The 70,542-nt window shown below is 38.5% G+C and overlaps 5 protein-coding genes and 1 long non-coding RNA gene across 12 annotated transcripts; 5 read left to right on the plus strand and 1 right to left on the minus strand.

Moving 5' to 3' along the window:
- Window positions 1-2,172: 2,172 nt before the first annotated feature.
- LOC110603937 (aspartyl protease family protein At5g10770) lies at window positions 2,173-5,982 on the plus strand. Of its 2 annotated transcripts, none has more exons than XM_021741943.2 (3): window positions 2,173-2,413; window positions 4,208-4,639; window positions 4,718-5,982. In XM_021741943.2, the coding sequence occupies exons 1-3, from the start codon at window positions 2,221-2,223 to the stop codon at window positions 5,536-5,538; spliced, it is 1,446 nt and encodes a 481-aa protein (XP_021597635.1). In that variant the 5' UTR covers window positions 2,173-2,220; the 3' UTR covers window positions 5,539-5,982. The 2 variants fall into 2 exon arrangements, with proteins under 2 accessions (XP_021597635.1, XP_021597636.1); XM_021741944.2 differs by having other exon boundaries at window positions 2,189-2,413; window positions 4,211-4,639.
- A 1,278-nt stretch (window positions 5,983-7,260) lies between these two features.
- On the plus strand, window positions 7,261-9,033 carry LOC110602899 (aspartyl protease family protein At5g10770). The gene is made up of 2 exons (XM_021740491.2): window positions 7,261-7,550; window positions 7,726-9,033. Exons 1-2 carry the CDS (start codon window positions 7,349-7,351, stop codon window positions 8,934-8,936), a joined length of 1,413 nt encoding a protein of 470 aa, XP_021596183.1. The 5' UTR covers window positions 7,261-7,348; the 3' UTR covers window positions 8,937-9,033.
- Window positions 9,034-10,152: 1,119 nt separating this feature from the next.
- On the plus strand, window positions 10,153-12,371 carry LOC110603439 (aspartyl protease family protein At5g10770). The gene is made up of 3 exons (XM_021741170.2): window positions 10,153-10,376; window positions 10,478-10,939; window positions 11,024-12,371. Exons 1-3 carry the CDS (start codon window positions 10,190-10,192, stop codon window positions 11,839-11,841), a joined length of 1,467 nt encoding a protein of 488 aa, XP_021596862.2. The 5' UTR covers window positions 10,153-10,189; the 3' UTR covers window positions 11,842-12,371.
- A 2,348-nt stretch (window positions 12,372-14,719) lies between these two features.
- Window positions 14,720-15,960, minus strand: LOC110603054 (protein ENHANCED DISEASE RESISTANCE 2-like). The gene has a single exon (XM_021740707.2). It carries the CDS (start codon window positions 15,844-15,846, stop codon window positions 14,920-14,922), a length of 927 nt encoding a protein of 308 aa, XP_021596399.1. The 5' UTR covers window positions 15,847-15,960; the 3' UTR covers window positions 14,720-14,919.
- A 28,396-nt stretch (window positions 15,961-44,356) lies between these two features.
- Window positions 44,357-48,333, plus strand: LOC110603162. Of its 6 annotated transcripts, XR_002486107.2 has the most exons (7): window positions 44,362-45,216; window positions 45,320-45,468; window positions 45,762-45,888; window positions 46,604-46,943; window positions 47,050-47,122; window positions 47,739-47,925; window positions 48,000-48,333. It is a non-coding gene; the product is annotated as an uncharacterized LOC110603162 (long non-coding RNA). The 6 variants fall into 6 exon arrangements; XR_002486106.2 differs by lacking the exon at window positions 47,050-47,122 and having other exon boundaries at window positions 44,365-45,216; window positions 47,725-47,925; XR_002486104.2 differs by lacking the exon at window positions 47,050-47,122 and having other exon boundaries at window positions 44,371-45,216; window positions 45,741-45,888.
- A 2,285-nt stretch (window positions 48,334-50,618) lies between these two features.
- Window positions 50,619-58,379, plus strand: LOC110603817 (probable protein phosphatase 2C 59). The gene is made up of 10 exons (XM_021741745.2): window positions 50,619-50,883; window positions 51,139-51,396; window positions 53,626-53,753; window positions 54,454-54,552; window positions 54,667-54,825; window positions 55,498-55,584; window positions 55,679-55,770; window positions 57,535-57,609; window positions 57,819-57,948; window positions 58,031-58,379. Exons 2-10 carry the CDS (start codon window positions 51,317-51,319, stop codon window positions 58,072-58,074), a joined length of 894 nt encoding a protein of 297 aa, XP_021597437.1. The 5' UTR covers window positions 50,619-50,883; window positions 51,139-51,316; the 3' UTR covers window positions 58,075-58,379.
- The last annotated feature ends 12,163 nt before the right edge of the window (window positions 58,380-70,542 follow it).

Raw genomic sequence — 70,542 nt, forward strand, 5'->3', positions numbered from 1 at the left:
AATAACCGCACAATACTCGAACTCGATTTTTTAAATTCAATAAACTAGCAAATAAACTTCTTAACATTTGCACAATCCAGCAAATAAACTAGCAAATGTTCAATGACAAGAACCAGCATACCCGCACAATACCCGAACACGATTTTTAAATTCAATAAACTAGCAAATAAACTTCTTAACATTTGCACAACCCAGCAAATAAACTAGCAAATGTTCAATAAAAAGAACCAACAACTCAGCAGCAACCCAGCAAATAATGATTTATAACCATTAATTGTTCATAAATTCTAAAAATCAACAGTATTACATTAATCAAATATAATCAATTCAATAACAAAAAATTACCAAATAAACTACCTAATAGTAGAAAGAAAAAGAAAAATGTTCAATGACAAGAAACAGCAAATTCAGCATTAGAAGGAGTAGAAGGAGAAATGTTCAATGACAAGAAATAGCAGTAGAAGGAGAGGGAAGAGTTGTCTCCCACTTACAGTCGGAGATGCCGCCGCTGGAGAGAGAGAAGAGATATCGCTGACCGGGGAGAGAGAAGATTTATCGTCGACTGGGGAGAGAAAGGAGACGTCGCCGGTGCCGACTGCCGGCACTCGTCAGTGAAGTGGGGGAGAGAGGCCTTGACTGGGAAGTGGGAGATGTCGCTGACGGGAGAGAGAGAAGGAGATATCGCACTATGGAATGAGAAGATTTATCGGGGAGAGAAAGGAGACGTAGCCGGTGCCGACTGGGCTGCCGGCAGTCGTCAGTGAAGTGGGGAAGAGGCGTTGACGAAGAGAGGAAAGGGACGTGAGAGGCGTCGACGAAGAGAGGAAAGGGACGGGAGGGAGAGAGGCGCGACAGGAAAGGAACGCGAGAGGCGTTGACAAAGAGAGGAAAGGGACGCAAGGGAGAGAGGCGCCGACGGAGAGAGGTAATCGGGTTAGTTTGTTAATGAAAAAGGAAATTAGGGTTAGTTTGTTAATATAGGTAATCGGGTTCGGTTAACGGGTATCCGATTACCTAATTCCGAACCCTATCCGAATCCGAAACGGGTAAAATTTTTTAAATCCGAATCCGTCCAAATCCGTTTTATAAAAACTCAAATCCGTTCTAATAGGGTTTGGGCGGATCGGGTACCCGTAAAAACCCGCCCGCCTGACATCCCTAGACAGGAGGAACTTCCTTGTTCCTATCACTCAAAGAGTGGGTCCCCCTCTCCGTCTTCATACGATTTTCTTTTGGTTTTATTATTTTTTATTTTTTCTAATAAATTTATGATTATTTGAGAGAGTTTCTTTGATATGTTTTTCTATTGTGATTTCATTTTGAATGCATATTAAAAGGCTCACATATTTAATTTTCACACGTGTTATCCTTTATTCCGATAAAAGAGGAATGGGTGATAACTTACAAAGTTTAGTTCGAAAGATGTAATTAAATTGTCAAAGAGTGTATTCCACCATCTTCATTAATATCATTAGATTTGTGGAGCCATAATTAACTCGGATGGTTAAGATTTTTGGGGCTACATCCTTCACTAGTTTTGATCTAGGGATTATATGTGCTTTCAAATCAATTTCTTTTTTATCAATTACTTCATGTATTATCTCTTTAGACTTTGTAATTAGGGGTTTTATCATAGAAAAAAGTGCAATTAATCAATAATGGAAGTTTCATCCTTTTTAACTCCGCTCTTAACTTGGGAATCTAATCATTAATTCTAGATTAAATTGAAGATAACCCTTTAATTAACTCATTGCTTTCAATCTCTTTCAAGAATGATAAAGTGAAGTTGCTAATGCTTTTACTCAATTCAGTTGTTGCAATTTGCTTCACTGTGGACCCTTCTCTTTTTTGAATCGCATAAATTTAATAAATAAAGAAAATTACATTATAGAATTATAAGATCCAAAATTAAAATTCAATTATATATCACTTATCATTTGAATGTACATATGCTAATCAAGACAGAATTACGTCATTCATTTATCATCTAATATATTCATTACTGATTATCATCCAACAATACCAAATTCTTATTTTAATCCTATAATTATATATTATTTAATTTAGGAAAATGGAAATGCCATAGAAATATATTATCAATAGCTCAATGAAAGAGAGAGGGTTTTGTTATAGTGGGTGACGTGTAAGGATTGAATCTCCAAAAGCTTATAAATACAGGGAAGAAAGTGTCTACTCATTGCACACAAAATAATTGGTCCAATGGCCACTCTCTATTTCGTTTCTCCACTCTCCTTTAGGCTTAGCTTTCCTCTGTTTCTTGCTTTATGCCTCTTCTTCTCATTCACCACCAGCTACGCCTTGTTCCAAGGAAGGAAACTTGCGGACCATTCTCATACTCTTCAACTCAGCTCTCTGCTCCCATCTGATTCTTGCAAACCTTATGCTATTAAAGGTTATAACTCTCTACTTTTTTAAATTCCATCTCTGTTGCTCTAAATCACTAGCTGGATTAAATTTGTTTAAGTATTTTTCTTTTTTCTAGAATTTTATAGCATACTCCAAGAAATGAAAAAGAGAAAAAAGAAAAATATATCTTCATCCAAGTTAGTGGAGAAGACTATGCAGCTAGCTAGTGAAGTTATTGGAAAAGGAAAAATCTCTATCTAAGAAAGTTTTGATAAATGGAAGTTGGGTTGTGAGAGGGCCCTCCATTTAGAAAAGAGCATATATTCTTTGAAGAGATATCATCACAGACTATATAATTCATTTTTGTTAGATACAATTTAAATGAATTACCTATAATTTTAATTTATTTTAAAATAAAAGAATCATTAAAAAATGAGAATATATGATTGATATTTTAGCTTTAATATTGATTATATAAAATTAAAATTTTCTTTAATTATTTCCAAAATAAATAATTAAGGGATTACTCGTGATCATTTTTAGGATTAAAAAAATAATAATAAAATAAAAGAGACATGAAGGGGACAGGCCTTATATTTTTGCTGTGAGATCACGAGATTAATATAAAAATAATCCCCTTGTTATTTTTTAAGTATTTATTTATGTCACTATCTTTATTTTCAATAATTACAGCCTAATAATATTATTAGTAGTATATTTGATTTTATAAAATATTTATTAAAAAAATAAATGAATATAAAGAAAACGAAATTCTTTTATCCTTAGAATCTGTAGAGCAAATCGCTGAATTTTAGGTGAGTACAACCTGTAGTCTAATTTCAAACTGAATAATAATAATAATAATAATTCAAGTAAATCGTGGAAAATATCATAATCCCAAGTGAATGTAGGGTTAAAGAAAATGTTTCATTATGAAAAATATATTTAAAAAGGGGAGAATTTATCTAATGTAAGTCTATTCATTCATTTCTATATATAATTAAATTCTGCTCTATAACATTATAAATATTTTGTTTGATTTTGCTGTATCCTTTTTTAATTATAATTGTCCTTTTAACAATGTAAATTTTTTTAAAAAAATTGATCATGAATTTACTTATATAGATTATTGGGAGTTTTAAGTTAATTCCTGTTTAGAATCGTGAATTTCTCAAAATTTTAATTTATTAATTCTTTTATTCAAGATAAAATAATTTAATTATATTTAATTTAAAAAAATTAAATTTATACATGCAAGGAAATTATAATGATGAAAGCTTAAGAAATGGGCAATTGAGTACGACAAAGATCCAACAACCGCTTCTTTTTAACTTATGTGTTTATGCAATATAGATATAAACTACTTTCAGGCTTGCAAGTGCTCCGCTCTTGCTGTCCATCACAAATTAAAATTTAATCTATTTCCGCTTAAAATAACTCTGATTGAATTGAGTGGACCAATTTGAAACCTGTTTTAATAATCCAAACCATGTCTGGATATATTTATGTGCTTTGTTTTTTGTGAAAATTTTAGAAATGAATTTTCAGCAGAAACCACTAGAAAAATTAAGCAAAGAAAGATATTTTGAAAATGTAAGGAAACCAAGTTGCACCTTAATCCGTTGTTTGTATTATAAGAATTTGATTGTTTTTTTTTTTTTATATATATATTTATTTAAAATAAGAGAATTTTATTAATTGAGAAGAAAGAAATGTTTTGTCCTTAAATGCACAGTAAAATATCATTGGGTACAGTACGATGTTTTAATACTAAAATATTATTTATATATCTATATCATAAATAAGTGGTTAATAATGTTAGTATTTCATCTGATTTCAGCAGTGGAGAACAAGGTATCATTGAAAGTAGTCCACAGGCATGGTCCATGCTCGCAACTAAATCAAGGGAAAGCTGGAAAAGCACCATCTCACACGAAGATCCTCTTGCAAGATGAATCCCGAGTCAAATCTATTCACTCAAAGTTGTCTGGCACCAACGATGTAAAGCTCACAGATGCAGCTACCCTTCCAGCCCATGACGGCAGCAGCATTGGCTCAGGCAATTATATCGTCACCGTGGGACTTGGGACCCCTAAAAAGGACCTTTCCCTCATTTTTGATACTGGAAGCGACCTCACTTGGACGCAATGTCAGCCATGTGCCAGGTCTTGCTATAAGCAAAAAGACCCAATTTTTGATCCCTCTCAATCAACATCATACACCAATATTTCATGCGGCTCCTCGCTCTGCGATTCACTTGCTTCTGCCACAGGTATCCATACATCTCCTCTTTATCCTTTTACTTGAGAATTCTTGTATTCCTCTTCGTAAACTTGTATACATGATGCAGGCAACACTCTTAACTGTGCTTCCTCAACATGTGTGTATGGCATCCAATATGGAGACTCTTCGTTTTCTGTTGGGTTTTTTGGGAAAGAGAGGCTCACTTTAACCCCAACTGATGTTTTTGAGAACTTCTATTTCGGCTGTGGCCAAAATAACCAAGGTCTCTTTGGAGGCTCTGCCGGCCTACTTGGTTTAGGCCGTGACCCCTTGTCATTGGTCTCGCAAACCTCCCAAAAATATAACAAACTCTTTTCTTATTGTCTTCCATCCTCCTCTAGCTCAACTGGTTTCCTGACTTTCGGTGGATATTCCTCTAAATCTGTTAAATTCACACCGTTATCCACAATATCAGCCGGACCCTCCTTTTACGGTCTTGACTTTACCGGAATCAGCGTCGGAGGCAGCAAATTGTCTATTTCGCAATCAGTATTTTCAACTGCAGGCGCAATCATCGATTCAGGAACTGTTATCACTAGGTTGCCACCTGCAGCATACTCTGCTTTGAGATCAGCTTTTAGACAATTGATGACCAAGTATCCAACAGCTCCTGCATTATCAATACTTGATACTTGCTATGATTTTACCAACTATAAAACAGTCACCATACCAAAGATTGGCTTGTTCTTTAATGGTGGTATTGAGGTGGATATTGATGCAACTGGAATTCTATATGTGAATAAGATATCACAGGTGTGCTTGGCCTTCGCCGGAAATAGTGATGCATCGGATGTGGCCATTTTAGGTAATGTGCAGCAAAGGTCTCTAGAGGTTGTCTATGATGGTGCTGCTGGGAAAGTTGGATTTGCTGCAGGAGGTTGCAGTTGATTAATCTAGAATTACATTTAAACTAGATGGTCGAACTTAAATACTCTCATGCCTTTTTTTTTTAAAAAAAAAAAGTAAAATAAGGAAAATTCTTATTTAAATTCCATCTTTTATATACTCAAGATACAATAAAATTTGTATTTTTAAATGATAAATTTATCTTTTTTTTAATAAAAAAAAAAACATTAGGGAGGCATGGGAGATGGGGTGCATTTGAAATATTATTGATTAATGAATAAAGAAAGAATGATTTGTAAACCTAAAAGTTAGGGATCAAGTCATGCATATAATGCTCTGTATTAGGAGAAAGGGAAGTTTGCAATTTGTGAATAATAGCTTGTGTCTACCGATTTTTAACAGTGTTCTCTATTTTATTTTAGTAGAATTGTAAATTTAATTATTTGAATGTTTTCCTCTTTAATAACACACTCTGTCTTTTTCTTCTTCTTTTTTGTTACTCTATAAAAAAGAAAGAAAAGTTATATTTGTTAATGGAAAATGAAAATGAAAATGATAGCAAATAAAGTGATAGAAAATTTTGCTAATGGAAAATGATAACAATCGTCAACTATGCTAATGGCAAACACATCGATCCACTAAAGTCTACAAAATCAGCAAGCACACAAGCCTAATCAATATAAATATATAATATTATTGAATTTTTTTAATTAATTTTGAATTAAAGTACAATTATTAATAATATAAAAATAATTTTACTATAATATTTCATACTAAAAAAAATAAATTTTCTAGTATATTTATTTTTTCGACTTTTAGTTAAAAATTAATATTAATATTAAAATACACAATCATCTCAATGCTAATGGCAACACATCGGCCATGAACAATCATTAGCTTGTTCCTGTGATTTAAGGGTGGAGGTAATTCGTTATTGTGCCATTTGGTTTGTTTTGATTCTGAATTTATGAATCGATGAATTTAATCATCAACCATAAAATTTTTTGAAAGTTATATTTGTAATCTCTGTGACTTCGAAGGTGGTTATTTATTTTTAAATTTTTTAGTATAAGTTAATGGCATTCTGAACTGATGCAAAATTTTTCTCGGGTGGCTTATCGGTTTCGACATATAGTTGAGGCAATATAACTAAAGCCAAAAATACAATAACGAATTTACATGTTATTACATTATTGTTCTTATAATAGACTCTTAAGTCGTATGGCTTCCAATTTTCCATGAAGCATTAATACGCATAAAATGTTTGCGTTGTGGAATAACTGAGTCTGAGGTTAGAATTTGCAAAGTCAGTCGTCCATTACAACACCGAAACATGCGCACACTGCGTTCACGGGCACCTAAAGAAGCGTGGAAAATTTCACTGGGTTTGACTGTGTTGACCTGTCCCACATGGATTCTTTCCCGCAACCGATCACGGCTTTTGTTTAGGAACAAGAAATTTCCAAACATCTTATTCTCGCCCATGCATCCATCCAATCAATTTTAAAAATTTTCGCTTCACATTATACTTGGCTTTATAAAAATACAGTTTACCATTTTTTTTAGGAGAAAATATGGTTTAATTCAATTTTAAAAATTTGAATTTCCCATCTAGAAGGGATAATGATAAATATTATCCTTAAAAGCGTACTGGCATGCAAAGGAAATTTCCTAGTACCTATCATTTTCCCGTGTATTAATTTCTCGGAGTGACCATGTATGAACGGCAAGTACTAATTACTGGAAAATCTTCACATAGAGCTGCATCAGCTTAATTAGACAAGCATTCCCCATTAGCTTATAAATTGGCATGCTAGAGGCTAGAGTTTCGTAGCAACTAGGAAGATTGGCCATGGCTACTTTTGCTTCCATCTTCCACAGTTGCTTCATGTATTCTTCTCTAATTCTTTATTTATGCCTTTTCTTCTCTTTAGAAAAGGGTTCTTTTGCTTTTGAAGCAAGAAAAATAGCAGAAAGCCAACATCTTCAACTTTTCCATACCATTCAAGTTAGCGATTTGCTTCAATCAACTTCCTGCAAGAACTCTACCAAAGGTAATTAAACATTTTTTTCATTAAGAATTTCCACACAAATTTTGATCAGTTTGTCCTGAAAATGGGTTTCTTTCTTTCTTGCCAACTTTCCAACAACTTTATTAATTTATAAAAACGACAGTCCAAGTCTTCAACTACTCAAATTAATAATCTAGCTATCACTGTTGAGTTGCAGAAAACACGGCAGTCTTGAAGGTGGTTCACAGGCACGGGCCATGCTCCCAGCTGAATCAAGGCAATGCAAATGCTCCCGATCTCGAGAAAATCCTTGCTGAAGATCAATCCAGAGTGGATTCAATTCACTCAAAGCTCTCCATAACCTCCGGAGGCAGCTATGTCAAGCAGACGGATGGTACTAGACTTCCAGCCAATAAAGGTCTCTCCCTTGGCACAGGCAATTACTTTGTCACCGTGGGACTTGGCACTCCTAGAAAGAATCTCCCACTCATCTTCGACACTGGAAGTGACCTCACTTGGGCAAAATGCAAGCCTGGCGTCGATGCCTATGACCCTACTAAATCCACTTCCTATTTCAACATTTCTTGCACTTCAGAAATTTGCCCTTATGTCACTTCCGCTACAGGTATGCGTCCTGATTGTGTCTCCTCAACGTGTGTGTACGGCCTCCAATACGGTGACGGATCATTCTCTGTTGGATTCTTGGCCAAAGAAAGGCTAAGCGTTGGATCTACCGACGTTTTTGACAATTTCTACTTCGGTTGTGGCCAGAGAAATGAAGGACTGTTCGGGAAAGTTGGCGGCCTGATTGGTCTTGGCCGAGCTAAGTTGTCCATCGTCACACAAACCGCTTCAAAATACAATAAGCTTTTTTCCTACTGTCTCCCAGCTTATGGCAAAACCGGCTTTCTGAGTTTCGGTGCCTCACAATCAAAATCTGCTAAATTCATCCCTCTATCTTCTAATGCAAACTTTTATGGCCTCGAACTCATTGGAATTATCGTAGGCGGCCAGAAGCTTCCAATCTCCATAACGGTGTTTTCTAGAGCAGGAACAATCATAGACTCTGGCACTGTAATCACACGGCTGCAGCCGGCTGCTTACTCTGCTCTCCGTTCAGCATTCGAGAAAGCAATGTCCAAGTATCCAAAGGCTAAGCCACTGTCAATACTGGACACTTGCTATGATTTTAGCAAGTACGAAACAGTTAGTGTGCCGAAGATTGTGTTTTCGTTTAATGGAGCTGACGTAGAAATCGATCAAGCAGGAATCTTTGTTGCAAATGGGCAAGCGCAAGTGTGTTTAGCGTTTGCTGGGAACAGCGACGCCAGGGATGTAGCGATTTTTGGGAACACGCAACAACAGAATTTTGAGGTGGTGTATGATGTGAATGGAGGGAAGGTCGGGTTTGCTCCTGGGGAATGCTAATTTAGGCTTTAGCTACTAAAAATTATGGGTAATCAAGACTTTAATAGCTTGAGTAAAGAAATTAAATAATTTAATTTTCTTTAACTTTTTCTTCTTCTATTCGATCGTGATTATATCATTTCAAGGAGAAAATTTACAGTGCTACATATAACACCTCAACTTAAGTTATAATTAATATTATATTTCAAAAATAATAAGAAAACATAAATACAAAGAAATGAACATGCATGAAAATATAATTAAATTTAAAGCAAAGGTGAAGAAAAATAATAGTAAATTTATGATTGTAAGCATGTCTAAAAATATGAAAATTCAGCATGTATAGGATTTTGGGATTAATTTATATCATTAAAAATCAATTGGGGTTGATATTTCCAATTTTTATCCCAATTAAAAAGAGCATTAGCCATAGACAATAGAGATATCTCAATTTCCAATTTACATTTTTTTATTAGAATCACAAATAACCTTTTTATCATAACTCAAAATAATTAATTTAATTTTGTAATTTTGCCAAAGTGAGATTTTCATTCCCACACTTGTTTGTGAAGAGTTGGGTTGGTTGAAACATAACCTCCACTAAGCTTACTTGTATATGTGCTCTTGCTCTTTCATGGAGTAATCATATGCAGCTATAGTGGTTGACCCCCTTACTGCAGCAGCTCTATTTCCACTAAAAACTATTTCCTTTTTAATTATTTACTATTAAAAAACTCTAAGTTTTCATAATATATTTATTTTGTTAATAATTTGATTTCTGATGAAACCATATTCAATTTTAATATTTTGTTTGTAAACTATAGATAATTATAGGGTATGATCCAGAGCTAATGCTATTTCTTTTCTTTGGGAAGCATTAGAGGGTTTAAATCTTTGTTTTAAAAAGTGTTTTATAGAAAAAAATATTTTAAATATTGAACATTAAAAAGTCATTTAATTAGTTTTCTAAATACTACTTTTTATTAAAAAAAAATTATTTTGGATTTTAACGGTAATTTTAATAAATAATTATGTTAAAATTAGCCTAAATTAAAGTTAGAAATTGGAGAAGCTAAAGTAGTCATCACGCTATTAATGGTTACCCCAATGGAGCTAAGTGGAAATTAATTTAAAAAAAAGAAGAAAAAAAGTAGTCTAATATCACATAATAGAGATAGAAGACTCTTTGCACAAATTCATATATAATTAATATTAAAATATTTATACATTGCTCCTCCACAGCTTATATAAATGAGGTAGCCAGGGTATCAAAGATGACAGTAAAAACTAAAAGAAAGATCACCATGCCCACCACTCACTTCTCTTCCATCTCTCTCATAACTTATGCTTTTCTTCTTATGATTATGTTTCCTTGCTGCTCTTTGCAAAAATCTTTTGATACCCACAATGCTAAAGTCTCTTCTTTTCTACCACCAGATGTTTGCGACCAATCTTCTCAAGGTTAAATGTGTTAATCTTGAATCTTTTATTCTGTTATATTCCTGTATTTTTAAAATTTAATTAGTTTTTTCTCTTACAAACTTCATTTATTCATGTCTCAGTTCATCATAACATAGACTCATCCTTAGAATTAGTGCATAAGCTAGGTCCATGCTTTGCACGCTTCCATGATGATAAGAACAAGAAGCTAGAAAAATCTGGCTCTTACAATATTCAAGAAATGCTCATTAAAGACCAAGCTCGAGTTCATTCAATCCATGCTAAGTATTCCAGATACCAAGAACAATGGTCTAGTGCTTTTAAGGAGAAGCAGACGACGGTACCAATCCACTCAGGAATCAACATTGGCACCGGCAATTACGTTGTTATGGTGGCTCTTGGAACCCCTGCAAAGAATTTGACACTTGTTTTTGACACTGGCAGCGACATTACTTGGACCCAATGTGAGCCATGCGTAAGGTCTTGCTACCGGCAAGCTCAACCAAAGTTTGATCCAAGGAAGTCCTCCTCCTATAAAAATGTTTCATGTTCTTCAGCTTCTTGCCAATTAATTCGCGCCTCAGGTGATGGTTTGCACAATTTTGGATTATCTTCAGAGTCTTATTAGTATTTAGAGTTGAATGATAACTTAGAGAAGTTTCATGCAGGAGGCGCAAAGGGTTGCTCTTCCTCGACTTGTCTCTATGGAGTGCAATACGGTGATGGCTCCTATTCCGTTGGATTTTTTGCCATCGACAAGCTGACTATTTCATCGGATGTGTTCAACAATTTCTTGTTCGGCTGCGGCCAAGAAAATAAGGGCCTCTTTGGCAAATCAGCTGGTTTGCTTGGACTCGGACGTAAAAGGTTATCTTTAGCGTTTCAAACAGCTAGAAAATACAAAAAGCTCTTTTCTTACTGTTTACCGTCCTTAAGCTCAACCGGCCACCTTAGTTTTGGTGGCAAACTCCCGAAGTCTGTCAAATTCACTCCGTTATCATCAAAATTACTTTCAACACCTTTTTACGGCATCGATGTCACTGGAATAAGCGTCGGTGGCCACAAATTATCCGCGAATGCTTCAGTTTTTAGCAAAGCCGATACTATCATCGACTCAGGTACGGTCATTACTCGGCTGCAGCCCACAGTTTACTCTGAACTGAGCTCCACGTTTCAAGAATTTATGAAAGATTATCCCTTGACAGATGGGGTGTCCATTTTGGATACATGCTATGATTTTAGCAATTATGACGAGGTTTTGGTGCCCAAGATTAGCATTTTCTTGAGAGGTGGGGTTGAGATCGAGGTAAATAATATGGGGATTATGGTAGCAATAAAGGGTCCAGAGCAGGTGTGCCTTGCTTTTGCATCGACCGGTGATGATACCGATCTTACTATATTGGGAAGTACCCAGCAAAAGAGCTATGAGGTTGTCCATGATCTTGCCAAGGGAAGAATTGGATTTGCCCCTGGTGGTTGTAGCTAAGAGAATAATAAGAAGAAAATCAAAATAAAAATAAAAATCTCATAATGGTGAATACCCATTAAATATTTTGATTTATTAAAAAGAAAAAGGAATTAGCCAATATATAGAGGGTCATGTAGAAGCTAAATAAAGTTATGGCAAAAGAGTATCACCAAGAGCGTTGAGAGCTTAGAATTAACTATAAATTAATGCTATGTATAATTAAATTATTGTTCAATAACTGGAAATTGGAAAATTAGAGAGATATAATGTCCTGAGGATAGAGGCAATGGAATCCCTTCCTCATATTTATCAAACACTTCCAAGGTATTGAAGAACCCAGCTCTAAATTGGGCTTGGAGAAGAATTTGTTGATTGGGTCTTGATTTCTCCAAGCTGAGTGGCAAGGAACAGGGTCCATGTTTGTTGACTATCTCCACGACCTGAAATTGCCTGTTGGATCCAAAAAGTTAATCCTCTTAATAACTTTTTACATTTATATTCTAGATTAAAATTTTTAAATAATAAAATTAATTAATAAATTTTCATCATATGAAATGAATTATGTAGAATCTTGACATCGATAAAAATATTGAAATGTTAAATTATTATTTTAAATGTAAATTAAAATAGAATTATATCAAATTAAAACAACATCAATATAAGAACAAAATCAAAATTAATAATTTAATATCAAAATAGAACTCATCAAAGCTCTTTCCATACATAAATACTTTAATCGAACATATATATCCACCCCATTTTCTAAATATTTTATATAGTAAAATAATCAATTGGGGTTCGACATTTCCAATTTTCATACCAATTAAGAAGAGCATTAGCCAGTCTATAGAGAGATATCTCAATTTTAAGAGATTGCAAATCATGCTTACTGTCCCCCACTTTTACTTAACTTTCTTTTTTGGTCGAAGATGAGAAGTATTTCATTCAAGTTGGGTAAAAGTTTACAAACCCAATGACCACAAATACAAGCTAAAAAGTCAAACAATTGGGAAAAAAAAAAAAAAAAAAAAAAAAACCCTTCTTTCCACTTGTTAGGGTTCAGTGAATGCATTGTGGCCTGTGGGTGTGCCTCTCTTGTTTTCAATTGTGATAATATTGAAAGGGCGAGGAGACTGCATCTCCATGTGTCCATTCAAGTATTGGATGGTCAAAGATTGCTAGCTGGGCCATAGGCCATAGCATTAATTGTCAACGGCCACCCCATGTTGAACTCCGAAAATAAAGAAATTGACTACTTTATAGCTTTGCAATTTATAACTGCTGTTAAAAAAAATTAAGTAATAAATTTTAAAAATACTGAGAATTATTTTAGACATAATTTAATAAAAAAATATGAAAATAATAAAATAAAAATTTCTAATCTGCTTTTTTAATAGCATTTAAAAGGATAATTAATTTCAGAAGTATTTTTTTTTCTTTGAATTTTAATGCTAGATAGACTCTAATGGCAATTAGCAAATGGTAATTGGCAGTGTAGGCCACTAGCTTCTTTCTAAGGATCCCAAAAGTTCTTCCTTCCGTTGGACTAATGAGAGCACTTGGTTTCAGCATAATGTTTATCTTTTCTTCAATCCAACTCAGCTTTGTGATTTGTGTGTTGGACTACTAGAAAAAGCGCACATTTGCGAATAAGATAATGATCACAAAATAATACTATAAACTACTGATTTTCAGGCATTACATTAACAGTTAAAGTAGGACTTTCTTATCCGTCAAGGTTACGGAGGCATAAAGATGAAAATTGTATATATAATTTTTTTAAAAAAAATAAAAGAGAAAAATTAAGCAAAAGAAAACAGAAGGGAAAATTTTGTATTAGTAGTAGTATTTTAGTAGAGCAGCCGCAGCCGTGGTAAAAGGCCTAACAAGTGGTTGGTCATTATAGTCAGAATCAAAAAGCGAGGTGACTGTGCTGCCTTAAAGCAACTGATGTTCGATTCTTGAATTTATCAATAACTTTCAGTGCCCTTGCCATTATTCAATTCAAAACACCACGTTCACCTTTAAAGAAAGAGAAATTAGTCATCATGATTCACTTGTACATAGTAAAAAAAAAATTGGTGGCCATGCTTATTGAGATTACACATGCATTGCTATCTACATATATAATCCGAGAAAATCAAATAGCTCCAACGACACCAACATTTGAAAACCACATCTACTACCAACGTAAGATTGTTTCTTGCGGAGAATTTGGGGCCTTTACATTGTAGACGTCAAGAGACCAATCCAAATGATAACTCATTTTAACTGCAATTATAAGAGGGTAGAGAAATTTGTCAATTCACCCAAGTATAGCACTTAACTGACTATATAAATGGCAGTACTGGAAGTTGGTGAATAACGATATTTCACCTACATCGTCACCATCAGATTTCACATTCCAAAATCTGCACATACTCCCCACAATAAGAAGAAAGAATACCACAGAACGTTACAAAAGAAGAATAGCCACCATAGCAAAGTTGCAGTGTGTGCCGAACAAACTTTGAGTTTGATGATTGTTTCTGTTTTCATTTCGTCTTAATCGTATTAAAATAACTAAGCTACTAAGTCAAAATATTTTAAACTTCAAAGAAAACTAAGAAATCAAATAAATTTAAACCATCAAACTCAACCTTTTCAATATTCATCAAAAGGAACTTAGATTAAAAATAATGAATCAAATTTATTTTGATTTCAATCAGTACTTTCAATATATATAAAGAATTAGAGAGTCTACTTTTAAAAAAATTGGGCAAGTATTATAAGTTTCCCAGCTTTCGGCTAGCCAGAAAAGCAACTCCGTACTCTTTCCGCCATATTCTCCTCCGTATGTTGCCATGGGTCGCAGCGTAGAAACCAACAAAACTAGCACGCATTTCAAAGAGCCCAATCACGAAGAAAGTTTCTTTTCATTGAAACATAAAAGCAAACAAAAAATGGAGTTAAAATCCGAATCGTTATTTGTCACCAATTTATTATCTACATCCATCAATCCCCGTAAAAAAGGGCTTCCAATTTCCAACTCCCAGAGCAGGTTAACAACATAAACTAAAATTAAAATCATTAACAAAACAACAACACGTGTTCCCATTATTGTTCATCATCGTCGTCTTCGCCGGACTCGTGATGTTTAACCTTCGCAAAACCTATCCCACGCGCCGCCGCCGCGTTTGGCGTCTCAACTACAGTCGCTGATGACATCTCCATTTGGCAAACCCTAATAGCACCGATTAGTTTCTCAGGCAACTCATCCTCCGCTTGCGCCTCCACCACAAACCCCATATCAATAGTAACGCTTGTCACGTATCCCAATGCAAGGTGCAAAATAGCAGTGGCGATCTTCGAGCTCGCTATATCCACATCAATCTCCAAATAATTGGCTCCTCTATGATAATTACAGGTTAAGGCTTTACCTAATAAACACGCACTATAATTTCCCACAGCTTTCTTCACGATCCACGGTCCTTTCACGATCCGGTTCACGATCTTGAACCGCTGGTTCCTAAAAGAGTCATCTCCGTTGATGAACCGATATAATAGCGAACCGGGAGGGATAGGATCCTCTGTTGCGAAGTAAAACACAGCACTGTGATGGTCCTTACCGGGAACTTGGAGGTTAACGGCGAAGATGAAACTTTTCAAGGAAGTTCCTTGTGAATGAGCCTTCCTGAGAGCCATGGACACACGGTTGTCAGGGCGAGCGAGTACGTTATCGAGCTTAGTGGTGGACTTGAGCCAGTCCATGCCGGCAGGGGAGAGTAAATAATCGCCGGAGGGGGATTTCTGTCGTTTAGTAAAATAGTTTTTAGCTCGCAAATAGAAAAGGTCGCCTGGAGGCGAAGCCCAGCCGTTGGTTCCATCGTCGAGGTTAACGCGGCGCAGGGATCCACCGTCGATTGCCTCGGAAATCCAAGCAGTGGATGAGGAGGTTGTGATGGTGGTAGGGACGCTGGAATTGGACCTGGAGGTGGTAGATTCAGGGGCGGAAGTCCGGTGTTTTTGCTTGGTAGGGCACATGTTGATCTAGTTTTGTGAATCTGTAGTCTTCGGAATCTCCGTGTGAGTTGAGAGTGAGGGTTCTGGCTATCCTAATAAGAGGAAGAAAAAAGAGAAAGTGTGCCCTTGTGCTTCTAGGAAACTACCAAAGAGCCCTGCAGCATCTCGCCAGCTTTTATTTATTACTTTATAATTATTATTATTATGATTATTTGTCCATGTTAAGCATAATCGACGCATATAATTAGAAGTCAACTGTCTGACTCATCAATTTCGACTGCTGAGACTGCACATGTTCATGATTATTGCGTTTTTCTCGTCTAGCCTAATGACAAAAATTATTTGGAGAGTTTAATCAGTTAAGAGATGCTAGAATAGAATAGTTTTAAATTTATGTTTCAATTAAAATTAGATAAGTATAAAATATTTCCAATAATTTTTTTATTTAACTTCTATAATATGAATAACGATTTTTATCATTAATAAATTTGAAATAAATTTTAAATGTGCATAATTATATATTGTTAAAAAATCATGCGATAAATATCATATAATTTAATTATACACAATCATCTAGGCATTTTTCAAATTTTCTTTAATAGCGTTAAAGTTACTTTTTTTTTTTTTTTTTTTAAATCAATGCGTTAAAGTTACTTTAAGCACTATTAGAGTACAAATTGAAATCTCAATTAAAATTTAATCAAATAAAAAGAAAAATCTATAATTTCATTATTTAATTCATTAAATAATTTTTAAAAATAATAATTATCAAATTAAAACTATGCAAAGTGTTATTATAAACATTTTAATTGCATAATATGAAAGATGTGGCGCAAAAGTTACCAAAGATTTACTAATATATACTCCCAATTACTCTTTTTTAAATTAAAATTTTTATAAAAATTTAATTTAATTTATTTATTTTATATCAATAAAATTTTTGACATGTGATCTACTCCATATTTAAATTTAAACTAATGAATTTTATTATATATATACAAACATTCTTGTAATACCCGGCTCGTTCAGACATCGGAATTCTTACCGTCCGGTGGAATTCGAGGTTGTCGGAGCCTTCCCTAAGGGTAAAACAAAGGTTTTTAAGATGTTTTTAAGTGGTTTAATGGTTTTATGTTAGAAAGGATATGAGTTTTGAAGAGAAAAGACTAAGGAGGCAAAATGCAGGTTCGGCCGCCGAAGATAATGTTCGGCCGCCGAAAGTGCCTTAGGTTTGGCTTCCGAACTCCAAGTTAGGCCGCCGAACGTTGCATGGTTTCGCATGCAGGTTAGGCTGCCGAAGGAGGGGCGGTTGACCACCTATAAAGGGCTTCTTGCTCTGGAAAAAGAGGAGGTTTCTCTCTCTTTTGGGCTAAGGTGAGTTCATGCTTTCCTTGGGTTGATTTCATGGTTTCTCTTCAAATCTTTCAAGGTTTTCATGAGTTTTCTCCTTGAATTCAAGAGTTGTGAGCTTGGAGCAAGGAGGTGGAGCTTGGAGACTTTTGGAGCTTGGATCTCCATATCTTCAAGTTTGGGATCACACCAGCCTTTGTTCTTCAAGAGGTATGTGTTGATCCTTATGTTTTCTGATGTGTTAAGCAAGTTTTATGGAGGGAGAAGGGAGTTATGCATGAGTTTTTGCATGAGTTGTGCATGTGAGGGTTTAGGGACCCTTTGTGCCTTTGTATGTTGTTTGAGTTGTTTTTGGGGTTTTGAGCTTGTTCTAAGCCCCTATGTGTTAGTAGAAGTGTTTATGCATGTTGAGTGAGTTTTGGGGGAAGTTGAGTATGAGGTGAGCGAGGTTCTGCCTAACTGGAGAACCCAGCTTCGGCCGCCGAAAGAGGGTTCGGCCGCCGAACGTGATGAGGAGGTGGTTTCGGCTGCCTACCTGCCCCCGAAGGATTAGACTTTCGGCTCTGTTAGGGGGATTCGGCCGCCGAAGGTGCCGCCGAAGGAAGGAGACTTTCGTCTCTGGAGTGTGGTTTGGCCCCCGAACCATGCCCCCGAAAGGGTTCGGCCGCCGAAAGAGGAGATTCGGCCGCCGAAAGTATGTGAGTTTCGGCTCTGTTCAGGACATTCGGCCGCCGAACCTGCCGCCGAAAGTGTCATGTCCAGCCTTCTTTTGCATGCTTTATGTGATGGTTTTCAGAGGTTCAGAGGGGTTTATAGGGGATTGTTTAAGAGTGATTCTGAGTATGTTTGACACCTCATTCGAGTCCATTTGCTTCAGGATTGGACCCGAGAGATCGAGGAGGTCATCAGTGTTAGAGGTTTCAGAGTCAGTACAGTTCTGCCAGAGGAGCAGAGGTGAGTGGAACAGAACTTTATTTTAAAAGTTAAGAACTGTTTTAGCATGATTCATGCATCATGAATGCCATGTTTATGTAGGATGCTTTGCATTAGTATTCATCAAGTTGATGCATTGCATTATTACTTGTATATGTGGATTGGACCGAGGCGATCTCAATAGCCCATAAGTCTGGCATTATTGTATGTCCTGTGTGAGCTCCTTTGGGGCCGGGCATTTACCTTGGATGAGTCCTGTGAGAGCCCTTATAGGGTCGGGCACCATGAGTAGTGAGTGAAAGACCTGTGTGAGCTCCTTTGGGAGCCGGGCACTGACAGAGGGAGTTTTGGGATCATGTCCAATCCGAGATGTGAAATGTTTGTGCAGTGATGCATCATATGATAGCATGTTTTAAATGTTTTTATGGTTTCCGCTCACTGGGCTTTAGCAGCTCATCCCTCTCCCTAACCCCATTTTTCAGGGCCTCAGAGAAGAGAAAGAGAAAGAAAAAGCAAGGGTAAACGCATATGTACTAGTATAGAATAGTGGACATGATAATGATGTACAGTACAGAGTTTATGTAATGTATAGAAATGATGTAAAAGCAAGTTATATAGAGTATTAGAGTATTGTGCTTGACCCTAGTGTATGTTTATCCCTTTGCACATGATCATTGTATGTTTGAGATAATGTATGATGAGCTAGGCTTGGTGCATGGTAGTATTTCTATCTCTGTAGTTACTGTATGGTACCATAGCAGGTATCACTCTTCGAGTGCATACAGACAGAGCATGCATAGTCCAGGCTTAGTTGATGAGAAAAGTTTCAAGAAAAGAAAAGATAGTCAAGCAAAGAAAGAAAAAAGAAAATAATAGAGAAGAGTAAGTAACAGTTTTAAGTTTAAGTGTGATCATGTATGGGATTTATCAGGTACACAGAGTTTACAGGTGGCTTACTACGGGTCCCGGCGGCCTTAAGCCGATCTGGATCCTAGTGCCGGTGATGGTCCGGTAAGCGGGCTGTTACAGATTGGTATCAGAGCATAGGGCCTCTAGAGTACGGTGTGCTGAGCTAAGATGCTCAGGGATTAGAGAGATCTCACATCGGAAAGAGGTTGTCGTAGAGGGCAAGCACAATAAGATAAGATCATGTCCACTAGGATAGGATGTTGAGTCCTGTCTTGATGATGTGTATGCCATGTTTATATGCATGTGCATTTTATGATATGTTGTGGATGTATATGGGTAGATCCTCTAGCCCTCAGTATGCATGAGATGAGATGTATGAGATAGAGCAGACCAGGTGTGGCTCAGTCGCCACTGGCACAGAGTAAGAGCAGTTCAGGCGAGACTATAGTGCCCCTGGCATAGTTAGACATAATGATGATATGGATATGTAGAGGGCTATTGGTGACCAGTTCATCCATGAGATGAGATGCTTTGCATGTGTATGGGGTTCATGTGTTATCACATGGATCATATCATGATGATATGCCCATATGATGTTATGTTTATGTGGTGCCATGGTTGAGGTGGACTCGTGTGTAACTGCATGGGCCAGGTGCTACTATGGTTTCTGTGTGTGTGCTCTTTTTTCCGCAGGCAGAATGAGAGGTACTCGTTGATCCATGAGATTGACAGGAGTTTCTCTTGAGAGGAAAGGTATAGATACTTTCCCCTTGTTCTGCCAAGAGTGCAATAGTGTAGCATCAGCCGAGAGGGTACATCAAAGGACCTAGGAGGTCTTTGATGCAGTCAGAGGTAGACTGGACCCGAGAGGATGTCAGTTGATGAGCGAGGTTAGCAGAGATAGATGTTCAGAGAAGAGATAGTAGCTAGAGGTTAGTGTGCCAGAGAGGGCACTGAGAGAGTTGCTAGGAGATGCTATGGTCTCGGGTTTTATAACCCCAGGTATAGTGAGAGTGATCTCTCATCTCTAAGTGCAACCCCTAAGAGAAGAGAAGAGTAAGAGTAAGAGTAAAGGAAGAGTAAGAGAAGAGCAAGAAGAGTAAGAAAAGTAAGAGCAGGAAAGGAAGAGAAGAAAAAGAAGAGTAAGTTCAGGAGAGGTTAGAGTCCGGTCTGGGATTAGACCAGTAGTCGAGGCAGAGGAAGGGGGTCAGCCTCTTATCCCTCAGGTTTCCATAGAGAAGGTCCGTCAGCTTCGGCTAGGATCTTCACCCAGGCTCAACAGGAGGCAGTCGCATCAAACACAGTGGTGCCAGGTATGCTCACTCTAGAGTGTTTTGATGGGCATGTTTTTGTGAACCCTATTGTTTTTCTACTCCTGTTGCTGTGAGAGCCAGATAGGATGGGTTTGATGACTTCTAGGCTTAGAGTTAGAGTTACCTCTTTGGGTTAGCCGACCCGAGTATGATCCATCAGAGGCGGGGCATGTAGAGAGTGGATGCCTTCCAGCTGACCTTTTGGTTCTAGATTGGACTGTTAGATGTCATTCTAGTGATGGAGTGGCTAGCTACTCGTAGTGCTACCGGGTCAGTAGAGCCAAGGTAGTTAGGCTCACAGTTTAGGATGGATTAGAGGTAGTCCCTAGGAGGGACAGAGTAGATTGCCTAGAGGTTTGATGTCAGCCCTACAGGCTCAGAGTTTGCTCAGGAGAGGTCGTTAGAGGGTGCTAGCTCCTGTGAGAGAGTTTAGTCGTTGGGTTAGGGAACCAGCCTCTGTGTCTGTTGGAGAGAGTTCTTCGACGATTGCCCAGACGAGCTGTCAGGTTTATCATCTGTCAGGGAGATAGAGTACGGAGTAGGAATGGTGTTTGGATTCAGACCCATTTCTTTCCTTCCCTACAGGATGGCACCTGCAGAGTTGAGAGCGTAGTAGAGAGCCGTTGTGAGACTTGGTAGATAAGGGTTTTATCCGACCTAGTACCTCACCCTGGAGTGTTCCAGAATGGTTATGGGAAACGAAGGATGGATCCTTGCGCCTTGTAGCGACTGAAAGCAGTTGGACAAGGTCACTACCAGGGACAGGTATTCCCATCCAGGATTGACGATCTATTGGATCAGCTAGCAGGAGCTGGTCGTGTTTCCTAGATAGATCTGAGATCCGGGTACTACCTGTAGCGAGTTCAAGTTAGTATTAGTTAGTCGTGAGAAGTCAGAAGAGGAGCAGCTAGTTTAGTACAGATGAAGAGAGAAGGGCAAGGCTCAGAGTGTGCAGCGAAAGCTGTTGCTGTGTAAGAGACGTTGTGGTAGTACTGGAGGTGTCTCCTAGAGAGGGGGAGATCTCCGGAGATCTCACCTGCTTAGCGCAGTTTGAGCAGTAAAGGATCGGGAATTTCTGATGGTTCTCAGTTGTGTTTACTGTGCTTGGGAGACCGAGAGTTTTTACTCCAAGTAGACCTATGTCTCTTTTATGTGTTAATGTTATGCTATGGTTATGTATGTTTGAGATAGAACAAGAACATTCGGGGACGAATGTTTTTGTAAGGGGGGTAGATTGTAATACCCGGCTCGTTCAGACATCGGAATTCTTACCGTCCGGTGGAATTCGAGGTTGTCGGAGCCTTCCCTAAGGGTAAAACAAAGGTTTTTAAGATGTTTTTAAGTGGTTTAATGGTTTTATGTTAGAAAGGATATGAGTTTTGAAGAGAAAAGACTAAGGAGGCAAAATGCAGGTTCGGCCGCCGAAGATAATGTTCGGCCGCCGAAAGTGCCTTAGGTTTGGCTTCCGAACTCCAAGTTAGGCCGCCGAACGTTGCATGGTTTCGCATGCAGGTTAGGCTGCCGAAGGAGGGGCGGTTGACCACCTATAAAGGGCTTCTTGCTCTGGAAAAAGAGGAGGTTTCTCTCTCTTTTGAGCTAAGGTGAGTTCATGCTTTCCTTGGGTTGATTTCATGGTTTCTCTTCAAATCTTTCAAGGTTTTCATGAGTTTTCTCCTTGAATTCAAGAGTTGTGAGCTTGGAGCAAGGAGGTGGAGCTTGGAGACTTTTGGAGCTTGGATCTCCATATCTTCAAGTTTGGGATCACACCAGCCTTTGTTCTTCAAGAGGTATGTGTTGATCCTTATGTTTTCTGATGTGTTAAGCAAGTTTTATGGAGGGAGAAGGGAGTTATGCATGAGTTTTTGCATGAGTTGTGCATGTGAGGGTTTAGGGACCCTTTGTGCCTTTGTATGTTGTTTGAGTTGTTTTTGGGGTTTTGAGCTTGTTCTAAGCCCCTATGTGTTAGTAGAAGTGTTTATGCATGTTGAGTGAGTTTTGGGGGAAGTTGAGTATGAGGTGAGCGAGGTTCTGCCTAACTGGAGAACCCAGCTTCGGCCGCCGAAAGAGGGTTCGGCCGCCGAACGTGATGAGGAGGTGGTTTCGGCTGCCTACCTGCCCCCGAAGGATTAGACTTTCGGCTCTGTTAGGGGGATTCGGCCGCCGAAGGTGCCGCCGAAGGAAGGAGACTTTCGTCTCTGGAGTGTGGTTTGGCCCCCGAACCATGCCCCCGAAAGGGTTCGGCCGCCGAAAGAGGAGATTCGGCCGCCGAAAGTATGTGAGTTTCAGCTCTGTTCAGGACATTCGGCCGCCGAACCTGCCGCCGAAAGTGTCCTGTCCAGCCTTCTTTTGCATGCTTTATGTGATGGTTTTCAGAGGTTCAGAGGGGTTTATAGGGGATTGTTTAAGAGTGATTCTGAGTATGTTTGACACCTCATTCGAGTCCATTTGCTTCAGGATTGGACCCGAGAGATCGAGGAGGTCATCAGTGTTAGAGGTTTCAGAGTCAGTACAGTTCTGCCAGAGGAGCAGAGGTGAGTGGAACAGAACTTTATTTTAAAAGTTAAGAACTGTTTTAGCATGATTCATGCATCATGAATGCCATGTTTATGTAGGATGCTTTGCATTAGTATTCATCAAGTTGATGCATTGCATTATTACTTGTATATGTGGATTGGACCGAGGCGATCTCAATAGCCCATAAGTCTGGCATTATTGTATGTCCTGTGTGAGCTCCTTTGGGGCCGGGCATTTACCTTGGATGAGTCCTGTGAGAGCCCTTATAGGGTCGGGCACCATGAGTAGTGAGTGAAAGACCTGTGTGAGCTCCTTTGGGAGCCGGGCACTGACAGAGGGAGTTTTGGGATCATGTCCAATCCGAGATGTGAAATGTTTGTGCAGTGATGCATCATATGATAGCATGTTTTAAATGTTTTTATGGTTTCCGCTCACTGGGCTTTAGCAGCTCATCCCTCTCCCTAACCCCATTTTTCAGGGCCTCAGAGAAGAGAAAGAGAAAGAAAAAGCAAGGGTAAACGCATATGTACTAGTATAGAATAGTGGACATGATAATGATGTACAGTACAGAGTTTATGTAATGTATAGAAATGATGTAAAAGCAAGTTATATAGAGTATTAGAGTATTGTGCTTGACCCTAGTGTATGTTTATCCCTTTGCACATGATCATTGTATGTTTGAGATAATGTATGATGAGCTAGGCTTGGTGCATGGTAGTATTTCTATCTCTGTAGTTACTGTATGGTACCATAGCAGGTATCACTCTTCGAGTGCATACAGACAGAGCATGCATAGTCCAGGCTTAGTTGATGAGAAAAGTTTCAAGAAAAGAAAAGATAGTCAAGCAAAGAAAGAAAAAAGAAAATAATAGAGAAGAGTAAGTAACAGTTTTAAGTTTAAGTGTGATCATGTATGGGATTTATCAGGTACACAGAGTTTACAGGTGGCTTACTACGGGTCCCGGCGGCCTTAAGCCGATCTGGATCCTAGTGCCGGTGATGGTCCGGTAAGCGGGCTGTTACAGATTGGTATCAGAGCATAGGGCCTCTAGAGTACGGTGTGCTGAGCTAAGATGCTCAGGGATTAGAGAGATCTCACATCGGAAAGAGGTTGTCGTAGAGGGCAAGCACAATAAGATAAGATCATGTCCACTAGGATAGGATGTTGAGTCCTGTCTTGATGATGTGTATGCCATGTTTATATGCATGTGCATTTTATGATATGTTGTGGATGTATATGGGTAGATCCTCTAGCCCTCAGTATGCATGAGATGAGATGTATGAGATAGAGCAGACCAGGTGTGGCTCAGTCGCCACTGGCACAGAGTAAGAGCAGTTCAGGCGAGACTATAGTGCCCCTGGCATAGTTAGACATAATGATGATATGGATATGTAGAGGGCTATTGGTGACCAGTTCATCCATGAGATGAGATGCTTTGCATGTGTATGGGGTTCATGTGTTATCACATGGATCATATCATGATGATATGCCCATATGATGTTATGTTTATGTGGTGCCATGGTTGAGGTGGACTCGTGTGTAACTGCATGGGCCAGGTGCTACTATGGTTTCTGTGTGTGTGCTCTTTTTTCCGCAGGCAGAATGAGAGGTACTCGTTGATCCATGAGATTGACAGGAGTTTCTCTTGAGAGGAAAGGTATAGATACTTTCCCCTTGTTCTGCCAAGAGTGCAATAGTGTAGCATCAGCCGAGAGGGTACATCAAAGGACCTAGGAGGTCTTTGATGCAGTCAGAGGTAGACTGGACCCGAGAGGATGTCAGTTGATGAGCGAGGTTAGCAGAGATAGATGTTCAGAGAAGAGATAGTAGCTAGAGGTTAGTGTGCCAGAGAGGGCACTGAGAGAGTTGCTAGGAGATGCTATGGTCTCGGGTTTTATAACCCCAGGTATAGTGAGAGTGATCTCTCATCTCTAAGTGCAACCCCTAAGAGAAGAGAAGAGTAAGAGTAAGAGTAAAGGAAGAGTAAGAGAAGAGCAAGAAGAGTAAGAAAAGTAAGAGCAGGAAAGGAAGAGAAGAAAAAGAAGAGTAAGTTCAGGAGAGGTTAGAGTCCGGTCTGGGATTAGACCAGTAGTCGAGGCAGAGGAAGGGGGTCAGCCTCTTATCCCTCAGGTTTCCATAGAGAAGGTCCGTCAGCTTCGGCTAGGATCTTCACCCAGGCTCAACAGGAGGCAGTCGCATCAAACACAGTGGTGCCAGGTATGCTCACTCTAGAGTGTTTTGATGGGCATGTTTTTGTGAACCCTATTGTTTTTCTACTCCTGTTGCTGTGAGAGCCAGATAGGATGGGTTTGATGACTTCTAGGCTTAGAGTTAGAGTTACCTCTTTGGGTTAGCCGACCCGAGTATGATCCATCAGAGGCGGGGCATGTAGAGAGTGGATGCCTTCCAGCTGACCTTTTGGTTCTAGATTGGACTGTTAGATGTCATTCTAGTGATGGAGTGGCTAGCTACTCGTAGTGCTACCGGGTCAGTAGAGCCAAGGTAGTTAGGCTCACAGTTTAGGATGGATTAGAGGTAGTCCCTAGGAGGGACAGAGTAGATTGCCTAGAGGTTTGATGTCAGCCCTACAGGCTCAGAGTTTGCTCAGGAGAGGTCGTTAGAGGGTGCTAGCTCCTGTGAGAGAGTTTAGTCGTTGGGTTAGGGAACCAGCCTCTGTGTCTGTTGGAGAGAGTTCTTCGACGATTGCCCAGACGAGCTGTCAGGTTTATCATCTGTCAGGGAGATAGAGTACGGAGTAGGAATGGTGTTTGGATTCAGACCCATTTCTTTCCTTCCCTACAGGATGGCACCTGCAGAGTTGAGAGCGTAGTAGAGAGCCGTTGTGAGACTTGGTAGATAAGGGTTTTATCCGACCTAGTACCTCACCCTGGAGTGTTCCAGAATGGTTATGGGAAACGAAGGATGGATCCTTGCGCCTTGTAGCGACTGAAAGCAGTTGGACAAGGTCACTACCAGGGACAGGTATTCCCATCCAGGATTGACGATCTATTGGATCAGCTAGCAGGAGCTGGTCGTGTTTCCTAGATAGATCTGAGATCCGGGTACTACCTGTAGCGAGTTCAAGTTAGTATTAGTTAGTCGTGAGAAGTCAGAAGAGGAGCAGCTAGTTTAGTACAGATGAAGAGAGAAGGGCAAGGCTCAGAGTGTGCAGCGAAAGCTGTTGCTGTGTAAGAGACGTTGTGGTAGTACTGGAGGTGTCTCCTAGAGAGGGGGAGATCTCCGGAGATCTCACCTGCTTAGCGCAGTTTGAGCAGTAAAGGATCGGGAATTTCTGATGGTTCTCAGTTGTGTTTACTGTGCTTGGGAGACCGAGAGTTTTTACTCCAAGTAGACCTATGTCTCTTTTATGTGTTAATGTTATGCTATGGTTATGTATGTTTGAGATAGAACAAGAACATTCGGGGACGAATGTTTTTGTAAGGGGGGTAGATTGTAATACCCGGCTCGTTCAGACATCGGAATTCTTACCGTCCGGTGGAATTCGAGGTTGTCGGAGCCTTCCCTAAGGGTAAAACAAAGGTTTTTAAGATGTTTTTAAGTGGTTTAATGGTTTTATGTTAGAAAGGATATGAGTTTTGAAGAGAAAAGACTAAGGAGGCAAAATGCAGGTTCGGCCGCCGAAGATAATGTTCGGCCGCCGAAAGTGCCTTAGGTTTGGCTTCCGAACTCCAAGTTAGGCCGCCGAACGTTGCATGGTTTCGCATGCAGGTTAGGCTGCCGAAGGAGGGGCGGTTGACCACCTATAAAGGGCTTCTTGCTCTGGAAAAAGAGGAGGTTTCTCTCTCTTTTGGGCTAAGGTGAGTTCATGCTTTCCTTGGGTTGATTTCATGGTTTCTCTTCAAATCTTTCAAGGTTTTCATGAGTTTTCTCCTTGAATTCAAGAGTTGTGAGCTTGGAGCAAGGAGGTGGAGCTTGGAGACTTTTGGAGCTTGGATCTCCATATCTTCAAGTTTGGGATCACACCAGCCTTTGTTCTTCAAGAGGTATGTGTTGATCCTTATGTTTTCTGATGTGTTAAGCAAGTTTTATGGAGGGAGAAGGGAGTTATGCATGAGTTTTTGCATGAGTTGTGCATGTGAGGGTTTAGGGACCCTTTGTGCCTTTGTATGTTGTTTGAGTTGTTTTTGGGGTTTTGAGCTTGTTCTAAGCCCCTATGTGTTAGTAGAAGTGTTTATGCATGTTGAGTGAGTTTTGGGGGAAGTTGAGTATGAGGTGAGCGAGGTTCTGCCTAACTGGAGAACCCAGCTTCGGCCGCCGAAAGAGGGTTCGGCCGCCGAACGTGATGAGGAGGTGGTTTCGGCTGCCTACCTGCCCCCGAAGGATTAGACTTTCGGCTCTGTTAGGGGGATTCGGCCGCCGAAGGTGCCGCCGAAGGAAGGAGACTTTCGTCTCTGGAGTGTGGTTTGGCCCCCGAACCATGCCCCCGAAAGGGTTCGGCCGCCGAAAGAGGAGATTCGGCCGCCGAAAGTATGTGAGTTTCAGCTCTGTTCAGGACATTCGGCCGCTGAACCTGCCGCCGAAAGTGTCCTGTCCAGCCTTCTTTTGCATGCTTTATGTGATGGTTTTCAGAGGTTCAGAGGGGTTTATAGGGGATTGTTTAAGAGTGATTCTGAGTATGTTTGACACCTCATTCGAGTCCATTTGCTTCAGGATTGGACCCGAGAGATCGAGGAGGTCATCAGTGTTAGAGGTTTCAGAGTCAGTACAGTTCTGCCAGAGGAGCAGAGGTGAGTGGAACAGAACTTTATTTTAAAAGTTAAGAACTGTTTTAGCATGATTCATGCATCATGAATGCCATGTTTATGTAGGATGCTTTGCATTAGTATTCATCAAGTTGATGCATTGCATTATTACTTGTATATGTGGATTGGACCGAGGCGATCTCAATAGCCCATAAGTCTGGCATTATTGTATGTCCTGTGTGAGCTCCTTTGGGGCCGGGCATTTACCTTGGATGAGTCCTGTGAGAGCCCTTATAGGGTCGGGCACCATGAGTAGTGAGTGAAAGACCTGTGTGAGCTCCTTTGGGAGCCGGGCACTGACAGAGGGAGTTTTGGGATCATGTCCAATCCGAGATGTGAAATGTTTGTGCAGTGATGCATCATATGATAGCATGTTTTAAATGTTTTTATGGTTTCCGCTCACTGGGCTTTAGCAGCTCATCCCTCTCCCTAACCCCATTTTTCAGGGCCTCAGAGAAGAGAAAGAGAAAGAAAAAGCAAGGGTAAACGCATATGTACTAGTATAGAATAGTGGACATGATAATGATGTACAGTACAGAGTTTATGTAATGTATAGAAATGATGTAAAAGCAAGTTATATAGAGTATTAGAGTATTGTGCTTGACCCTAGTGTATGTTTATCCCTTTGCACATGATCATTGTATGTTTGAGATAATGTATGATGAGCTAGGCTTGGTGCATGGTAGTATTTCTATCTCTGTAGTTACTGTATGGTACCATAGCAGGTATCACTCTTCGAGTGCATACAGACAGAGCATGCATAGTCCAGGCTTAGTTGATGAGAAAAGTTTCAAGAAAAGAAAAGATAGTCAAGCAAAGAAAGAAAAAAGAAAATAATAGAGAAGAGTAAGTAACAGTTTTAAGTTTAAGTGTGATCATGTATGGGATTTATCAGGTACACAGAGTTTACAGGTGGCTTACTACGGGTCCCGGCGGCCTTAAGCCGATCTGGATCCTAGTGCCGGTGATGGTCCGGTAAGCGGGCTGTTACAATTCTAATATAGATGATAAATTTTCTAAAATTATAATATTTCAAATATCTTGCATTAAAAGAAAACTGGCATTCTCCTTCAACACATTGCTTTATTATTAAATTATTGCTTGAAATAAAATTTTTAATTTTTTAATACCTATTCAATAAATATATATTAGAAAAACAAATCAATAAATTATTACCTATAATTTGAAATGACCAAAAGAATTAAAGTCATTTATCTTCAAAAACTTTTCCCAATACTTTTTTTCAGATAAGTTAAAGTACTCTCATTTAAATTTTAAAATATATTATATATCTAAAATTTAAATTTAAAGCTAATTTAATATTATCCCATATTACCTATTGAGTCTGTCTTTCCTTCCATGTATAACCACCCACCTTAATGACCAAAAGACGGGCCGTAAGAATATTACGAATGATTTCCAATCCCATATGATATGATTCCGTTACCGAGAATTTGTAGATGAGTTGTTATTGCTAAATTTTCTTTATTCTTTTTTCCTGTTTCAACAACTTTACGCTTCATATCATAATGGCAATCCTGTAATTCTGAAAACGAAGGGGGAGTTTTATGGAATTGAACCAGATATTAGAAATTGGGCATCGCTGATGTTGACGATAAGGATAGCGACACGTGGAAAACAATGACAATAAGACATCAATGCTGCCAGAGAACTTAAGGTGGAGAAATTGTATATGATGTGATGTGAATCTAGAGGATTTTCTATAACCTTTAGAGTTAAATAAAAAGATGCAACTCAAGGGATTTTCCAAAAATAAATAAACAAATTAATAAATAAAGATTTTTTTCATTTAAGAAATTATAAACAATTAAAAATAGATAACTGGAAACTACCTATATTTTTTTTGAAGTTTTTTATTTTATTTTTAACAATGTAAAGAGTATTACATTTAACAAGACCTTAAAAAGATGCAATCTAAGAGAAGAACCCATAAGAACATCCATTACAAACTAAACCCACCAAAAGCAACCCAGCCCACAACCTGCAACCAAACTAAAAATCTAACCCAAAACTCATAACCCAGACCAGCCAAATCAGTCACCATAAACCCTTTACACCACATGCCAGAGAACCTTCCACAGCTAACAACAAATCCAACACCGCACCGGATGGCTAGACCACTATAATTTTTCAAGTAATGATACCATGTGGAGAGTGATTACTATTTTTTTTCAAAAAAAAAAAAAAAAAAAAATTAATTGCAAGTTTTTAAAATTCACCATACATGCACGTTTATCAATTATTACCTCGATACGCACAGATCACCCTGGGACTTCCTGTCCACATGTGGAATTGTGTCACATGCCACGAGTACTGCATTATTTTATCCCCTTTTTTTTTTTCAAAGAATGCACTAATTAATAACTGAATATATTAAGATGAATTTAATACATAATGGATTCTGAACATTAAATTTAAATTCTATATATTGTAAATAAATGTAACATATAAAATTAAAGAGGTTGAGATTATTTATAATAATAAAATTAAGATAAATATAAAATTAAAGAGGGGAATATTTTTTGACGTTATATCTTTATTTTCTTCAGTCGTAAGAATCTATCACTTTCGGTTTCATACAGAGCTTCAAAATGTAAACTTTAGCCACCCTGTGTTTAAAAGGAACTGCCGTCTTTTTCATTTACTTTTTGACTAAAAAGCAACTCAAAATCCCATAACTAATAAAATTTTTTATTTTTCATATCAATTTATTTGAAATTAAAATTTTCATAAAAATTTAATTTAACTTAATTATTTTTTTATATGATTATTTTATTTAAAATAAAACATTCAATTCTTTTAATTTAAAAATATTTTATTTTAAAAAAATAAAAATTATGTATAATTTTATAAAAAATAATTTAAATTATTTTCTTACAAAATTAATCATACCAAATTTAGATATATAAATTTACCAAATTATCTGAAGTCATCAAGATAGTACATTTTATCAATAATAATAATAATAATATATATTAAAATAATTTAAATTTATCAAACATAACTATGTACTTTTTAATAATTTCGTCTAACTTTTTAACAATTGTTTGCATAATTGTAGGATGGCCAAAAACTATAAAAATGAGTGCAACCCTACTTACCTTTTTTGTTAGTTTGGAAAGCGGGTGAGAATTCAAGTTAAGGTTATGGATTTTAAAATTCTATTATGGTTTTGTTTAATTTTTTATTACTATTTAATGTGTTTTAGCTGAGTTTATATATTGTATGAGCTTTTTTGTACTTAGACATTAAGCCTCTTAATGCAACTAACCTATTTTTAGAAAAAATATTGATTTATATTACTTTTGCTTTTCCTAAAAACATCCGATTAAAATACAAAATTCAAAAATTATTAAGATTCAATTTATTATAAATTTAATACAAAAAATTATTGTAAAATATAGTTGGCGTATTGTTTGAAAGTTTTCTCGTGTGATTCTTAGACCTCGTACACGAGAGCATGTAATCTAGGAGAACTGCTATTTGGTTTGCTATGGGCAATACTCTTGTCTTGCTACTTGCAAGTACGTATATCGTTGAGAAGATTGATTTCGAAAAGGTCAATTCTATTTGTCATTGGTGAAATCACTAGAATCTGCAAGCACATCAGCCTACTTCTTGGTAAATCAAGCCTAATGTTAGTGACTAGTGATTACTACCCAAAGAGAAAAATGAGGGAAAGAAAGAAAGAAAGAAGGATGGGAGAAGTGGAAGCAAGGGAAAATAGGTAGGAAAAAGAAAAAGAGGAGACATTATTATAAATGCTGGCAAGCAAATATCCATACGTCTTAGCTAATGCATGAAAGTGTATAATACAACGAACCCTTGTGAGGCTAATGAGTACTCTGTCTCAGTGTGTTGGTTCATGCATCATACTGTGATTAATTTTGTCTTTGCTGCTTTATATCAGGATGGTAATGTCATGACGATTCTGAGGAATTGCACATCGCTAGATCAGGAAGATATTAAAATTAGAAGGAGGGAATTTGTTTTTGCCATACTTTTTGGACTGAAGGCTGTAACTCATATGTGCCTGATGCGTCCTTGTTCTGAACTTTTGAAAATACTCAAGTCTCCTGTAGGCACATTAATAATTCATTATCATTATAGAACGTTTAAAATTTTCATAATTGCTGTATTTAAGCTTAGGGATATAGTGCAGATTCTTTTCTTTGTCTTCAGTAGCATGGTAAGATTTTAGAATTGTTCAACAACGTAAATGGTTTATTTAGATGAAGATTTTTTTTCCTGGATAAAATTTAAGTTACTAATTTCTTATCCATTCTAGAGTATATTAATAATAAGCATGGGAGGATATTATTTTTCTGTTGAAGAGAAGAAAAAACTAAGATCACCTGTCTTTTGCCTTCTACACCCTTGTGTGCACAGGTTCACGCACTTGCATTTAAATAGATAAGAACTCACGTAAAGAGATGCAGACATGTACGCAAGTGTTCAGATAAATAACAAAGTGAAGAAGAAGTATTCTTTATTAATGTGAAGACTTCATAATACAAAGAATATCAGTATACATTCAGCTTAAATAAAAGATTAATAACTAAGTTTGCTAGAAAAGTGGAGAAAAATAATGAAAAACCTCACTTGAAAGAGAACGGATCACCCAAAGAATCTCAACCACAAAGACTCATCCAAATAACATTATTTACAAATTACACCTTATCACTCCCGTACTCAAGCCTAAACACAGCATCCTTATCTCTCCTGAGGGGTGGATTCGTCCTTATTACTCCCTGAGTTAATATCCCCCCTCAAACTTTGTCCAGGGTGAAGACATAGTTTGCGTCGAAATTGTGCTAGGCGAGCCTTTGTCATTGACTTTGTAAATATATCAGCTACTTGATAGGCTGAGGGAATATATCTTGTGATCAAAACTCCTTGAGCAACACGCTCTCTAACATAGTGATAGTCAAGAGCTACATGTTTACTGCGTGAATGTAATACTGGATTGACTGTCAAATGTAGTGCACTAATATTATCGCCATATAAGACTGGTGGCTGCCTTGGATAAATTTGTAAATCCTGTAAAAGATATCCAAGCCATGTAAGCTCGGCTGCTGTGTGTGCCATGGAACGATACTCGGCCTCAGTGCTCGAACGCGCAACTGTGTGTTGTTTCTTGGCACACCAGGAAAGGATATTGCTACCAAGAAACGTACAATAGCCTGTAGTTGACCGCCGTGTGGTTGGACAGCCCGCCCAGTCTGCATCTGAAAAGGCACTAAGAACAAGTGAGGTATCTTTTTTAAATAATAAGCCAAAATGAATCGTGCCTTTGAGATATCGTAATATACGGCGGACAATTCTTAAGTGAGACAATGTGGGACTGTGCATGAATTGAGAGACATAGTTGACACTAAACGACAAATCCGGTCGGGTTAGTGTCAAATACTGTAACGAACCCACAAGCCCACGAAAGAAGGTAGGATCTGGGACAGGTGTCGAGTCAGTAACAGCATCATTTCGCTAAACTAGTGGTGTGGGCTGCGGTTTGCAATCCACCATCTGAGCTCTTTCCAAAATCGAATAGGCATAACGGGTTTGATTCAAATGTAACCCGGTGTCTGTTGGTTGAATCTGAATGCCTAGAAAATGATGCAATGGTCCTATGTAATACCCGGCTCGTTCAGGCATCGGAATTCTCACCGTCCGGTGGAAATTCGGGATGTCGGAGTTGCCAGTAAGGGTTTAAGTAAAGGTTTTAAGTAAAAAGGATTTTGAGTTTTGAAGAAAAGGCTAAAGAGGCAAAAGCACAGGTTCGGCCGCCGAAGGTGACATTCGGCCGCCGAAAATGCTAGAGGTTCGGCTTCCGAAAGAAAAGTTTGGCCGCCGAACGTTGCATGGTTTCGCCTGCATGTTTGGCCGCCGAACGTGGTTGACCAGCTCCTCTATAAAAGCCACTTAGGGCGGTGGAAGAGGCAAGTTTTCTTCCTCTTCCCACCCAAGGTGAGCTCATGTCCTCCTTGGCATGATTTCTTAGTCTTTCCAAGTTTTTTCAAAGTTTTAGTAAGCTTTTGACTTGGTTTTGAAGGTTTTGAGCAAAAGGAGTAAGTTTTGGAGTTTGAAGCTTTTGGAAGTGTTTTCTCCACGTTTTGAAGTTGAGGTCACACCAACTCAAGAGGTAAGGGTTGATCTCTATGTTTTATGGTATTTTAAGCATGTTTTATGGAAAGTTTTAAGGGTTTTATGGGTTGGAAGTGTTAGATATGCATGGGTGTGCATGGGAGGGTTTCATGGACCCTTTGTGCACTATATGTTTATGTGTTGATGTTGTTAGAGTTTAAGGGTGTTTTAGGACCCTTTAGGTATGTTTAGAGGTTATATGCAAGTGAAGTGAGTTAGGATGGGTTTGAGGAGATGTGTTGGTGCATGAACTGGGTTCTGGAAGAACTCAGGTTCGGCCGCCGAAGTGAGTTTCGGCCGCCGAATGCCTTGTGGAGGTGGCTTTGGCTGCCGAAGGCTGCTTCCGGAAGGTGGACTTTCGGATCTGTCATGCACATTCGGCCGCCGAAGGTGCCGCCGAAGGTTGAGTTTCGTCTCTGGACGAGACTTTCGGATGCCGAAGGTGCACCCGAAGGAGAGATAATAGGACTTTCGGCCGCCGAAAGTAGAGGTTCGGCCGCCGAAAGTAGGCGAGTTTCGTCTCTGGAAGAGACTTTCGGCCGCCGAAAGTGCCGCCGAAGGTGCTCTGTTTTGCCTTCCTTTGCATGAATTTTCATGCATGTTTATGAGGCATTAGAGGGTTTTGGGAAGATGTATTAGAGTTATGCTAGAGATGTTTGGCACCTCATGAGAGTCCTTTGGATGTAGGATTTGATCAGAGAAGAGGTGTTTAGCCCAATACAGAGTTGGCCCAAGTTAGTAGAGCAAAGGCTTCAGGTGAGTGGGACTAACTATGCATGGTTTAAATAGTGTTTAAAGAGAATAATAGTATGAGCATGAGACACGCATCATGAATGCCATGATATGTTAGGTTGCTTGCATTAGAACCCACGAAGATGTGTTGCATAATTTGATGAGTATGTGGATGAATGTTGAGTGATCCTGTAGCCCTCAATATGGTATGCTATGACATGATATGAGTTAAGTAAAGAGTCAAACATGATACGCATGCGGGCAGGGAGGCCTAATCGCCCCTGTTCTTTTCTGAATGCAGTCAGGAGGCCTAATCGCCCTGACAAAACGGTTATAGGAAAAGGAAAGATAAAATGATTTCAGTAACCAGTCAGGAGGCCTAATCGCCCTGACAAAACGTTTTTAGGAAAAACAAAGATAAAATGATTTCAGTAACCAGTCAGGAGGCCTAATCGCCCTGACAAATGTTTTCAGGAAGTTAGTCAGGAGGCCTAATCGCCCTGACAAATGTTTTCAGGAAGTTAGTCAGGAGGCCTAATCGCCCTGACAAAATGTTTTCAGGAAGTTAGTCAGGAGGCCTAATCGCCCTGACAAAATGTGTTCATGAGCTAGTCAGGAGGCCTAATCGCCCTGACGAAACGTTTTCAGAAATCAGTCAGGAGGCCTAATCGCCCTGACAACTCTGTTTTCAGAAAGTTAAGTACAAAAGAAATTTTACAAGTGAGTCAGTTAGGAAGAGGGCTATAGGTGACAACTTCTTCCTTTATGTGTATTGTTGTGATGTGATGCATAGCATGAGAGCATATGTTTTTATGAACTGTTTCCATGGTTTCCGCTCACTGGGCTTTAGAAGCTCATCCCTCTCCCTTATCCCAGTATTGCAGGGCCAGAGTATGATCAGAGTAAGCTAAGAGAAGAAGGCTAAAGAGCAGAATAATGAGAAGTTATGTCATAGTATGGATTGAGGTGTAAACATGTATATGTTTAGAGAAGTTTTATGTTATGTCAAGTTGTATATGTTTAGCAAGATGATGTAAAGTTCAAGTGATAATATGCTATGTTATGTATGCATGTATAGTATAGTTGTGGACATGATGATGTATGGACATGAGCTATATGAATGTATAGAAAAAGAATGTTGTAAAGATAAAGTAAAGTTAAGAAAAGTTAAAGAGATATGGTTAGAATGTGCTTTGCCTAATGTATAGAGGTATGGTTTGCCTATGGTTGGCTAATCCTGGAATGGTACATGATCAATGAGTTTAAAGAGAAATGTTTTCATGATGCATGAAATGTTTTACAGATGTTTTTTATGGCCAAGCCTAATAAGTATGAGCATGCAGGAGTTAGGCTTGGAAAAATAAAAAAGGAAAGAAAAGTTTCAGTTACAGTCCCTCGGGGTAAGCCTGGGGTGTTTAAAAGTATAAAGTTTTATGAAAAGATTGATCATGTATAGGATTAGACCAGAAGTATAGAAGGAATGTCAGGCTTACTACGGGTCCCGGCGGCCTTAAGCCGATCTGGATCCTAGTGCCGAACAGTTTGGAGCCGTTACAGAAGGGTACCGGTTTCCGGGCTGTTACAGTTGGTATCAGAGCAGAGGGCCTCATAAGTACGGTGTGTTGAGCAAGGTCTCTCACATCGGAAAGAGGTTGTTTTAGTAAGGCAAGCACAATAAGAAAGATGAAGAGAAAGATCATGTCCACTAGGATAGGATAAGGAGTCCTGTCCTGCTTGTTGATGTGTAATGCCATGTTTGATGCATGTGCATTTTAGATGTATTATGAATGTTAACTGATCCCTGATTCCTCAATATGCTATGTTATGATATGAGATGAGTTGAGAGACCAGAAATGGCTTTTGGCACAGTTGGTCATGGCATGTATGCTAGGTTGAGGATTATTGGTGACAGATGCATTCATAATACATATGTTTATAGAAGAGATTACGTGATGCTATGTTTGATTGCATGTGGGCCTACGTGTTTCAGAAAGAGCTGAGATGCAAGGTGATGGTCAATCGGTGGAGTCAGATCCATCTGAATGGGACGGTATGGATACCTTTTCCCCAGAATTGCCAGAGGCAAGAGCAAGTAGAGAGGAGATAGCAAGAGACCTAGAAAGGTCTTATGAGGTTAACAGGGAAGAAATGGTACAGAGGAGGGATGTAGGTCTGCAAGTAAGTATAGATGAAGAAAGGAAGGAAAAGTCAGAAGATGATGCTTGGACCGAGGAGTCCAAGAACTCAAGCACAGGAGAAGTTGATCCCTCCACTCTGAGCACAGCAGCCACAAGAGGTAAAAAGAAGACTAGAGGTTTGAGAAGGTCAAAGAGGAGTAGGTTCTGGCAGAGGCTGAAGGCTAGTCTGGATGCCTCAGGTTCAGGCTCAGGCCCTATAAGATGTAAAAGATGTGGAAGATCACATGGAGGGGTGTGTCTAGCAGGGACAACTGCATGCTACCGATGTGGACAGGAAGGGCACTTTGCACGTGAGTGTCCTACTCGGTTCAACAGGACATGGTCACCACGAATAGTTTCAGGAAGAGTAGCACAGCCAACAGTTCCAGCGATGGATCAAGCTAGTAGTCAAGGTGAAGAGAGAGGTGTACCCCCTTCTTTGGTAGGATTTCCTGGAGAGGATCCATCAGCACCGATCCGGATCTTCACCTGGGCTCAGCAGAAGACTGACACATCAGACATAGCAGGGTCAGGTATGTTCATTTTTGGATACACTGATGTGTTGGTAGTTGTTGTAAGAGTTATAAGAGAGATGTATGAGTAGTACAGTACAGTGAAGCAGCTAGTAGATGACGGTTTATCTGACCTAGTACCTCACCCTGGAGCGTTCCAGTGATGTGCGGGAAAAGCAAGATAAATCAGAGATTCAGGTTCAGGTAGTAAAAGGTTAAAGAGATTAGTACAGAGGAAGAGGAGAGCAAAGAAGAATAAGAGTAAAAGTAGAAAGAAGGAAGGTAGAAGAGAAAAGTAATAGAGAACTAAGAAGGAAGAAGAATAGAAAGATCAGAGTAGCGCAGCGGAAGGTTATGAAAGTCAAGAACAAGGTTGAAGTTTTACGTTTTGCATGTTAGCTTTGCATGTTGCTTTGATTATATGTTACGTGTTGTTTTAACATTCGAGGACGAATGTTTTTTTTAAGGGGGGTAGAATGTAATACCCGGCTCGTTCAGGCATCGGAATTCTCACCGTCCGGTAGAAATTCGGGATGTCGGAGTTGCCAGTAAGGGTTTAAGTAAAGGTTTTAAGTAAAAAGGATTTTGAGTTTTGAAGAAAAGGCTAAAGAGGCAAAAGCACAGGTTCGGCCGCCGAAGGTGACATTCGGCCGCCGAAAATGCTAGAGGTTCGGCTTCCGAAAGAAAAGTTTGGCCGCCGAACGTTGCATGGTTTCGCCTGCATGTTTGGCCGCCGAACGTGGTTGACCAGCTCCTCTATAAAAGCCACTTAGGGCGGTGGAAGAGGCAAGTTTTCTTCCTCTTCCCACCCAAGGTGAGCTCATGTCCTCCTTGGCATGATTTCTTAGTCTTTCCAAGTTTTTTCAAAGTTTTAGTAAGCTTTTGACTTGGTTTTGAAGGTTTTGAGCAAAAGGAGTAAGTTTTGGAGTTTGAAGCTTTTGGAAGTGTTTTCTCCACGTTTTGAAGTTGAGGTCACACCAACTCAAGAGGTAAGGGTTGATCTCTATGTTTTATGGTATTTTAAGCATGTTTTATGGAAAGTTTTAAGGGTTTTATGGGTTGGAAGTGTTAGATATGCATGGGTGTGCATGGGAGGGTTTCATGGACCCTTTGTGCACTATATGTTTATGTGTTGATGTTGTTAGAGTTTAAGGGTGTTTTAGGACCCTTTAGGTATGTTTAGAGGTTATATGCAAGTGAAGTGAGTTAGGATGGGTTTGAGGAGATGTGTTGGTGCATGAACTGGGTTCTGGAAGAACTCAGGTTCGGCCGCCGAAGTGAGTTTCGGCCGCCGAATGCCTTGTGGAGGTGGCTTTGGCTGCCGAAGGCTGCTTCCGGAAGGTGGACTTTCGGATCTGTCATGCACATTCGGCCGCCGAAGGTGCCGCCGAAGGTTGAGTTTCGTCTCTGGACGAGACTTTCGGATGCCGAAGGTGCACCCGAAGGAGAGATAATAGGACTTTCGGCCGCCGAAAGTAGAGGTTCGGCCGCCGAAAGTAGGCGAGTTTCGTCTCTGGAAGAGACTTTCGGCCGCCGAAAGTGCCGCCGAAGGTGCTCTGTTTTGCCTTCCTTTGCATGAATTTTCATGCATGTTTATGAGGCATTAGAGGGTTTTGGGAAGATGTATTAGAGTTATGCTAGAGATGTTTGGCACCTCATGAGAGTCCTTTGGATGTAGGATTTGATCAGAGAAGAGGTGTTTAGCCCAATACAGAGTTGGCCCAAGTTAGTAGAGCAAAGGCTTCAGGTGAGTGGGACTAACTATGCATGGTTTAAATAGTGTTTAAAGAGAATAATAGTATGAGCATGAGACACGCATCATGAATGCCATGATATGTTAGGTTGCTTGCATTAGAACCCACGAAGATGTGTTGCATAATTTGATGAGTATGTGGATGAATGTTGAGTGATCCTGTAGCCCTCAATATGGTATGCTATGACATGATATGAGTTAAGTAAAGAGTCAAACATGATACGCATGCGGGCAGGGAGGCCTAATCGCCCCTGTTCTTTTCTGAATGCAGTCAGGAGGCCTAATCGCCCTGACAAAACGGTTATAGGAAAAGGAAAGATAAAATGATTTCAGTAACCAGTCAGGAGGCCTAATCGCCCTGACAAAACGTTTTTAGGAAAAACAAAGATAAAATGATTTCAGTAACCAGTCAGGAGGCCTAATCGCCCTGACAAATGTTTTCAGGAAGTTAGTCAGGAGGCCTAATCGCCCTGACAAATGTTTTCAGGAAGTTAGTCAGGAGGCCTAATCGCCCTGACAAAATGTTTTCAGGAAGTTAGTCAGGAGGCCTAATCGCCCTGACAAAATGTGTTCATGAGCTAGTCAGGAGGCCTAATCGCCCTGACGAAACGTTTTCAGAAATCAGTCAGGAGGCCTAATCGCCCTGACAACTCTGTTTTCAGAAAGTTAAGTACAAAAGAAATTTTACAAGTGAGTCAGTTAGGAAGAGGGCTATAGGTGACAACTTCTTCCTTTATGTGTATTGTTGTGATGTGATGCATAGCATGAGAGCATATGTTTTTATGAACTGTTTCCATGGTTTCCGCTCACTGGGCTTTAGAAGCTCATCCCTCTCCCTTATCCCAGTATTGCAGGGCCAGAGTATGATCAGAGTAAGCTAAGAGAAGAAGGCTAAAGAGCAGAATAATGAGAAGTTATGTCATAGTATGGATTGAGGTGTAAACATGTATATGTTTAGAGAAGTTTTATGTTATGTCAAGTTGTATATGTTTAGCAAGATGATGTAAAGTTCAAGTGATAATATGCTATGTTATGTATGCATGTATAGTATAGTTGTGGACATGATGATGTATGGACATGAGCTATATGAATGTATAGAAAAAGAATGTTGTAAAGATAAAGTAAAGTTAAGAAAAGTTAAAGAGATATGGTTAGAATGTGCTTTGCCTAATGTATAGAGGTATGGTTTGCCTATGGTTGGCTAATCCTGGAATGGTACATGATCAATGAGTTTAAAGAGAAATGTTTTCATGATGCATGAAATGTTTTACAGATGTTTTTTATGGCCAAGCCTAATAAGTATGAGCATGCAGGAGTTAGGCTTGGAAAAATAAAAAAGGAAAGAAAAGTTTCAGTTACAGTCCCTCGGGGTAAGCCTGGGGTGTTTAAAAGTATAAAGTTTTATGAAAAGATTGATCATGTATAGGATTAGACCAGAAGTATAGAAGGAATGTCAGGCTTACTACGGGTCCCGGCGGCCTTAAGCCGATCTGGATCCTAGTGCCGAACAGTTTGGAGCCGTTACAGAAGGGTACCGGTTTCCGGGCTGTTACATCCTAGGTCTTTCATTGAAAACTCTTTGCTTAAGACCTGCAAAAAATTCTGAACTAGTGGTGTTGAAGATCCTGTTAGCAACATATCATCCACGTAAATTAACAATACCAATATTCCAGAGATTGTATGCATAACAAACAAGGATGGATCAGCTAAACTACAAGTAAAACCATAATCAATTAAAAACAAGCTCAACCTATTAAACCAAGCTCTCGGAGCCTGCTTTAGACCATACAAGGCACGTTTTAACTTGCAGACATAATCAGGATATTTTGGATCTTTCAGTCCAGGTGGTTGATCCATATATAAATCCTCGGTTATAAACCCATGCAAAAACGCATTTTTTACGTCTAATTGTCGAATTGGCCAATTTTTCACTAGAGCAACAGAAATAACTAAGCGAATAGTTCCAGGTTTAATAACAGGGGAGTAGGTTTCGATGTAATCAATTCCATCGAGTTGATGAAACCCCTTGGCCACTAGTCTAGCTTTCAATCTATCCAAATGGCCATCAGATTGTAATTTTGTTTTAAAAACCCATTTACACCCTATTATATTCACATGCGATGGTCGGGGAACTAGTTCCCAAGTGTGGTTTGTCTGTAAAGCTTGATACTCATCTAACATAGCCTGCTTCCAGCCTGGATGTGCAAGTGCACTCTTAACAGTTTTTGGCTCTGTAGGTATATCGGGTGAAATAGACACATGTAACGCATACCTCGGGTTTGGCTTCACTATTCCAGCCTGTGATCTGGTGACCATCGGGTGACGAGGCTGCAATGCTTCGGCCTGTATCCGTTCTGCTGGTTCGTAAGCCAATGGTGCTGAACGAACGTCAGGAAGCATCTCACTGTGATCCATTTGAACTGGTTGTAGACTGCTGTCAACACTATTACTCACTGAGGTACCAGAAACTCGTGCAGTAGCTGAAGGTGACAGAGATGCCGAGTCTGATGTAGTTACAGCAGTGTGTCCACCAATGTTTTCCTCTGCTGCTAAGGTATTTTGGCCTGTGTCTGCAACTCTATTGGACCTACACAACGGAGATGGAGACTGCTGCTCCTGTTCTATTTGTTCTGGAGGCAGTCCGTCATTTGAACCAGCATCAGAATGTGAATGATGAGCTGCTTGTGGATCGTCACTTGTTGGATCATGTTCGGTATTTTGTTCTGTAGTTGGTGCAGACACAGTTTGTTGTGCAGTGTCAGTTGCAGTACCCTGCTGATCTGCTGGCATAGAGTCAACAGGTTCTATTCTCCGATTGTCACGTGTTGCTGGAATTGACAGTGGTAACACTGCTGAACCTGCACTTTCATCAGAACTAATTGGAGAATCAATAATCCCAGTAGCTGGTAACCAAGAAGTCATAAGTTTATCAACAAACAGTTTATTTGGAGATGCAGATTTATAAGGAAACACATTTTCATCAAAGCTCACATGTCGAGATATTATAACTTTCTTAGTTTTGGGGTTGAAACATTTGTAACCTTTGTGTTTTTCACTATATCCTATAAAGACACATAAACAAGACTTGGGATCGAATTTATGTCGTCTTGTGTCCCATATATATGGAAAACACTTTGATCCAAAAACACGTAGGGAGCTATAGTCAAAATCATTGCCAAACAATTTAAAAAATGGTGTTTCATTTCCTAGCACAGTAGTAGGCAACCTGTTCATTAAAAAAACTGCTGTTTGAAAGGCATCTACCCACATAGACAATGGTACATGACTGTGATACATCATCGTCATCCCTAAGTCACGAATAAACCGGTGTCGTCGTTCGACAGCACCTGTTTGCTCAGGTGTATGAGGACACGACACTTGGTGTTTTATACCTTGTGCAAGAAAATGTGATGACAATGCATTATTTAAAAACTCACCTCCACCATCAGAATGAAATACTTTGATTGTCTTCCCAAATTGTCGTAGGACAAACTGTTCAAAGGCTTTATAAGCAACAAAAAAATCGGATTTTTTCTTTAGTGGTATTAGCCAAGTGTATTTAGAGTAATCGTCAACCAAGCAAGCATAATATTTAAACTTAGCAAAAGATAAAACAGGGGCTGGTCCCCATAAATCACAATGGATTTTCTCAAACACAGTGGTACTTTTATTGGAAGACAAACTAAAAGAAAATTTGCTCAACTTGCCTAACTGACAGCTATCACATAATAATCTAGAATGCAAGGAACCTGTGACATCTATAAGGTTCTTATTAAACAAAATTGAAATCGCTGAAGATTGTGGATGTCCCAATCGTTGATGCCATATGTCCGCCGTTCCAGCCCTAAACCGTTTGGAGAAATATGCTTTTGGGTTTCCAGACAAGATATAAAGGTTATTTTTTCGTGGCCCTTGTAGCAGTACCTGTCCCGTCTGTCGATCCTTAACAGAAACCGAAACGTTAGAAAATTCACAATTCACATCATAATCGTCTGTTAATTGACTTACAGAAAGTAAATTTTTTTGAAGAGCTGGAACAGAGAGTACACTTGAAAGTGGTAATTTTTGTTTCTGTTCTATAGACGTCTTTCCAACACCATCGATGGAGAGGAATGTTCCATCGCCGATGGTTATGGAATCTGGTCCATAATAGTCTGTTAATTTATGTAATAAACCTTTGTTACCTGTCATATGGTTTGACGCCCCTGAGTCTGCAACCCAATCTGTATCTATGACGTCTGTATCCAATGTGAGTGCCGAAAGTGCCTGGGCAGGTGTGCTTTGTTTTTCTTGTGGAATCCACCAGCAGATCTTCGCGACATGACCTTCTCTGTTGCAGTATTGGCATATTTCGTTCTTGTATTGCTCTCGTTCTGCTTGTGTCATCCGTCTACGACCTGTCGGGGGAGGTCGTCGTTGGGAAGAATATGAATCCTTGTTTGAAAAAGAGTTTTGTGTTTGCTGGGCTTGGAAACCACGCCCTTGGGAATTAAACTTGGGTTGCCGATTTGAAGACTTACTGGAAGAATTTCTTTGATTTCCATAAAAAGCGACATGGGAGATTTGTTCGAGACCCGTTTCGCTTTGTGTGGAGAACCACTGTCGACGCTGGTCTAAGTTCTTGAGTTGAGAGACCAGTTCATTAAAACTGGGTCGCGGTGGTTTAAGCATCGTCGTAGTAAACGTCTCGTACTGGGGTCCCAGACTTGTGAGGAGACAAAAGACTTTTTCTTCGTCCGGTACTTTTTTCCCGATTGCGGCTAAACTATCGCAGAGTTCTTTAAACAAGCGCAGATGATCAGGGATGGACCGATTTTCCTCTTTGCGAAAATAGGTCAATTGCTGTCTGAGAGTAAACTCCCTCTCTTGAGAATTTTGGGCATATGCATCCTTCAATGCATTCCAAACAGCTCGAACTGTTTCTAGCCCGATGACAAGTCCGAGTGATTCCTCGCTCAGGGTGCCATAAATCCACCCACGAAGTAATCTATCAGACTTTTGCCATGCTTTGAAGACGTCTGAGTGTTGTGGTTGATAATTTTCTGGGATTGGGTTGGGAGGGGTAACGAATTTTTGATCTTCAGGGAAGCCAGTAGTCAGGTGATCTGACAATTCTTGACTTTCTGCTAAGCTCAAAAGTTGTTCTCTCCACAAGGGATAGTTTGATTGCTTGAGTTTGAGGGTTACAAAATTAGCTACATTTAGAGTAGAAGCCATGGCGAGCAGATCGTTATGCTTTGATACCAAAATAACAAAGTGAAGAAGAAGTATTCTTTATTAATGTGAAGACTTCATAATACAAAGAATATCAGTATACATTCAGCTTAAATAAAAGATTAATAACTAAGTTTGCTAGAAAAGTGGAGAAAAATAATGAAAAACCTCACTTGAAAGAGAACGGATCACCCAAAGAATCTCAACCACAAAGACTCATCCAAATAACATTATTTACAAATTACACCTTATCACTCCCGTACTCAAGCCTAAACACAGCATCCTTATCTCTCCTGAGGGGTGGATTCGTCCTTATTACTCCCTGAGTTAATACAGATGAGTCACGAGAACACACACAGTTTGCTTTCTAATTTAACTTACTGCGATGCATCTCTTTAAATTTTCATTTTATTTGATCGCTCTGTACATTAACTTTACTCTTTTTTTTTTGCTTGTTTAATGAGATTGTACATTCTTGTAGTCATATTCAGGTCTATCTTGAATGAACAGGTAAGCACATGTTTGATGAAATTGATTACATCCTAGAGGATCTAGAAGGGAAAAGTGCTGGATGCTTTGCTTCCCTCTATGGTTGCTGATAGAGGCAGGAGTAGACGACACACAGATTAAGGAGAAAGAGAAGAGAGGAAGGCAGAATTCTTTACTGAAAGAGATTAATAGTTCCTAAACACTCAGTATTCTCAAATAAGAACAACAGAAAAGAAATAGAAATAGAAATATTAGCTCAAGCTAGCCCAACTATTGCCACAAACAAATTCCCAAAATCAGGCATACCCCCCTCCTTACGAGGATTCATTCTATATAGCTGTCTCTATGCTCAAATGTCCCTGGAAATGGTATCTCCTTAATTCCTTCTAACAGAATTATTCCCTCTTTGATTACCTTCCATCTGTCCACTTCTAGAAACATTCTGCTGTCTCTATTTCTTCCTAAATACACCCTTGAAGGCTGGGGCTGAGTATTGTGTCCCAACAACATTTTTACCTATTACCGCTGCTTCTATCATTTGTCACCCATGTGTGTTTTTCCATGCTCATGTCAGTATTTTCAGTTTGTACTGAAATTCATTATCATTATTATGAATTACCAAGTAGTTTTATAATGCACTTACTAGATTTTCCCATGCTGGTCCTCATCCAGGAAACCAGGCCTTCTTGCATAATTTTGATTTTACGATGATAGGAGCCTTGGGAGGTATTCATCACCATTACAATGTCGGGGTCATTCAAATGGTACTGGCTGTTTGGTTGATGATCTGATGAGAGAACCACTTCAGTTTTTCCCTCTTGGTAAGTATAATTTTGTTCGACTACATATGAAGTATTTTAGCATGCACGTGGCACTTTTTTTTTGTGTGTGTTAAAAGGTATTTTACCACATCTCAATGTCAATTTCTCTGTATCTATTTCCCTCAACCATTCCAAGTTATTACATTACCGAAAGTCTTCCATCTGTAAATTAAAAGTTCTTTCTGCATGGTGATTATTCCAAAAACTGTTCCAGTGCATTTTATTTGAGAGTTGACATTTTGTATTTGTTGATGAGTCTTTTATTCTTTCAGCTTGTGCATTTTGTTTATCAGGAGTCTTTTGTGTTTGGCAAATGATTTTCTTTCTCTGGGATGTATTCCTGGAGGTTTTGATCCAATCAGTTAAGGACACGAGCAAGCATCTTTTGGTGATGGGACTAGACAATCTTGAGAATTTGAGGTTTGCAATATTATTCTTTATCATATACAGTTAGTTTTATTTATCTTCTCCATCTCTTGCTGGATTTATGATCAGTGGTTTGATCAATTTTATTTGTAAGGACATAATGTCAGCAAGGCAATATTGACATGTCGAAGTTGTTCAGCCTCTGTTTTTAAATTATTCAAATTGTTTTATGAAAAAAAGATAAACATTTATGAATAAAACCCGAGTGTTAAAGACTCTACATTTCAGTTGTACATGAGTAGAAATTTAGAAGTACTAATATCATAACGAAATATTTACGTGGGGAACTTCTGGGAACATGGCTGTTGAAATTGAAAGCTTTTTCCATAGCAAGCAAGTTTTGCTACTTTTCTGGGCTTTAGTAACTTTAGAGATCAATTAAGTCACAAGTGGACCACCCCTGTCCCTGCCCCTTGAGCCTGGTTTAATTATTCATTGGCTGATAAGCAACAACATAAATTCCTTTGGTTGTTCCAAGCCAACTACTGGTAACTGTAGAAGTGTTAAATTTGAATTGAATCAATATGGGGAGTCTCAACATCTGAATAATAGGCATGATGGCCAATGGATTTTCAAGGATCTGCTAAGCTCATGATTTATATCAGGCAATAGCACCAACATTATGGTGTTATGTATATTTTTAACTTCTCGTTTCCCTGGGACAACACAATGGTGAGAAGGGCTCTGCTGAGTCTATGATTTATTTCAGGCAATAGAACCAGCTATATGATGTTATGTATATATACTTCTCCTTTCCTGGGACGACACAGTGGTGAGAAGGGCTTTGGGATCACTTGAAGGCACAGGTAAGGTTCTGGATCTGAATTGCAAGTTGTGGAGAGTACGTATCCTTTTGTCATTGGAAGGCCTTAGGTGGACCCAAATCCTGATATAAGAAGAATTTTGAGGGAACTTCTCATCTGCAATAATGGATCTGTGAGATGGACTTAGTTAGACTGACTGGCAGGGCAATCTAGTCCTTAAAAATTCAGTTCTCTTGTACACAATCCGCTTCATGCTTTAATCAGAAGATTTTGCTTCTTAATAAGGTAATCTTATTTTCAAGCAGAGATTCATAGGTATAAACATGCATTTGTTGATTCATGCTACTGGTAACTTTTGGTTTAATTTTATGTTGTATGTTCTTTGAATTAGAGCGACAAAATGGACCCTTATGGGCCATAACATATGGGTGATCCTTAACCCCAAGCAAAAAGTTTGAAGAGGGGTAAGCTTCTCCCAAATACTGTGATGATCGTGATAGCCTTTTGCTTTTTTTCTCTCTCTCTCTCTCTCTCTTTTCCCCCTTGTTTTGGGGGGGAGGGTGTTTTGATCTTATGTCTTTAGTGGTGCTTGGCAATTAACTTTTCCCCATTGCTTGCAAATCATGATCTGCATGAGATCAATTTTGTGCTTACTGAGATGCAGCGTCTAATATTTGCTTATCAGTATGCAACAGTTTTTGAGGTGGTACCTGAAATTTGAGAGATTCTCCAGGCCAAATTACTTGTATTAAAGTATCACTTAGGTCTTATAAGTTTTGTTCTTGATGTTGATACTAGTAATAATTAATGTTTTGATGGTGGATTATAGTATTGAGTATGATATTGTACAGTTGAGTATAACATTTGATTTGATGATATTCTCAAAAAAAGAAAAAAAGATTTAATGACCAGACTTTTGTTTTTGTATGTATGCACTTCCTGCAGCTGTGAGAATCTATGGATTTGATGACCTATAGGATTAATAATCTTTCATTAATAGTATCTGATACACACCAAAGAAATGCAGGACCTCCTTTATGATTTTATGTTTCGGCATTTCTGACAGACCATATACTTCAGGTCCTTCACATCCAGCTGCAAAGAGAGCTCACTGGTTTTGGAGGCGAATCAGAAAGTATCCTGTTGCTTCCTAGATGTTTCCAGCGTTGTTATGCAGCCACAGTTAGCCTCAACAATTGAACAGAGGTAGTTGGTTTTGAAAGTGGAGCTTGGTCTTCGAAGCAAATGCTTAGATGTGTTCTACATGGTGAGATGGTCTGATATTCATTGCTAGTTTGTGTAAAGTAAATAAATAAAAAATTAAGTCCTTTTATTTAGCAGGGAAATAAAGACAGACCTTTAATTATGGAAGCACATACTCCGGGACCCAGAGATCCTTCACCATCTCACCGGATGACAAAAATAGGAACTTAGCTTTCTTCTTTCCTCTCTAGAAGGACAATGGAGGTGGAAGGAGAAGATAAGAACTAATCAGACAGACGATGTGTCTCTTTCATTCTCACAGTGAGTTTTCCTCCATGCAAGGGAACATTATTACAAATTTCTTGTCAATATCTTAAGAATGTGGTCCCTATTTAAACAATCGTTTAAAATAAACAATTATAAAATATTTTGATATAATTAAATACTAATGAAAGAAAACTTTTATTTTTAATAATTAGACTGATTGATATAATTTTAGGAGAGTAGGTCATTAATGCATGAATATTTGATCATATCATTGTCTCCATTAATGGGGATTGATCTCAAATTAGTAATTTAATCAATGAAGCATTAAATAGAGACGTCTATATTGTTTTATGTATAATTTGTGAACGGACAAAACCCATTGACCCGCTTTTGCTCCTAGCCTCTAATATTTTTCTGTTTCTCAAATACATTGTAAATTTCTTAATAACTTAGATTATTGTAGTTTCATGTTAAATGTACTTGACGCTTTCTTCTTTCTCTATCCCTTTACAAAATTCGGTTTTCAAATTAAGCATACTTAGTTTCAATAATTTGACTACTTATAATTTAAGGAATAAAAATTCATATTTTGAATGTATCATTTAAGAATAATAACAAGTAATTATCATTTTAAACCTTACTGTTATTTTTAGTATTTTTTTTATTTTTGTCAATTTAAGCTAATTTCAAATGTTGCTGAACCAACTTTAAGGGATTGTTTGAAGCACAAATTAATAAAATTAACAAAATTCTTATTTTATTATACTAAGTGATGACTCGTGAAAATAAAGTATCAGCTGAATATAAATGATGGTCTTATAAAATATTGAAGTTTGAGCTCATTGAGGTAACCGGGCTTAGGCGAGGCCATAGGACTCACAGTGGACCATCTCCAAAAATTGAGGCCCGCTAATTCCAACCGTAATGTGTTAGTAGCCCTCAAAAAAATATCACGGTCATATTTTACTGTCTCGGTATTTAGGTGTTGGATTTAATTGAATTCAACTATTATTAATTTTTAATAGTATTTATGAAAATTAAATTAATTTTAAATAAAAATTAATTTAAATTAAATCAATTTGATTTAGTTCGGTGGTGGAATTTTTAATCAATTTTTTATTTTTTATATTTTATTTTTAATTTTTTAAAATTTAATTAAAATATTTTAATTTTAGTTATGGTTTAATATTTCTATATTATAAAAATAATATAATATTATTTAATAATCAGTTTAATTCGATTTTATTTATTTTTTTCTAATAAAATCAAATTAAAAATAATTAAAAAAAATTTAAAAATAAAAATTAAACTGAATTAAAAAAATAAAAATTAAATCAAAATTTTATATTACACAATTTTATAAGTATTTTTTCAATTTCAATCAAATACTACTTATCTATCATTACGATAATAAAAAAAACACACATAATGTAAATTGAATTTGGCATTGCCGATTAAGCATTTAATGAGCTTATTACTATCCATCTGAATTTGGTACTGCTACCGTGTACCAACCTTTAAAAAAAAAAGAAAAAAATACTATAGCTTACTATTGTAGAGGACAAAAGAGCAAATATAAAGGGATGGGGAGGTAGAGAAGAATGATCACCACGTTTTTACTAAATCACATTATATCAAGGGAAGTTTATGCTCTCCAAAATATAGTTTAAGCTCCAATCGTGTAATTATCCTTCTCGAAATTATTATTATATAAATTAAATAAAAGTATGAAGGAAAAATTCACTCTTTAAACGTTCAATCAATCTTGAAGTCATCAAAGTAAAAATATAAGGGAGAATTCTCATCACCATAATTATGTGTCCATCCTTCTTCAGATGTTCAATCGATTTCGGAATTAACACTAACTAAAACTACAAAGGAAAAGGAAATATTTTACCATCATACTAAAATAAGTATAAAACTTCAAAATCTTGTTTGATTAATTTATACTAAATTTAGTTATAATTAAAATAAACTATATCAATAATTATATAAAAATAATAATATTTTCACCATATTTGACTATTATCTATGAAAAATACCAACATTTAAATTAGATTAAAATTAATAAATATAAAAGAATCTCCCTAATGCAAGCCATTGGATTTTTCAACATAATTAAGGCTTTATCTTAAATAGATGGGATTATAAAACTGGAGTATTAATTACTCCATACATATGGACAATTCTAGCGAAGAGAGGTGGAGGAGGAATTCGGTGCAGCAGAGCAGATGCCTAGAAAGTCAAAGCATAGGAGATAACTACTCTCATTAACCCAAAAGGAAATTTACCCTGTGAGTCACTACAAAATGAAAAGCAATAACAGCATCTTGCATGCACGACACGTGTCAAAGAAAACAGTAGGGGAGACGATTTGTTCACATTAGCTACTTTGGCTTTGAATCGGTCCTACCGTAAACCTGCCTCACGCAACCTCGACGCGTAATACACCCATTTTTGGCATGAAATAGAACAATAACAAAATCCCCTTATTTTAAGCTAACTGAAAAACTAAAAATATTTTCAATTTTCTTTTTTTAATTTTCAGAAAAATTGATCTGGTTTTTTCGCTTGTGTTCTTCTTCCTTCAACAAAACCCAAAGCCAAAACTGAAATGAAACAGAAATCGCTTCTTGTTTTCTCCTTCTCTTCTTTCTCTAGAAATTTCTCTCTTTCTCATTTTACTCTTCCTTTCGCTTTTTAACGCCTTTTAAGCTTTCTGTTTCTCATGGCATTTCATTTCCCTTTCCTTCAGGTTCTCTCTCTCCCTAAGATCCATTCTCTCTTTTTTGTTGGTACTTTTCATTTATCTGTTATTGAATTTCGTTTTTATTGCGTTTAACCAGTTTAATCTCATTCAATTCTATTATCAACACAAAAATTTTGATGCTTTTTACGTTATTCTTGGATTGAATGTGCTATGCATGTCATTACAACTCTAAGATCGATCTGTTCATTAGATTTCAGTGTTTTTATGTGCTAAAGCTTTGAAATTTTTGTTTATTTGCAGGTTAAGCTCGATAATTCCTGAATTAGAAATAATACCATAAATGTCAACACCATAGGGGTTGAGGGTAGGCTAATTATTCGCTAATAAACATCAAAACTGTTGTTACTGCTGTTTACTTTGTTCTCTAGCCTTGATCAAAGAGATAAAAGGTGGGCAAGCTGAAAGTTTTAGCAAGAGTATGGGTTACCTCAATTCAGTCCTGTCATCTTCAAACCCGGTTTATGCTAATAATGCGCCCGTGAGCGGTGGTGGTCTCAGGTTAAACCTTTTAATATTTTATCAACCCTTGCTTAGATCTATAGACGTTTTTGTTTGATCCTTTTGTTTACTATTGTCTTTGGTTTAATCCTCTAAATGTTTCTTTTATAATTTACACGGTTCTGTTATGTGTATTTGTCAATTATGTTGTCTGTTTTCATGATTTATTTGTATGCTTTTTTTTTTTTTTTCCTTTTGCTTCAGCTTGCTTGTTGATTACCATTCATGCTGTGTCCAATTTTGTGAATTTGTCAAATAATAATGACGATTACTTGCTGTGATTGGTACTATGTTGGTTGTGTCAACACCATTCTTAATTGGTTTATTAACTTTATCAAGTCACTGTATTTGTTTGGAAAGAGGCCATCCTAATATGGGTTATATCTAAAGCTTAAGATTATCATTAATTTTGGTAGCTTTAGAGAAGATTCTTGTTATTTTGTTTCTTCACTAAGATCGAATTTTGCAGTAATCTTAATCTGATTGGCTGTGGGTGCTAATATTTTCTTAGAAGGAAAATATAAGATATTAATGGAAAGAATAGAGAAAAGGAATTGAATGGTTGGTGGTATGCTGTCGGATTTTGTTGTTAGTGCTTCTGCAAATAAATACTGAAATCTATATGCATGTGGGGCTTACTAATTATCGTATGAAGTTCCAAAGGTCTACGTTATTATGATTCTTTGCTTCTATTATCAGTTGGAAATCTCTCGGATGTCGTTTTCTATACTTTGGCAATGTGCAAAACGAGAGAAAGTAGACTCTAAATCACTTTTTTTTTTGTTGGTTGTTGAACTTCCTCTTGCAAGGTAACTTGTTAGTTGTTGTTGCTGTGTTCTTTGTCGGATTTGATTTTATTAGATTTTTCGTGTGGATACACGCCAATGTTGCTCTTATAGAATGACTTCTCATTCTTTTCCTTGGACTTGACTTTGCAAATCCAACTCGTGGATGGAGGATTCATGTGTCTTAAAATGTCATTTTAAACCCGTGAATTTGAGTAACATTATTGCATTGGAAAAAAAATTATGTATTATTTTTACGATAAACTTTTATTCTCAAGCTTCTTAAGGTTATATGCTTTAGATGGAAATATTTAAGCAGTCTTTATGTAACTATCGCAAAAGTAATATTTGTAAGGTTAAGTGTTTTGGGTGTATACTTCCTTTTATGCAAGATGCATCTTGTTATTTTGTTAACTTGGAAGTTAACAATTTGTCATATTGCTTTAAAGACTGATAAAATTTTCGAGGGGCTTCCAGCGACTTTTTATCATTTCAAAATTCAGATGGGATTAAATAATTGTATTAGTTTAAAGCATTATTATCTCTCTTTGATGTGGTTGGAATCAGATTATCAATGTTTCAATTCGCTGTTCTCATAGCCACCGTTGTTCATTGAAACTAGTTTGATGGATTTGTTGCATACTGCAGTACACAACAAGATCTGCATCTTTCTTTCTCTTATTTTCCTTTGTATTTTCTTTTTAATGTCTACCTGTTGTCAGAACCTTTTATCTTGAGTGAATTTATTTATTTTAGTACTTGCCCCTACTTCAGCTTCTTTGTTCAAATATGACAGTAGCTTTAGAACGGTTGGCTCACAACTAAATAAAAGCCAAACATAGGTGAGTAATGGAACCTTCATTTATGTCAATCTTGATGTGAAATCTAATTGTTGATAGTCCTAGTTTAACATGTCAGCCTGTTTAATCTCAATATAAACTTTAATTGAATATACTTGTCTAATTCTGTCTGAAATAATAAAAAGTTGTACGAAGCTATTCTCAAAATTTAATCACAGCCTTCAATGCATGATGACAGCTCATCTTAGATTAACATCCCTCGTCCTTGTCGTTGTCTAGTTTGAACTTTTTTTCCCTAATATCAACATGTTACCTGTTGTTTTTATGAAGTTCTCTATTATATGCTTTCTCAAAGTCAGTGGAGTATCCATGCTGAACTATTTATTTGTCTTTGTGTACTTTTATACATTCATTTACTTTGTTGGTGTGCTTTTTTAATTATTTTTTATGAATTTGGTAGAACATGTTTGTCTGCCTACTTGGAGTAGAGGCCTCATCTAGTTCGTCATTGCTTTGAAGAAATTTTATTTTAATTTTATAAGTACTTCAATCTTTTATGCTGACAAAGATGTAATGTTTCTAGTGTCTCATTTGGAGTTCATGGGACTTGTCTAACAATAAATTTTACGTGTTTTCTGCAACAGTCAGAATGGAAAATTCAGCTATGGATATGCAAGTTCTCCTGGGAAACGAGCTTCCATGGAAGATTTTTATGAGACAAGAATTGATGGTGTTGATGGAGAGATAGTTGGTCTGTTTGGAGTTTTTGATGGTTTCTCTCTCCCTCTATCTTTTTAGTGTTTTAAGTGTTATGAACTGTAAGATTACTTTTGCAAAATATATGATCATGAAATGCAGATTTGGTAATGGAAAATCCACCAAATGCAGAATGGACAGTGTTCATTTAATTATTAATTCCTTGTGTCTCTCACTCGTCACTTATTTAGTGTTCCTTTTTAGTGCAGTACAAGTGTTAATTTGTATGTGAAAGTGTAGTGAGTTGATAATTCTTGCAGTTATCTCCATAGAGCCTTTTGGAAGTTCTTGGGTTTTGTTTCTTTTTGGATTTGAATTGATAATCTTCCTTCATAAACATGCCTTACCCTTACCACAATTAGTCATTAGATGAGATCAAACTTTTGATATATTAGTATATTAGCTGTTTATATTTACTGTAGCTTCCAATGGGGGAAAGTTGCAGAAATGATTTGTTTCTTCTTGGGCCGAATGTGTTGCAATAATTGAAGCCATCTTTCAAGTGTCAGTATGGATTTTTTTTGCTGGATGCTATACAAGTTTGTTCTACCATTTGTCAATTCCTGGTTAGGGCTTTTTGACTGAAATATGAAAATGTAACTATATGGTGCTGGCTTCTTGTATGGTTCTAACATCATGGCACATTTCCATATTTTTGCTGGTTTCCTTTAAATATGTAGATAGATAATGCAGAAAATATCTGTTTTGTTCTTTAGGTCATGGAGGTGCACGTGCTGCTGAATATGTGAAACAGAACCTTTTCAGTAACCTGATCAGCCATCCAAAGTTCATTTCTGATACAAAATCTGCTATAGGTTTCAATTCCTAACCTTCAATATATTCTATGTTTTGACAATTTTTAAATCCTTCAATCGACAAACGTAACTTCATGAATCATGCTAGTCTTAAAATTTTCCTTTCCATTGCAGCTGATGCATACAATCATACAGACTCTGAATTTCTGAAATCTGAAAATACTCAGAACAGAGATGCTGGATCAACTGCTTCCACAGCCATTCTTGTTGGTGATCGTTTACTTGTTGCCAATGTTGGAGACTCTAGAGCTGTCATATGCCGAGGTGGCAATGGTAAGATTCAGAAGAATTACTAGTTAGGTGATAGAGTTCTGTTAAATATGTTTGCATGGGAGATTTATGGTTTTAATGTCTCAAACTAATTAGATATGGTATTGCTAGGATATTTTGGTTAATAATTAGGAAGAATACATAAAGAGGAAATGGGAAGAAATAGAATAAAGCCATGTGAGATAGAATGGTAAAATTGCTGGAAGAGTGTGAAGAGAAACCTTTGCTCTTTGCCTATAATTCTGGAGACAGAAGTCTAACAGGATATGTAAGAAATAGCTCCAGATTATGATGACTTGTGATATGATGAAATTTCGAAATGGGAATTGGACTTTAGTATGATCATTACCTTTTTCCGATGCTCACTGGATGTTACTTTCAGAAAAGGTAATTCTTTTCCTCCTTTCATCCCAATGTGAAAGGAAAACGCCAGGCAAATATCCCAGAATTTTCAAATAGGATACCAGTATAGGATAGTTAAACAAGAAACAGTAAATGCTATGGGATGGAGTGTTAAAGAAAAAAAATTCTTCTGCTATTTGGTGATTTTATAATTATATGTCAGAAAGGTACACCTCTGTGCCTTTTGAGAACCTTGTTGAAAATTTGCAGGTTACTGTGCTATTTAGTTGTCTCATAAATTAAGTTGTTAAATTTTCTTGCCCTCTTATGCAGCTATTGCTGTTTCTCGAGATCACAAGCCGGACCAAACTGACGAGCGGCAACGGATTGAGGATGCTGGAGGGTTTGTTATGTGGGCAGGCAAGGACTACATTCTTTCCATTTTATTAATTTATCAATAGCTCTTCTTTAATTTCTTCCTTTACATGCTTGATGACTAAAAATACAATAACAGGGACGTGGAGAGTCGGTGGAGTTCTTGCTGTCTCACGTGCATTTGGTGATAGGCTTTTGAAGCAGTATGTTGTTGCTGATCCAGAAATTCAGGTCTGATTCTTCTTGTCTAGACCATTTCGTAGGGATGCAAATCACGCCGAGTTATAGAAAGTTTAAGTTAGGCTTATGACATTTAATGCAGGCTTGAGCTTGAGTTCAGCTTGTTAGAAGTTCATTTAAGCTTGAAAATGAGCTTGTTACAAAGATCGATCTCGAGCTCGATAAAACAAAGCCTGAGCTCGAGCTTGATTTAGAAATTAAATCAAACCTGTTTTGCACACATTTTCATTTCTATGAGCCATTAATCATTATTGTTTCAAATAGTACAAAAAATAAAAGGAGTTCATAACATATTACAAGAAGATAAGAAACCAATTATGACAACATAAAACAAATAAAAACAAATAATTCCACTAAATAACATAAAACAACTAAATTTGAAAACAAGCTAAATTATAATTATTAAATTTTAATATATTATCATTTTATTATTAATGCATTATCATTTAGTTTTAATTCAAATATTAGAGTATTTATAACTTTTTAAATCAAAGAGTACTTATAACATTACTTAATATTCAGTATTTTATATTAAAACATATTTATTATTTAATATACTAATTTATTCCTCATAGAATTACAGCATTAACTTGATTTTTATTACAAATTTAAAATTAAATTGTAAGTAATTATATTTATAAATATATACTTTTATAACGATTATGCTATGGTTTTAAATAGTAGATTAGCTATAGAAAAACCACAATTAAAATAAATATAACTCTAAATTTTTAAAATACAAAACTATGGATGAATCACAAATGATCTAACCCATAAGCCTTTTTCACGAGTTTATAAATAAGCCTATCATTGAACCTATTTACAAGTTATGAACCAGATTACTCACGGACTCGTTTGACGAGTCAGCTCGCGAATTTGCCCATAAACTTGGAAACAAGTCAAACTCACCAACCCGAACGAGGTGAATATTGCTAAGCTTGAACTTGACTCATTTAGAAAAAGAGTTGAGTCCGGTCGAGTTTTTATAGAGCTGAGTCTTGAATAACTCCTGAATAGCCTGGTTCGTTAACACCCCTATCATTTTTGTTTTATGTATATAAATTTGTTGTCAATGTGGTAAGCATATGCTAAACATATTTGAGGAGCTAACAAGTGATTTAAAAAAAAAGGCTGGCAGTATCAGATGACTAACTCCTAATTTAGCTTAGAAAGAGAAGTTGCCAATGGCAACACGTGCTGTGGACTTTGTTTGTGTGCATGTGCAAGCATGCAGGTACAAATAATCAGCCTGATAAACTTTCAAAAGCTTTTGTTGATCACTTCATCTATTCTTTCATTTTAGATTTCTCTAGTAATCTTATCTAATGCGTTACTCCAATTACCACGAAAAAAGGTGCTTAAGCATATGCTAAACATATTTGAGGAGCTAACAAGTGATTTAAAAAAAAAGGCTGGCAGTATCAGATGACTAACTCCTAATTTAGCTTAGAAAGAGAAGTTGCCAATGGCAACACGTGCTGTGGACTTTGTTTGTGTGCATGTGCAAGCATGCAGGTACAAATAATCAGCCTGATAAACTTTCAAAAGCTTTTGTTGATCACTTCATCTATTCTTTCATTTTAGATTTCTCTAGTAATCTTATCTAATGCGTTACTCCAATTACCACGAAAAAAGGTGCTTATAAGATGAGTTGGTCAGTAATGTGAAAACGCTTCTGATATTCTTTTGTCTTCTTTTGCTTCCACTTGAAATTTGAGTGCATTTCAGCTCTGAATATCTTTTTGGAAATTGCAGGAAGAAAAGATTGATAGCTCACTCGAGTTTCTTATCCTTGCAAGTGATGGATTATGGGATGTTGTCACCAATGAGGTTTGCAATGATAACTTTTATTACCTAGTACAATCTCGTATCATCAAGGGTGGATTTAGTCATAGTATTTGATTAGATTTCTTTGCATATTTAAACTCTGTTGAGCTTTGACAAAAAAAAAAGAAAGAACAGAAAAAACTCAGTTTAGGACAGAGAATATGCTGTTTATTGTTGCCAGCACCACCTGATGCAGTATCTTTTTTTCTCAGGAAGCTGTTGAAATGACCAAGCCGATTGAGGACCCAGAGCAGGCTGCAAAGAAGTTGTTGCAGGAGGCATACCAGAGAGGCAGTGCAGACAATATTACGTGTGTTGTCGTCCGCTTCTTGGCCAATCAAGGTGCTACTTCTCGTGGGACCGTTGGTGTTGCTTCTGTGTGAAAATGCTGTAGTATTGCTGTGCTAAGGGTTTAGTTTTGCAGCTAATGGAAGATACTGGCATAGAAATTATGAAGTGTATAGCTAGTCAGGGAAACACAACAGTGGCTTCCTGCTGTGCTAGGATAGAAGAGGTGGACAAACTCAGAAGGCTGCTAATGAGGATTACATTACACATTTCAGCCTCTAGGAAAAGAACCGAATATGAGGTCTAGTTTATGTACTTTGTGTCTTTAAGTAGTGGGAAAATGTGGACTTGTTTATCTGTAAAGAGTCTTGAGGACTTGCGTCTCTGTTGTAAATGTGTTTTAAACTTCCTTTTATCGCTTTTTGTTAAAACGCTTTTGTATTTATGGCTTTGGTTTAATTGTAGCTTGTAAGCTTTCCCTTCAATATTGGCCCAGTCGTGCAGTGTCACTATTTTGAATCTGTTGTGAAGATATGAATGTGAGTCCGGTTTTTGAGAGCTTCAGTCCTGTGCTTCCATGTCTCCGCTTCAATTCCGGGTAATGCCTATATTTCATCACAATCCCCGATACTGTGGCCATGAGCCAACAGGGCCTGCGAGAAAGGGGAAATAATAATTAACTAATTTTTTAACAATACTTGAGGGGAAAAAAAAAAAAATTCTTTTCCATCCAAACAGGCCTATGCAACTATTTTATATTTCATAGGAGACATAAGCTTCTTTCCTTTGTAATTTCTGCAATGATCTTGCAAGAAGAATGATATTTAACAGCCTAACCTGGTATGGTGTATCTGTTTATTAAACACATTTTTGCTGAAGCTAGGTTCGAGTTTTCTTCATATCTCCTTATAAATTAAAAAGCAAAAAAAATGAAATTTAATAAGTATACAATTTAATAAACAGATATAAATATTTCCCTTTCCTCGTAATATCTGCAGTCCGTGTGCAAAGGGATTAAATTTAACAAAATAAATAAAGACATTAAAAAAAATTTAAAAAGAAAATGCAAGAAAATTGCATGAAATTACACATAAAAGAAGCATTAGAGAGAGAACTCAGAAGAAGAAAGCAGTGTCGGCAAGGCAAATTTTGCCATTACGCACGACGAGCGAACAATATTTTATCATCATGGTCCTCTCTTAATAGAACAAAGCAGGCAATAAAGACATTGGTGGATAAAGGCAAGCAAACATACACAAGTAAAACATTTCAGCCAAGGCCCTGCCTTTGCGCAATGGGAACCCCAAATTCTGCAACAATTTATAAGGACTAAGAGCCAACCTTTGGAATTCTATGGCTGCTCAGTAATTGGTTTTTTAATTAAAAATAAATTTTTAAAATAAACTCATGTCTCACGACGTTGGAATTCTATGCCTTGCTCAACAAGGTGGGACTTTTCAAAAAAAAATAATAATAATAAGAAAAAGAACTCGTGCTCAGCAAGGTGGGTTTTTTATTTGAAAAAAAGAAGAAAAGTAATCTTTCTCATAAGGATATTAATTTATTATATATTAGTTTTTTTAGATGATAATTTTTTTATCAGCTTATTAATATATCCTATTTAATACACATTACAATAAATAAAAATATAGTAATTTTAAGAATAGTTAAATAATATAAGTTATTTAACTTTTAACAAAATAATGAGTATATTGTACATGATTATTGATAACTGTTGGATCTTGAATATTCAGACCACATTTGAGTTTATGAGGGAAGATCATATTATAACTCTGTGAAAATCCAATACGTCGATCTATCCATCTAAGCGTGGTCCAGACCCTGCGCCAACAGGACAGACAAAGCAGGCTCAGCCCCAACTGAGAGGGATCCAGCTCAACTGACTTGATGGGTTAGTGGGGCAACAGACCCCTACACATTTGAGATTATATCAACACAGGCGCCGGAGGGAATTAAATGGCTGCCTGATGATGAAAAAAAATACAATTTGTTCGTACATACGATCCTGTGTGACAATGATAGGTTGTACTATAGCAGGGTGACAATTACATGTCACTAGAGGACAAAAGAAAAAAAAAATAAAGAAAGGGAGGCATAAGTCATTCGGGCTAAGTTCACACACACATACCATAATCCAACATTCTATTGGATCTCAGAATATCAATTGAAGTCATCAGTAGGAAACGAAGGAGATCTTTTCGTTACTGGAGTTCTCATCCTCATCATACCCATTGAGATCCATATGGCCAATCACGGCAAAAACCACACCAGAAACACCCCAAACGACCTGAGTTCTGCTTAAGAAGGACCACAATTTTTATTTTCCAGCCCTACCGCCCCACTAAACCAACCACTTGTGTTGTTTAACCCCTCGTCAAGCTCGGCAGGGACCATGTCCCGAACTACCCTATTTGACCAGGAGCTAAAGAATATGGCTCTCCAACTCTAAAACACTGCTCATTGGCTAGGGCAGATGTTGTAACAAAGGGGACTCAATACCCTATTGAGCATACCCCTAGTAGCTGAAGGATTCAATGTTAACGAGTCGCAACCCATATTGAATCACCAAACCCCTCAACAAAGTAGCAGGAGGACGGGTCATAGAGACAGAGAGGCTAGCAAGAGAAACGAGCCTATGGCCAGAATAAGAGGCTGAGTAGTAAGGTATCTCATCGAGAATGATAGGGCCGAAAGTTATTCTTCTAAGTTGTTGGAAAGGTCAGAATGTGAAGAGCTAAAAAGAAACCACCGCTGGAAAAAAAGGCCAAGGAGAGAAAGGGCAGATGTAGATAAGAAGCTAGAGAGGTTGAAGGAGCAATTCCTAACAGAGTTGGGGGCACGGGACAATAGCAGCCTCCTACTACCAACCTCATCCTCGTTCGTGAGATGGGTACAGCAAAAAACCATCCCAAAAAATTCATAATGCCGACAATGGCCGCGTATGATGGTATGGGGAACCCTCGGGAGCATGTCTTGAACTACAAGACGTTCATGGAGCTTCAGACTCACTCGGACGCCCTGACGTGTAAAGTCTTTTCCACCACCCTTACCGGACCAGCCTGAGCATGGCTCAATAGTCTGGAAATAGGAAGCATCAAAAGCTTTATAGACATAGCCATTGTGTTTATCAGCAGGTTCATCACCGGAGTCCCAACGAAAAGAAAAACAAGCTACTTAAAAATGGTCCAACAGAGGAGGAATGAGTCCCTAAGGGAATAGGTGGCTAGGTTCAACACGAAGGCTCTACAAATCTCCAATCTCGATGAAGCCAGGGCAATAAAAGTCATGCAAAAGGGGACCATCTCCCCAGAGTTTTTTGGATCGTTGTGCAGAAAACCACCTACTACCTTGGTAGAGCTGATGATGAGAGCAGAAAAATACATAAGTAGTGGGACAGGAGTACTGTTGAAAGGGCCAGATGGATTCAGAGTGTATTATGTTTTACGCTTCGGGTTCCCCGCATCCAACAACATGACAGAGTATGAAGCCCTTATAAATGAGATGCAGATAGCTTTGGGAGTAGGAGTGAGCAGTATTCGGTTCAAACCAAAAAAATCGACCGAACCAAATTAATTTAAAAATTCAGTTCGATTTTTTATTCAATTCGGTTCGGTTTTTAATTTCAGAAATTTCACTTATTTCGATTCGGTTAGATTTTGATTAGAAAAAATTGAAAAAACTGAATCGAACCGATTAGTGATCATAATATGTTATTTTCAATAATATAAAGAAATTAAATCGTATTAAGATTAAAATATTTTAATTAAATTTTAAAATACTAAAAATAAAATGTAAAAACTAAAAAATTTATTAAAAATTAAAATCGATCAAATCGAATCGAATCAGGCCGTTTCGATTCGATTCAGTTTCTGACCAAAATTGGTTCGGTTTGGTTTTCATAAATACTAAAATTTCAGTTTTCGGTTTATTCGGTTCGGTTCGGTTTTGAACCGAACCGACCGAATGCTCACCCCTATTTGGGAGTGGGGCAATCGACTTCTGGGTAAACAATGACTCTGAATGTGTGGTTGTCGAAACCGATCAAAAATAATCTTTTTGGTTATCAACAATTTTACAACCGCAGATAGTGACAAAAGGATCGAATCCACAGGGAATTGGTACTTACCTATTTTTCTTATCAAGACTAAGTAAATAAATAGACAATAAAAGTAAAATGGGGTTTTGAGATTGATGAATTAAACTAATACTAAAAGCAATAAAGTAAAGCAAATAATAAAAGTAAAGAAGATTCAAATATGAGAAAAGCTCTAGTTAAAGAATTGGATCCACTTCAGTTGTTGGGATTAATCATTGATACTTCGGTTCCTTTGTTTGATTAAATAAATTAGTTATGGAGATGGAAGACGCTTCTCACCACCATATCCCTCCTTAAGCATAAATTAATTAGGGAACGTCCTCTAACTAATCACTAATCAACAAGTTGCCAAGGAACGTCTTGAGCCTTTGACATCTAACAACTGTCAATTGCATTAAAGACCTAATTCTAGCTACCCAAACGCATGGTGATATTGCTAGATCATGTAATTTCCTTAGTTTTTACACCTAGAGTTACTTGTGTTTGAATAATTCAAGCAATTACAGACTTAAAACTATCCAAACTAACAAATTATTACCTTGCAATCAAGAATCAATTGGCCCTATTGATCTAAACCACAAAGCAACAATGTAATTAAGCATGAAATTGCATAAATATTGAAAAACAAAAGTTAAACAATATATGTTCAGATCTCCCAATCCATAAAACAACCAAAGTTTCACCTAATCTTCAACTAGAAAAAAAGGTTTTAGCCACTCATGACTGAAACAAAACCAAAAATAAAAGAAAGGAAGAAGAAGAGAGTGGCCAGCGGTGGCTTGGCTTTGGAGAGGTGTTCGACCGAATTAGAGAGAAGGGAAGAGAGGTTCGGCCACTTATGTTGTCCTTTTATAGATGCATGTGTTACCCTAGGTTTCCTTATGAGGTGGAGTCTTCTTTTGAATTTCAAATTTTGAATGTCCTCTTTTGATTTTTGAATTTTGAATGCTTAGGAGGCAAGTGCATTTTCTTGAGATTTGGTTTCTTGAATAAGCTGAATTTTGAATTTTGAATTTTGAATGCTCTTGAAGATTTGAAATTTGAATTTCAAATTACTTGGCTGAATGTACTTTCCTTATTTATCTCCTTTTCAGTTGCAACTTGGCATGTTTGTTCTCCTTTGTTCCATTTTAGGCAGTTTTAAGAGCATTTTCACCAAATTACATTTTTACACTATTTTCTGCAAAATAAGATCAAAACCACAAAATTAGGCAGAAAAAGTGTAAATTAACATTAATAACATCATAATAAAATAGTCTAAATTTGGACTGATCAGACTCCCAGCTTATTGAAAACTAAATAACATAAGTGTACCAGGCGAAGGATCCCACCATGCAGAAATACTTAGCCAGGATACGAACTCTAGAAGTTGAGCTCGGAGAGCAGGAGATCATTGTCCAGTATCAAAGAATACCTCAGGAAGAAAATGAAAAAGCAGACCTGCTCAATAAGTTGTCATAATAAGAACTAGAACAACTCCTAGACAAAGTATACGAGTAGCAAATAGATATCCCTACCCTCAAAAGGCCAATCCTCGTCATGCAGATCGAAGAAGAATGGAACTGGATGACCCCATACCTGGAATACCTAAAAGCAGGGAAGTTACCCGAGGATAAAATAGAAGCTCGAAAAATCACAACTAAAGCTGCCAATTACCAAGCAGTGAGGGCAACCTTATACCAAAGGGGGAAATCCAACCCATGGCTAATATCTATAGGCCCAAAAGAGGCAGCCAGGGTAGTCCGAGAGATATCAGGGGGTCTGAGGGGTTCATGAAGGGATAACTACATTGGCAAACAAAATCTTTCGGTAGGGGTACTATTGGCCTACAGCCAAAAAAGAAGCAGAGGAGTTTGTTAGAAGATGTGACATTTGTCAAAGGTTACCCAAGGTTACCCAATGTTATCAACAGCCTGGCCACGCCACAATCAAGTATATATAGTCCATGGCCATTCTCACAGTGGAAGATGGATATCCTGGGCCCATTCCCTAAGACTGTAGGGCAGAGGAGATTTGTGATAGTGGCAGTAGAGTACTTCTTCAAGTGGCTTGAGGCAGAAGCTGTGCCTACTATCACAGCCCGAAAGGTGATAGACTTCATCTGGGACAATATTATATGCCGATTTGGGATACCCTGGATGCTCATATTGGACAATGGAAAGTAGTCCGACTGTAGATCTTTCAAAGACTTCACGAGGAACATGGGCATATGACACAAGTTCTCCTCAGTGGCTCACCCGCAGACAAATAGCCAAATTGAAGTGACAAATGGGGCTATTCTCTAAGGGCTAAAGAAGCAGTTGGATGGTGCTAAGAAAAACTGGGCTGCCGAGCTACACAACATCCTATAGGCATTAACTGCACCTCGGACACAACAGGGGAGACACCATTTGCATTAGCATTCACAATAGAAGCTGTAGTCCCCATAGAGCTACGGATTCCTACTCACTGAGTCCAATTCAGTGATGAAAGCACCAATGGGGAGAAGTTGTGAAGCAATTTGGATGCCTTAGAAGAGATCAGAGACAATACCCAAATAAGAACAGTTGCTTATCAACAGAAGGCAGCCCAATCTTACAACCAAAAAGTCCGAGAGAGGAACCTAAAGGTCGGAGACCTGGCTTTAAGGAGATTAAAAGCAAGAGGAAAGAGTTCAATTGTGGGGAAGCTAGCGCCAACCTGGAAAGCCCCCTTCAGAATCACCAAGGTAATCAAAACTGGGGTGTACCGAATTGAAGACCTGCAAGGAAATCTGGAACCTCACGCTTAGAACATCCAACATCTAAAGAGATATTTCCTATAAAGGCATGCAATGTAATCTACTATTTTTTGAAAGCATGAATAAAATTGTCGTCTTTCTCTTCCGATTAGTATCTCTGAGCAGGTACAGAAGATACCTGTGAGGTAGGTGACCAGTCTCGGAACATGACCGTTGGCACCATAAAATCGGTTGGGGAGACGAAGCCCTCTGTGAGGTAGGTGACCGGTCTCGAAACATGACCGCCGACACCACAAAATCGATTGAGGAGGTAAAAATCCCAGTGAGATAGGTGACCGGTCTCGGAAGGTGACCGTTCTAGGAATATGACCGTTGGCACCACAAAACTGACTAAGGAGAAGAGGACCCCTATAAGGTAGATGACCAGTCTTGGAACATGATCGTCGGTACCACAAAATTGGTTGGGGAGACGAAGCCCTCAGTGAGATAGGTGATCGGTATCGAAATATGACCACTGGCACCATAAAACTGATTAAGGAGAAGAAGACGCAAGTGAGGTAGGTGACCGGTCTCGGAACATGACCGCCGACACCATAAAACTGACTGGGGAGACGAAGCCCTCAGTGAGGTAGGTGATCGGTCTCGAAACATGACCACTGGCACTATAAAACTGAATGAGGAGAAAAAGGCCCCAGTGAGGTAGGAGACCAGTCTCGAAACATGACCTCCGACACCACAAAACTAATTAAGGAGAAGAAGATCCCTGTAACGCCCCGGAAATCCGGACCGCTACCGGCGCTAGGATCCAGATCGGCATAAGGCCGCCGGGACCCGTAGCAAGCCGAACATATACCTGTAAACCTGCTCAATCCCATACATGATCAACCATCATTCAAAAAAAAAAAAATTAAAACTTTTCTTTTATACATGTGATCAATCACCAACTCAACCTGTGCATACTCTGAACATATACATAAAAGAAGTCCCTCTGTGGGATCTCATCAAAGCCTCGGAGGGCTATACATCATGTGTTGAGTTAGTTTTGCATAAACATCATCTCATAAGATCATGTACTTAAAATAAACGGGATTAGCAATACATTGTAGTCAAGCACAACTCTATCCTCAATAACATAATTACACAACTGTTCAAAACTCTACATTACATTCTTATCATTGTCATGTCCACAAACTCTAACTATTACATACATATGACTTTTCTCTTCTTTGCTTCTCTATCAAACCCGTACCTGCAAACCTGGGGGTTAGGGGAGAGGGGTGAGCTAGATGCCCAGTGAGTAGAACTATATAAAAAAAGATATTTAAAACATGCTATAATGGAATGCATCATTGCACAAACATTTCACATCATGGAAGGACCGACCCAAAAATCCCTCAGCTCCATGCCCGGCCCTATTATGGGCACCACAGGACTTCGTATTGCCCGGCCCTATTATGGGCACCACAGGACTTCGTAAATCGGAGCTATTGCCCGGCCCTATTATGGGCACCACAGGACTTCGTACACAGGACTAGTGAGTCGTGCAATGTCCCTCCTCATCAACCACAATACAATAATGCAATGTAGCATATTCGTGATTCTAATGCAAACAACCTATATTATAGTCATGATGCATGAAACATGATAAAACATTCACTTTATTAATTTAAAAGGTTAAGTATAGTTCCACTCACCTCTGGCTGACTCTGTCAAACTCTCAGCAGCTGGCTCACTGCTGGGGTCCTTGGTTCCTCGGGTCCGAACCTACACAGGTGGACTCCAATGAGGGACCAATATATATAATCATAACTCTAATGTATCCCCCAAAAACCCCCTAAAATATCATGAAAACATCACAGAAAATATGCATGAAATGGCTGAACAGGACACCTTCGGCGGCACCTTCGGCGGCCGAAAGTCCTGGACAGAGACGAAACTCAGCTAGGTTCGGCGGCACCTTCGGCGGCCGAAAGTGCCAGACAGAGACGAAAGTCTCTTTTCGGGGGCACCTTCGGCAGCCGAAAGCTGCCTTCACAAGAGGGGTTCGGCGGCCGAAACTCCCTTCGGCTGCCGAACCTGGTTTCTGCCAAATGGCAGAAACTTGGTTCAAATGAACCTCCTGCCTCCCAAAGCCACAGATCATGCATATTTCTCAACCAAAACATACATACAAGTTCCTAGGGGCCTCAAACATGCATATACCCCATCTACAACACTTCATACACACACAATCAAGCTACATTGCTCAAAAACTCAACATAACCCATAAACTCAACATATGTCCTAAACATGCATTTCTACCCATAGATCTTACTTAAAACTTGTTTAAAACATAAAAAGGGTTCAAGATCGACCCTTACCTCTTGAAGAAACGAGAGGAAAGTGATCCTAGCTTGGAGATGGAGAGATTAAGCTCTTTGAACCTCCAAGCACTCAAAACTTGCTCAAAACTTGCTCAAAGCTCACAAATCTTCAAAACGAAGTTATAAACTCGTTAAAACCATGAAAGATCTAAAGGAAACACTCAAGATCGAGGGAGGAGCGGTGGAGACTCACCTTGGCCGACAATGGGAGAGAAAAAGCTCGCCCGTGCGGACCTAGGGGACCCTTTTATAGTGGCTGGCCAGGCCACGTTCGGGGGCCGAATGTGCCTCCGCATCCATGCAATGTTCGGCGGCCGAACATAAGGTTCGGCGGCCGAACCTGCACTTCCCTCTCTTAGACTTTCGGGGGCCTAACGTGCCTCCCAAAGTCCATGCATGTTCGGCGGCCGAAAGTGAGTTTCGGCGGCCGAACCTGGGTTTTCCCTTAAAGAAATTTTCATGCAAAAACTCATTTAAAATCATACTTAAAACATTAAAAACATGAAAACATTTTATAAAAACATGCTTTTACCCTTCTAGAGGTTTCCGACACCCAAATTCTACCGGACGGTAGGAATTCCGGTACCGGAGTCTAGCCGGGTATTACATTCTCCCCCCCTTAAGAACATTCGTCCCCGAATGTTCCTCAACTAGCACATGCATAGCAAAACAACATAACATACATATATAACACATAGAGACTAACCTTAAAAGAGATGGGGATATTGCTGGAGCATGGACTCCCGTGTCTCCCAGGTACATTCTTCCATATTGTGGTGGTTCCAAAGGACTTTCACCATCGGGATTTCCTTGTTCCTTAGCTTTCTGATCTGAGTGTCTAGAATCCGCACTGGCTGTTCAACATAAGTGAGATCCTCTTGGATCTCCACATCAGGCTCACTAAGAACCTTGCCCGGTTCTGACACGAACTTCCTCAACATGGAAACATGGAAAACCGGATGGATTCTCTCCATAGAAGCAGGCAAGTCCAGCTTGTACGATACATTCCCAACTTTTTGCAAGACCTCAAAGGGCCCGATGTACCGTGGAGCTAACTTACCTTTCTTTCCGAACCGAACCACCCCTTTCATTGGGGACACCTTGAGCAATACTAGATCCCCCTCCTGAAACTCTACCTGTCTCCTGCGGATGTCTGTATAACTCTTCTGCCTGCTTGTGGCAGTCTTTATCCTTTCTCTGATCATGGGCACCACTCTGCTGGTGATCTCTACAAGCTCGGGCCCTGCTAAGGACCTCTCTCCAACCTCTTCCCAGCAAACGGGTGACCTGCACTTCCTCCCATACAAAGCTTCATATGGAGCCATCCCAATGCTAGCATGATAGCTGTTATTGTAGGCGAACTCTACCAAGGGTAGATGTTGCCTCCAAGAACCGCCAAAATCTAGCACACACATCCTGAGCATATCCTCTATTGTCTGGATGGTCCTCTCTGATTGTCCATCAGTCTGGGGATGGAAGGCAGTACTGAAATCCAACCTGGTACCCATAGCATTCTGCAGACTCCGCCAAAACCTGGAGGTGAACTGGGGCCCTCTATCTGACACTATAGAAACTGGGACCCCATGCAGCCTGACAACTTCATCCACATAAACCTGCGCTAACTTATCCACAGAGTAGTTGCTCCTAACAGGGATGAAGTGAGCAGATTTGGTGAGTCTGTCCACAATCACCCATATGGAGTCTAGTCTGTTGGATGTTGCCGGTAACCCCACTACAAAATCCATAGCGATATTCTCCCATTTCCACTCTGGAATCGGCAGTGGGTTAAGCATTCCAGCCGGCTTCTGATGTTCCAGCTTCACCCTCTGACATATTTCGCAGGCTGACACGAACTGTGCCACTTCCCTCTTCATAGCTGGCCACCAATACACCCTCTTCAGATCCTGGTACATCTTGGTGGCTCCAGGGTGAACACTGTACCTTGCATTATGAGCCTCTCTCATAATGTCTCCTTTAAGCCCGATGTCATCTGGTACACATAGTCTGTTCCCATAGCGGAGGATCCCCTTATCATCGAATCTGAACTCACTGTTTTTGCCTGACTGAACAGTCCTGGCAATCTTCACTAACTCTGGGTCCTCGTGCTGTTTCTGAGCCACCTGCTCCAGAAACACGGGGGTTACTTTCATCTGTGCAATCAAAGCACCTGTACCAGACAACTCCATCTGTAGACCCTCATTGATGAGTTTATAAAATTCCTTCACCACCGGTCTCCTCTCTGCCGTGATGTGGGATAGACTGCCAAGTGATTTCCGGCTTAAGGCATCAGCTACTACATTAGCCTTACCCGGATGGTACTGGATCTTGCAATCATAGTCACTCAACAGTTCTACCCATCTCCTCTGCCTCAAGTTCAGCTCTCTCTGGTTCAAGATGTGTTGCAGGCTCTTATGATCTGTGAAGATCTCACATTTTACCCCATAGAGGTAATGCCTCCACATCTTGAGGGCAAAGATAACTGCTGCCATTTCCAGGTCGTGTGTGGGGTAATTCAACTCATGCCTCTTCAGCTGTCTAGAAGCATAAGCGATCACCCTACCATTCTGCATCAACACACAACCCAGGCCTACTCTGGATGCATCACAGAACACTGTGAAATCCTCATTGCTGTTTGGCAGAGCTAACACTGGTGCTGAAGTCAACCTCTTCTTGAGCTCCTCAAAGCTTTCTTCACACTGATCGGTCCACTCGAATCTCTGATTCTTTCTGGTTAATCTGGTTAAAGGAGCTGCAATCTTAGAGAAGTCCTGAACGAACCTCCTGTAGTAGCCAGCCAAACCCAAGAAGCTTCTGATCTCTGTCACTGAGGTGGGTCTTGGCCAGTTAGTCACAGCTTCAACCTTCTTGGGGTCCACTTCTATCCCATTCTCTGACACTATATGCCCCAAGAATGATATGCTCCTTAACCAGAACTCACACTTGGAGAACTTGGCATACAAGCCATGTTCCCTCAAGGTCTGTAATACAATCCTCAGATGCTGGGCATGCTCCTCTGCATTCCTGGAATACACTAGGATATCATCTATAAAGACAATAACGAAGTGATCCAGGTATGGTCTGAATACTCTGTTCATGAGGTCCATGAATGCTGCAGGGGCGTTAGTTAACCCAAACGGCATTACAAGGAACTCATAGTGCCCATATCTGGTCCTGAAAGCTGTCTTTGGTGTGTCTTCTTCCCTTATCCTCAGCTGATGGTACCCTGATCTTAGATCTATCTTGGAGAAACAACCCGCTCCTGCTAGCTGGTCGAATAGATCATCGATCCTTGGCAATGGGTACTTGTTCTTGGTAGTGACCTTGTTCAACTGCCTGTAGTCAATACAAAGTCTGAGGGATCCATCCTTCTTTCTCACAAAAAGCACTGGAGCACCCCAAGGTGAGGTACTCGGTCGGATGAAGCCCTTATCTACCAGATCTTGCAACTG

This window comes from Manihot esculenta, chromosome 16, assembly GCF_001659605.2.
Source record: "Manihot esculenta cultivar AM560-2 chromosome 16, M.esculenta_v8, whole genome shotgun sequence".
NCBI classification, from domain to species: Eukaryota; Viridiplantae; Streptophyta; class Magnoliopsida; order Malpighiales; family Euphorbiaceae; genus Manihot; species Manihot esculenta.

What these genes read in the sequence shown, in the direction of transcription:
- LOC110603937 (XM_021741943.2), top strand. Translation starts at nt 2,221, where the DNA reads ATGGCCACTCTCTATTTCGTTTCTCCACTCTCCTTTAGGCTTAGCTTT. An exon ending in CAAACCTTATGCTATTAAAG is followed by an intron (nt 2,414 to 4,207) that starts GTTATAACTCTC and finishes ATCTGATTTCAG; the next exon opens with CAGTGGAGAACAAGGTATCA. An exon ending in TTCACTTGCTTCTGCCACAG is followed by an intron (nt 4,640 to 4,717) that starts GTATCCATACAT and finishes TACATGATGCAG; the next exon opens with GCAACACTCTTAACTGTGCT.
- LOC110602899 (XM_021740491.2), top strand. Translation starts at nt 7,349, where the DNA reads ATGGCTACTTTTGCTTCCATCTTCCACAGTTGCTTCATGTATTCTTCT. An exon ending in CTGCAAGAACTCTACCAAAG is followed by an intron (nt 7,551 to 7,725) that starts GTAATTAAACAT and finishes GTTGAGTTGCAG; the next exon opens with AAAACACGGCAGTCTTGAAG.
- LOC110603439 (XM_021741170.2), top strand. Translation starts at nt 10,190, where the DNA reads ATGACAGTAAAAACTAAAAGAAAGATCACCATGCCCACCACTCACTTC. An exon ending in TTGCGACCAATCTTCTCAAG is followed by an intron (nt 10,377 to 10,477) that starts GTTAAATGTGTT and finishes TTCATGTCTCAG; the next exon opens with TTCATCATAACATAGACTCA. An exon ending in CCAATTAATTCGCGCCTCAG is followed by an intron (nt 10,940 to 11,023) that starts GTGATGGTTTGC and finishes AGTTTCATGCAG; the next exon opens with GAGGCGCAAAGGGTTGCTCT.
- LOC110603054 (XM_021740707.2), bottom strand. Translation starts at nt 15,846, where the DNA reads ATGTGCCCTACCAAGCAAAAACACCGGACTTCCGCCCCTGAATCTACC.
- LOC110603817 (XM_021741745.2), top strand. Translation starts at nt 51,317, where the DNA reads ATGGGTTACCTCAATTCAGTCCTGTCATCTTCAAACCCGGTTTATGCT. An exon ending in TCTGTTTGGAGTTTTTGATG is followed by an intron (nt 53,754 to 54,453) that starts GTTTCTCTCTCC and finishes TTTGTTCTTTAG; the next exon opens with GTCATGGAGGTGCACGTGCT. An exon ending in GGGATGTTGTCACCAATGAG is followed by an intron (nt 57,610 to 57,818) that starts GTTTGCAATGAT and finishes TTTTTTTCTCAG; the next exon opens with GAAGCTGTTGAAATGACCAA.